This window comes from Gordionus sp. m RMFG-2023, chromosome 2 (genome assembly GCF_954871325.1).
Source record: "Gordionus sp. m RMFG-2023 chromosome 2, tfGorSpeb1-WG-v2, whole genome shotgun sequence".
Taxonomy (NCBI): Eukaryota; Metazoa; Nematomorpha; class Gordioida; order Chordodea; family Parachordodidae; genus Gordionus; species Gordionus sp. m RMFG-2023.
The window spans coordinates 43,587,970-43,660,058 of NC_088776.1; the positions used below are offsets into that span (position 1 = coordinate 43,587,970).

Below are 72,089 nucleotides of genomic sequence, written 5' to 3' on the forward strand. Positions count from 1 at the left end.
AAATAGAAAAATAAATAATTCAAATCAGAATTTGAAAAAAAAAATATTCAAAGATTTTTCGAACAAAATTTTACAAAATGATTTTTAAAAAAATTTTGTGATTTAATCATGAAAGATTTTTTGTGTGCATGAAAAGACAAAATATTTATTCTATGAAAATATTTTAGAAAAAAGATTTTTATTTTTAGATATAATTTGATCAAAAATCCTGTTTGAGCATTCTCAAATGAACCTTTTTATTTAAAAAAATCTTCATTTTCAAAAATATCAAAAATCTTTGGAAATTTTGGATCTTGAAAAGCATTTTAAACTCTATTATAAATAATTCAAAAATAAATAAATCTAAGGTTTGAAATTTGTTCCATTATAGATAATTATGAAATGTACACCTAAAAAATATTTGTCTATGGTAAACTCATTAAAATACTGGAAAAAATGTTTTTATCAAGAAAATGTAAAATTTATATACGATGAATTTATTAAGTGCTATAAATAAGTTAGCGAATGAAAGCTTAAACCCTCCACAATCCCTTGAGAGATTTTTATATCATAAAATCATCTATTTAATTTTAAATAATCCTTTATCATGTCTGAGGACTAGACACACGTTGGATGAAGACACATAGGACCATTTATATAATTAAAATGTAACTTTTTTATTGAATCATAAAATTTTAAGCTAGTTCTGTTATTAAAATATAATTTCTATGCGTAGACATAGGTAGGTTACCATATCAAATCTACCCGTTTTGAAATTAAAATATATAATTAAAATGATAATTTACTTATAGAAAAAAATTAAATGTATATTGGACAGTCAAGTTATTCAACCACTTTTTCAGATATTGGTTAAAATTTTTCATAATATTCACAGCTTCTATTATGGCTTTTACAAAATCCAGTTCGATGTGCCCATCTCCCTTGAATATTGATAAACACAAAAAATTATAGCAGCATATGCAGTATATAATTATATTTTTTGATATAATAAGCTCTTAGATATTAATACTTTAGAAATAAAATCCACGTTTAGCTAAAAGCCCACGCTTAATATATCCCCGATCTCCCCTTGTATATAAAATTTGTAATAAAATTAAATCATAGTTTATCTTTTATTTTTTGCTATGACAAATTAATTTGGAGACTGTAGTAATTTGATATTTTTTTTAATAAAATTTTTTAAACTCATTTATTAACATTCTATTAGTATAATGAGTTTTCGAAAAAAAATTAGGATCTTTAAATAAAATTTAAATTTACATTTAGAAAAATCATAACCCTCTAAATTGATTTGATAATTTATTATTAATTTGTCATCTGAATTGTTTATGCCATTTAATATTCATATCAGAAATTTGCATAAATATTATTTATCTTAAATTACTTATTGACATTTTTAGACATTTTGTTAGTGTTATAATATATTATTATTAATATAATGTAATTAAATACGTGATAAGACTTAAATATCTTATAAAAATGATCCTTTTCCGTCTAAGTTGAAAATTTGGAGCTTGTTATAAGCCTAAAAAAAGAAAGAAGGAGTATCTTAACTATAAAAATTTAATAGGATTTTTTTTTATTATAAAAACATATATGTCACATTGGGATATGAAATCCATGAGAATTTGGAATATCTCGATTTTAAATCATCGTTCCAGCATGTGTATTTTCAGATTTTTGGCAAAACATATGTGTATTTTTTTTTAATTATATAAAAAATTAATATAAAAATTAGTACAAATTAAAAGTAGTTCTAAAAATTCATGGCAAAATCATTTGATATTCACAATGTGGGTATTCTATATATACTGGAATAGATTTCGGTTAAAATCAGATTTTTAAATTTTAAAATTGCTCTCAGTAAATAATTTAAAATCGAAAGATTCCTACCCTATGTTCCACATCCCAATGAGATATATATAAAATATAAAAGTTAAATGATTATAAATATAATTAATTGTTTTTTTAATAATAAAACCTTTTCAAAGCTTTCATTAGTGGGCATCTTAGTTTATTCTTTAACACATTTTTAGCGTCAGTAAAAAGTCTATCAGTGCTGGTCTTGTGCTTTACCTCATTTGTATAATACTTTTATATTGGGATAATTTTCAAATATAATAAAATCTTGATTATTCTTTTTTTTAAAGAAAATCATTCAAAATTTGATTATGTCGAAATTCGTGTACTTATCCATATCATCTAAAGAGTAGATTTTTTAACTTCGAGGATTTTGAAACCTATTAGAAGATTACTTTGAGAATGGTATCAGATTTAATTATATAAAATTATCCTAATATAAAGATGTTATTCTTAATAACCACACACTACCTTCCATGTGTAATAATTTTCGTATAGCTAAAAACATGTTGTTTACTGAGTAGATTCCTCACTTATGAAGACTTTAAGAAGGCTATATTAATAAAAGCTAACAATAATAATTTATAGTATTTTAATTTTTATAAATAAAATATCAAACTGAAAAAAAAAATTAATATTGTTTATCAACTATTTGATTCAATTTTATACAGATTGTTTGGTTCACTTCAAAATTTAAGTTTCAACAATGGACTCCCCAATTTCCACATTATTATGTAAATCTCATATAATTTTTTTTCATCAGTGATTCTTGCATATCTATATCTGGATATATAAGAAAATATATAAATCCAGATACTTTTGAAAAATTATCTTTTTTACAACTCTGACCCAGGCCCATCGAAAAAATATTTGCAAGCAATGTTTGAATTTATTTTTTTGGAGCCGGTGGACCGCGGGTCATTTGGATTATAAAGGCCTCTGGCTCTCACTTTAATTTTTGTCTAATTATGCCAGTGCATAAAAAAAACCAATTTTCTCTACCCCCTCCTATTTATCCTAATATTTTTAAACATAGAAAAAGCATTATTCTCAAAAAATTTATATAAATTAAATTTTTCAAACGATAAAATGAAACAATAAAATCTTGAACCGAGACCTAAACCCCAATATTGTTGGATTTAAGAGATCAAACCATAAAGATATGACCATTGAACTTCACTAAACACCTCCGACTACATTTATAACTGAGTGAGCATTAAAAATAAAAAGAATTATTATTTTGCATTACAATATTGGAAATTCTTCATTTGATTCCTGGACTATAATTAAAAAAATAACCAACAAAATTATGACAGTTATGCACTTTCTTTACAATAGAAAAGCAAATATAAGATAAATCACCTGAAGGTAGACAACTGACACCCCCCTCCCCCCAATAAAGGAACCATAAATATTAATATCTTTACATTTTGATTGATTATATAAATTTCATAATAATTAAAATAAATATGGATTCATTATTATAATTTGAAATTTTTACCTTTTTGTTTCTCCAATTCAAATTTTTTTATTCTTTCTTTTTTGAATAATTACTGATTTTAATAATAAGATATTTCTAGTTTTTTGATATTTTTATGATATGAATGTCCATCCCACCTTATTTTTTTTTATCGATAATTATAAATATATAATATATTTTCTTTAATTTAAATTAAAAAAAAATAAGATGTAAATTTTTACACATAATTTGATTTTTTAAAAAAAATTAGTCAACGTTATATTTATTATTTATTCCTAATTAATATCTTTAAAAAAAATTAATTATACTTTATTTGAAAAATGAGAATAAATATATAATATTTAAGCAATATTAATTTTTGTATTATAATACAATAAATTAAAACTAAACTTATCATAATTACCCATTTTTTTTATAAAGATATTATATTAATTATATTTAAATATCTAACTTATTAGCATCTTAGAATTTTAAAAGGATAACAATATGCATCTACATCTATAAAACGAGTTGATTTTCTTTTTCTATATATTTTTAATAATTATAACTTTAAATATATCTAAAATCTGGACCAAATTTATTATATAGTTAGGCCAGAATTCGTTTAAATTATTGATTTCTTTTTATAAATAGTCAAAAAATCTTATTGCTTTTTTTTCGATTTAATTTGATATTTAATATACTGTCGATGTAGACCGATTTTTTAAAATATGTTATAAAAAATTTTTTAAATGATATAAATATTATAATATAACAAATTAAAAATATTAAAAATATTTAAAATTTGTGTAAAAATTTGGCTAAGAAAATTTCAACTTTCTATATTTTATCTCAATTCTAATCCAAGTATATATTAGATAACGTCTCTTATCATATTACGTACTATACACTTATTTAAGTCAATTTCAAATATTATTCACTTTATTTTGCAATTTTTCCAAAAATCTTTAAAAAAAACAAATTATATAAAATAATATTTAATATACTTATACTTATAAATAATAAAAAGAGGCATCAATGAAAAAAGTTAAGATAAATTATTTTTTTATTTGAAACAAGATCTTCAAGTAATTTAGACCCTTTAGGATTAAGAATATTAATATTATATATTCCTGATTACACAGAGTTTGATTTTTTTTACAATTCATATCTTATTTTTTTTATTGTACACTTCTCTTTCTTTAAACTTCTTATCAGTGACTTTTTTTCTGGAAAGAAAATATTTTTATTTTCATCAAATGATAAAACCTTTTATATTTCCTTTCTTTAAAAATCAATAATATCAATATTTTTTAAATTAATCGAATTAAAAAGATATAAATTTATATAATTATACTAGACCAATAATAAAAGGAGCTATTACGATTTAGAAATATAATGCGTAATGCGTGATAATATTAATATTAATCGTAAAATAAAAATAATATAATAATATTATTCCACAACTTTTTAATCAAAAATAATATTTTCTCAAAAAAAAGAAACCAGTCTACAACTAAATAATAAATTAAACACTCATAATAAGTGGAAGTAATTTCGCCTAATGATCAGAAATATTATCTTATAAAATCATTGAAAAAACAATATATTTTTTTTGGATTGGAATTGAAATATATTAAATGATAAAACAAATATGTGTATATATATTATTGATATTTTATTATCAATATTTTAGTTTATTTTCCCCTCCTTCCTTTCTTTAAAGCAACTGTTAAAATAAAATAAGTATCTCATTTGGTTCTTATAACTTTGTTTTTTTGTAAAAGGAGCGCCATCCCAATTTTTTTTTGTAGATTTAACATTTATATAAAATTGAGGCAATTTTTGATTCCAGATAAAAAAAACACTAATTTATATATGATCAAATTAGAATTAGGCGGTGGGATGGAGGGCATAGTTGGATAATAGCTAAATGTGGGCTAACTCAGCTCAATCTCTAGGCGCTGCAGGAGAAAATATGTTAACATGGCGTTTTAAATTATATTAGTTTCTTATAAATTTGAGATATCTTTTTAAGGAAACCTACGAGGCGCAGGTAATAGTTTTCGGCTAAAAATTTGGTTTAGCCAATTTTTCTCAAACGAAAAATATAGTAATTACCCAACTATAGTGGAGAATAAGCTTTTGCCCCTAAATATTGAGGCCACTGCAATACACTGCCGATTTAATGATTTAATGTTCTAATATAAATATATAATTTTTTTCATCGATTTGAAAATAAACCCACAAAGTGTTATACATTATTTATAAATTAACAAGATAGTAAGAAGGAATATTTTTAAGCAGTAATATATATTATCGAAATCTGTGAAAAAAAAAAATTTATACCAGGTAAAGGAGATAATAATTTGAAAAATATATATATTTTATAAATAATTTTACTCTAAATACGTGTCACAAAAATTCTGTTAACCTGAATTAGGTCTATCAAAAATTATTCTAAATTTAACGAATACTAACAACAAATTATTCGAATCAAAATTTTTTAATGGAATATGAATAAAAAATTAAATTATTCGCACAAATTATTTATATATATATTTATTCGTATCATTTCATTGATTTTAAAAATATATTCAAATAATGATAATTAATTAATTCTTTTAAATTAAAGCCACTGTAAATCAAATATTTTATTTTCCCTGGTATTTTAAATATTCATTTTTTTTAAGGCGTGATACTAACTTCTAGCTTAAAATTTCTTGAAACCAAATAAACAAATATTTACAAATAGGCCTCAGGAAAATCGTATCAGGATTAAATAAGAAATATTCTTTTTCGATTCTCATTTTATTATACGAATTATTTATATTTTTACTATAATAAATTGTATGCATAAAAATGAGCGATTCTTTGGGCTTTCTAAAAATAGCTAATACTAGCCAGGCCTTGGTAGAAACTAGCTAAAACATTGGAGATAGTGACAAAAATTGTCATGGACAAGGTTACAATAACAGATTAAATATGAGAGGATGTTATAAAGGGGTTCAAGTTCGAATATTACAAATAAATAGAAGAGCGTCTTTTATGCCTCGTGGTTGCCACAGTTGAAATCTGTTATTTAGTGATATGGCACGATCATCATTAGTCGTAAAATCATTTTTTGGACGTTGTCCAATCAATTTACATTTCATTTCTGTTTCGACTCAGCGATGTCAAATTTTGAAGTATCATATAAATAATTTTACCTTAAATCCGTTGTCTGAAACGCGATAGGAGTGTAGGGTAAGGAAATTTATAGCAATGTTTTCATACACCATCCAAAAAGATCCAGAAATAAAATTATGAAATTAATACTCAAAAATGCCTAATATACATCACCCCAGATTTAAAACGAAGTAATATCTATTATGCCAGATATGGTATACTTGATATATCTCAGATAAATATAACAAATGAGTGCCTTTTTTTGTCTTAAGGCTATGAGGCAAAAGATGCATCAGATTGTGAAAACCTGAGCATAATTGTTCGCTATATTTTCTGGAGAAATCCAAGAAAATTAAATAGGAATTATTAATTTACAGTGTTTTTCTTGAATACATTTTTAAACAACTTGATGAGTTAAATATATATTCAACGAATATAATAAGCCAGGCATATGATGGTGCAAACGTCATGTCTGATCGAAATGGAGGAGTGCAAATCCTACTTCAAAAAAAATTAATAAAAAAGTTCCTTCAATGCATTGCTACAACCACAAGTTTTGTGGTTCAGAAATATATTGTTAACAATCGTTCATTTTGATCCAGATAAAAAGATCCAACTCACTACGGATGCATCTATGAAAGGTGTAGGAGCCGTACTATCTCATACCGAAAAAGATGGATCCGAGAATCCCATAGGTTTTGCTTCACGGACACTATCAATGGCAGAAAAAAACTACTCAACTATCGAAAGGGAAGCATTAGGGCTCGTATTCGGAGTAAAGAAATTTTATGAATATTCAGTAGGTCAAACTTTTACAATATGGACCGACCATAAACCACTTGTATATATATTCGGTAACAAAAGTTCGGCAAATATAACGTCACCACGATTGCTCAAATGGTCTCTAATGCTAGGAGGGTACAATTGCGAGATAAAATACAAGGCTGGTAAGGAAAACAAAGTAGCAGACGAACTCCCAAGATGCCCAATGGAAGATAATACCAAAGATCATAATGAAGAAGTATATTTTATAAACGAGTATCCGATATCAGCAGATGAAATTCGGAAAAACTAGAAAACGACGATACGTTAAAAAAGGTAGGGAAAGTATAAAAACTCAATTCAAGGTAATAGATGACAATACACTAAAACAATATGAAATGTGCAAAAACAATCTATGGGAAAAAGATGGATGTTTATATAAAGGGGAAAGAATAATAATTCCAACAGAATTGTGAAAAAAATACTAAAAGAATTACATAGTGGTCATCAAGGAATCGTCAGAATGAAAAGCTTAGTCAGGCAATATGTATGGTGGCCCGGAATCGACCGTGAAATAGAAGAACTATGCCGTCAATGCTAATCGTGTAATACATGGGCAAACAATCCTCCAAAAGTACAAGATCACCATTGGGAGAAACCGACAAGACCGTGGCAAAGAGTTCATATAGATTTCGCAGGACCGTTCAAAAACACCATGTAGCTAATATTGGTAGACGCTTTTACCAAATGGGTTGAGGTAAAATGAATGACGACTACCACATCAGAGAGAACCATGGGGGTATTAGGTGAAATATTTTCTAGATGGGGATATCCGGAATCGTTAGTATCGGGTAACGGACAGCAATTTACTAGTTATTCATTCAAAGAATATTGCAAGAGACATAGAATAAACCACATACTGAACCCTCCTTACCACCCGAGCTTTAATGGAGAGGCGGAACGGATGGTGAGAACAGTTAAAACTGCCATGGAGAAAAATGTAACCAATAACAAGTACGATAATTTAAACGAATTCCTATTAGCTTATAGAAACACCCAGCACACGACTACAGGACAAACCCCAGCACAGATGATGTTTGAACGGAATGCTCGGAATCATCTTGAAATGATTGAAGAAACCCATGAGAGCAAACAAGACGATACGCACGCAGATCAAAGAGGTACATTTTTCAAGATAGGACAATCAGTATGGGCGAAAACTTATAGTGACAAAGTAAGGTGGATCAAGGGGACTATAGTGGGCCGATCGGGGAAGTTCATATATACTGTGGATACCGCTAAGGGCCAGTGGAAGAGACATAAGGATCAAATTAGAAAATCTTTTTAAAAAGGTAGATGTTATGAAATCTTAAGGAGATATTATTATTTTTATTTCTTTTATCGATTTTTTGGATTGTTATTATTTTTTTTTTCTTTTATCGATTTTTTTGAATTGTGACTAATTTTTTTTGACCAATTCTTGGAATTTGTATTTTTATTTCTTTTATCGATTTTTTGGATTGTTATTATTTTTTATTTTCTTTTATCGATTTTTTTGAATTGTGACTAATTTTTTTTGACCAATTCTTGGAATTTGTATTTTTTGAAAAAGATTTTTTTTTTGTATCTTTTCTTAGAAAATGAAATAGAAAATTATATTTTTTGGAAAAAGATTTTTGTTTTTTTTTCTTCGAAAAATAAAAATAAAAAGTAGTATGAAAAATAATAAAATTTAAAAAAAAGAAAATCCATTTTAGCATTAAGGAAATATATTATTTAAGATTACGTAAAATCTCGACTTAGAAATTCGGCGACTTAGCAATTCAACAAATAAGAAATTTAACAGGTACGTAAAACGCAAACAATTTTCAAGATTTTTTAGTCAAGACCAAATAACAATAAGATTGTGAAAAAGGCTTCAATTGGAGTTCTTTAAAAAATGATTATTATGAAATTATTGATCACTTTGTTAATCGTTTTTAAGATAGATTTATACAAGTGATTATAATCTTCTATCATGTTTTAATATGTCCCACCTTAACCCTGGTTATTTTATATCATTAAAATGGCCCCATTAGAATCATTATCAAACTTAAATATGGAAACGTTACATCTCAAATGAAATTAATGGAAGGATTATTAGCCGCAGAAGTTAAAGAAACACATAATTTTGAAAATATTCCAAATATTATGTATAAAAAAATATATCATCTTGCATTTAAAGAATTGTATAAATGCTATTCAGCAGCCATCATCATTGGGGTAGCAACGGTTTCTTGTGAGGCCTCATTCTTTACACTAAAGAGTTCTATCGAGCACTAGAGAATCGATGAAAGATCAACGTAAAAAATTTTTAGTATCAATAGCTTATGAAAAAAGAATGGCACGGATGGGAATGATAGTTGTAAACCGAATTTTAACTCGAATAAAAAGTTTCAGGGCTGGATATTTTAAATTTAATATAAAATTTGTTTCAATTTAGGTTAATTCATTTATGTTAAAATTAAAAATCGTCATTTTATAATATAGTATTATTTTGTATATTCATATTATAGTATTATTTTGTATTCATTTACAAATTTTTAATAAAAATAGCAAAAAATTTATATATTTTAATTTTCTAATATGATACTTAGAATATATGGACTGGGTTATAAACGATTACTTAAATAATACGGACCATTTCATATAAATATCTAAACAACCATCAGTCCTTGATCATATTCATACCATGCTGCAATAATGTCCTTGGATCTTTCTTTCCCAAACTAGCAATAACCAAGCTTTTAGCTCTTTATTCACAATCAGCTGTTTATAATTCTCCTGAATTCTTATCATCATTAATGATTTTATTCAAAATAATCAATAATAACCCCATCATTCAAAATTGTTGCTGGCCTATAGTTAATGTATGAGTCAAATTAATTTTTTCTACTACATGAATACTTAATATACCATCCCCTGTATGCCATCGTCACAAATCTGTCCCTCTTGTCAAAAAACAGTACATATTAGGAAAAATGGATGCCTACAAGTCCATGGTCCTCCTTCACTCAGATGCTCACACTCTGGCCACGTTCCTTTTTCCTTTACCAATACTTTGATTATCCCCCAGAAAATTCTGTTCCACTTCACCACAATCCAAATTCCAGCTTCTCAGATATTTTTCTTGATCATCCCAAACCAAATATTATTTCAAGGATCCCCAAAGGTGCTAGATTGTCTGTTGCTAAATCTTTTGCTGACTGCCTATCCTCTCTCTTGCAAAACTTTAGTAATGAGCAAGAATGGCTAAAATTCCTATATTTTGGATATAATACTTTCAGAGTGCCTGACAAAAATTCACCTAAATCCCTCACTCAGCAAATCAAGGATGCTGCTTCGATGAAGACCCCCCATCTTCATGAAAACAAAATCTCACAGTCAGTCTTAAACAAAAGAAGATTCTCACCAATAGAGTTGAAGGCCAATTTGATCTGCAAGAAAATCGACAACTTCAATATTAAAGGAGCACTCAGATTGGTGTCCACACATGACTCTTTAGCTGAGCCATCCATGTCCACCTATTTAAAGTTATGTCAAAAACACCCCTTAGCCAACCATCCCTATTTCTCCTCAACCTCACTCCACTTGCACTTCTCTTTTTACTTCCGAAGAAGTGAGGAAAGCCATTCTCTCGTTTCATCGCGATTCCGCTCATGGGCTCGATGGAATACGCCCCATTTTTCTCCAGGACATCACTTCCTCCTCTACATGCTCACAAACATCCGTTCTCCCCAAATTAACAAACTTCTGCAACAAAATTTTAAACGGTGAGGTTCCAAATTTCGTTTCACCTATCCTCTTTGGTGCCAGGCTAATTGCACTTCAAAAACCTAATAATGATATCAGACCCATTGCCATTGGTTCTACCTTTCGCCGATTAGTAGCCAAGATGATATCATCTCGAATTAAGCATGATGCTTCACGTCTCCTAAGTCTCTTCCAACTTGGTGTATCCCTGGTGGTTGTGAAGCTGTTGTACATTTGTCCAGATTATATCTTGAAAATTTACCTTCTAATGAATCCTTGATAAAAATTGACTCTAATGCTTACAACACACTCTCCCGGAACTCCTTTTTGAGTTCCTCAAGTAATCTTTTTACCAGTTACATTAAGTTTTTTTATTCGTGTTATCAACAGCCCTCCACTCTTCTGTTTGATACCTTTAAAATCCCTTCCGTCGAGGGCATTCAGCAGGGAGACCCCCTAGGTTCCCTATTCTTTTGTTTAGGTATTAATGACATCATTAAATCCATTAATTCGGTCTGCTCATTATCCTTGCATTCCTGGTACATTGATGATGGTATCCTTGGAGGTTCCAATGTTGAAGTCAATAAAGCTGTGAACATCATCAAGGAGGCCGGATCAGCTATAGGACTCTCCATTAATCCAGAGAAATCAGAATTTATCCCTATCAATACAATCGAACCTAATACTAACAAATTCAAATTAACGACTCTTGACGGTCTCTATCATCTGGGAGCCCCTGTTGGTGGTAACTCTGCTATTTCTTTCTTTCTTCAGTCCACTTTGGATACTTTATTAGAGCTGGCAGATTTATTTTCCCTTCTTCCTTCTCATAAAGCCTTTTTCCTGGTGAAAATTTTTTTCAATATTCTACGTATTCTTTACGCACTTCGCTCAACTGCCATATTTAAATTCCCCATTCCACTTGGAGTTTATGATAATGGGATCAAAATCCTTATCAAAAACATTCTAAATCTTAAATTCGATGAAATTGCTTGGACACAGGCTTCTTTACCCACAAAGATGGGAGGTCTGGGCCTCAGATCTCCATCCGATCTCGCCTTAACGGCCTTTATATCCAGTTGCCTACTAAAAACATATAAATCCCAATTCTTTAAAACCCGACTCTTCTTTTAATGATGCAATCATCGAATGGAGGACACGAATTTCTGCTGATCACCCTCTTCCTGAATCTAATAAGCAGAAGGACTGGGATAGGCCTATTATTGCGCTCTGCGTTGAATCACTTCTTTCCAGAATGCAATTATCAGACCGTCCCTTATTCTCTTCTTTGCTTAATGGTTCAGGCCATGAGTTTCTCGAGGCCATTCCGTCTATTAATCTGCAATTACAACTAAATAAAAACGAGCTCACACATGCAATCGGTATCCGTTTAAATTGCCTTATTACCCAACCCCACATATGTTCAGGTTGCGGCTCCGCAGTTTTGGGCAATGGAAGACATAGTCTTCATTGTCGCTCATGTAAAGGTCGAATTGTAAGACATAATCTATGCAATTCGATCATTCTTAGAGCTCTTAGATCTGCTCAAATCCCCTCCACTCTACCATCCGGTCTTTTCAGATCTGATGGGAAACGGCCTGACGGTATTTCGCAAATTCCTTGGAAGCGCGGTCAATTCCTGGTCTGGGACTATTCTTGTATTGATCCACTCGCTCCATCAAATCAAACAGTCAATATACTCGAGAAAAAGGAGACACTCAAAATAGCGAAATATTCCGAAATCTCTCAAGAATATATTTTCATCCCCATTATTTCCACTACCCTTTCTACTTTTGGGAAATATGCCTTATCCTTTTTCAAGGAACTCGGCTCGCACATTCGTCAACTAACCGGTGAACCCCGCGAGGGCTTCTTCTTAAGGCAAAGGCTCTCCATCGCAATACACAAGGCTAATTATATTAGCTTCATAAGCAGTCTCTCCCCACAAGATTATCCTTCCTAACCTCAATATATTTTTTTTTATTTTTTTTTAACACCGTCACAAACATATCCTCCAATACTATATTTATTTATTTTTTTAAAATGTTTTTTTTATATGTATATAAATATATATACAAATATTAATTATATTGTATTATATAAATAATTAGCTAAATAAAGTTATGAATGCTTAATTATTTGTTTTATTTTAAAAATATAGTGTCCTCCCCTCAAGTAAGCAGTTTCACCCCCCCCCCCACCCCCAGCTGAAATTTCCTGGCTAGGGCACTGTACAAGACCCTCAAATAAATATGAGATTAAATTTTTTAATATATTATTAGATCAAGCGGGAAATTCATTGAAAGAAGGTTTCCAGCAGTTAAAGCTATTTTAAGATCTTTTTGAATTCTTATTCTATAAACCAGAATTAATAAATGCGCCTGAAAGGGAGCTAAAGGAAAAATGTTACCAATTAGATATTTAACAAATCAGGATACATTAGAAGGAGATATTAATCCGGAAGATCGATCTACTAATTGAATTAAAAACTTCAGTGAAAATATTAAACAAGCATTCCATAAAAACTTCATTGGAAATTTTACGATATATTAAAATTAATATACAAATATATCTATTGTATTAAGGATTATTTTAAATTATTCCCCAATTCCCTGGCACCAGCAGAACGCAGCTTCCAAAGCTCAAATTAATTAAAACTTACCTTTGATTCTGTATGGCACAGGACTGACTTGTTACTCTCACTTTAATTTCAATAGAAAAAGATATCGTCCTTTCGTTAGATTATATTGACATAATATCCTCTTTTGTAAATAAAAGGGCGAAGAGTATAAATATTTTATTTTATGATTTTAATCATTTATTAATGTGCATTACTCATTATTGATTAAATTTAATAAAGTATATATGCTTTTAGTTCTCATAGCGAAAATTTATCAAATAAGCTCGAGTGTATTTTTTTAGGGGTCGCCAAATTATTTTTTGCCCTGGGCCGACAAAAGCCTCAGCACGGTGCTGTGACTAACTATTTGTTTTATTTCAAAAAACAATTACACCCCTCCCCCTCCTCCCCAAAACCAAACTAGAAATTCCTGGATATGGGCCTGTAGTAAAGTACTAATTTAAGTTATTCTTTTTAAAATACATGAAGGGACTACCATAATAATTTATAACGCTAAAATATTTTTAGAGGGATAGATATTGGTTTGGGGAGGGAGGGGGGGAGTTGGTCTCAGTAAATTCTTTGTTATATATACTCTGTTTTTACTATTAGTCTACTACTTTCTGTGACCGTGTTATATCAAATTTTATTTATTCATAAGGATATTATAAATGAAGGCCATCATATAATAGATGACATATATAATGCTGATTCTACTAAAAACGATAGTGATTTATAGGAATATGCATAATTATCTTAATATTATAAAAGATTAAATATTTATACATTATACGAATAATTTTCAGCTTTAATTTTAAAAATTCCTAACCAACATTACCCACAAAGTTGTGGAGTAGAGTGGAATAAAAATATAGTTTGAAAGAATTTAATAAAAAAAGGATTTTTAATGAAACTGATTTAAACCTAATACCTTACACTAACGGGCAACACTTACATGAGCGAGAGGGGTAGGAACACTTGCATCCACATTTTTTTGAAGGGATAGGGCGTAAGATATAACGATGGTGAACTAGGGGTAATTTATTAAATTTTTAGATAAAATAGGGCAAAATGTATTGCTGTAAAAATTAATACTTTTATTATAGAATACAACGATATTTCTAAACATCAATCAAATCTATATATGGCAGACAATCATAGACATCATTTTCCAAATAAAACTATTTCTGGATCACTTTTTGCATTTAAAAGGATTAAAAATTATATCAGTAAACTCATATTCGTGCCAAACAATATACTATAATAATTGATTAATTGTAAATGAGGGAGTTTTTAACGAATATAAAAAATAACTCTTCTACATGTAAAAATATCGCCGCCGAAGGCGCTGGGAATTTTTAGGAGGGTAGGTAAAGGGTTTTTAGGGGGGTTTGCATCCAGTGAATAACCCTGTCATGAAGAGGCTGCTAACGAGAGAGTTTCATAGTTATCGTTTGAATTTGAATATTTCTTAGAGTAAATTATTATAGTTAAGCTTACTCATAATAATATGTGCACTTTCGATCTCCCATAAAAAAATTATACTCCCAATTTTAGACTTACACAAAAAAATTAAAAAATAATTTAGTCTTGTCACATAGGAAATTAAAATAATCTGTTCTAGTTTGTTAGAATCGAGTATTCTATTATCTTTAAAGACGAGCTTTTATACCAGAATTCTTTTTTTGAATGGCAGGTGTAGTTTCGAGGTTAGATATCTTGACTGAAACCCAACAAAGCCTGGATTTCGGGGAAGCACTTTTTTAAATCAAACCCTTGGATGAGGATGAGGCAAGGTTGCATTAGATAAACGTAATAATGGTTAACAGTGGACCCTAATCTTTGAGCGATGTAATTAGAATACCCTCTGAAAAGTACCATTCTCCCCCCCCCCTCCTTCGAAAAAATGGTTGATTATTTTTTTGACACCCAAAAATTTCAAAAATGATTTATATCGCATCATCTTTAATATATAATATAAATAAAATGTAAAAAAATATATACTTCAAAAATATTATTTTTATTACATCAATCTTTAATATATAATATATATAAAATGTAAAAAATATATACTTTAAAAATATTAATTTTAAATTAATCATTTAGACAAATTAAGGGAAGAGAAAGAGAAAGAATTTATAATATCATCAATATTTAATTGTTTAAACAAAAAAATTTCCATTGATAAAATGGTTAAATTATTAAGAAATGGATCTTTCATGGTACTACGAAGTTTTGTTTTAATTAATTTAATTTTACTCTGGCCTTTGAGGTAGTAGGAATGTTTAATAAATATTTATATAAAATTGATAAACTAGAGAAGGCTGAAAAATTTACAATTATACGATAAGGTAAAATAAACGAATGGTTTTTCAAGTCTAAATCATAAGTCTCAGAATTATCATCAGAAGAAGCTAAATAATGTATTATTAAAAAATTTTAATTAAATAAATTTACTATTCTTAGAATCTGACATATAATTATAAATATTTCGAAACTTTAACATTTCTTCAAAAATCTGACTTGAATTTAAATGGTAAAATTCACCGATATCCTTGATATCAACTTTAACGATTGATTTTTCCGTCATTCCCTTTGGTGTAAAAAATGATGCTTGATTTAAAAATTTCATCGATTCATCACTAAATCTTTCATTAAACTGCATAATAATAAAATCAGGCGCAATATAAAACACACTGGGTTTAAAGCTAAAATAAAATAAATTCCCAATTTTTTGTAAATTGTTAAATACAAACAATTAAATATTCAATAAAAGAATTATTTTGCTCTTTGTCCATTTTTGAGAAATATTCTTAAAAGTTACTATTTCAAAGCTTTTATTTATATTGTTTCAATTAATTCCGCCATATCTTTTCTAATGTGTCTGTCCATTTATCATCTCTTATATTATGCCATGTGCAATTATTAAATATGTATTTTTTATTGTTAATATTTTTGATCATATTTTGAAGTTGGAAAAATAATTTTATGACAAGAAATCTCAGATAACAAATTTGCTAAACATCAACCAAAATTTGCCCTCCCCTTTATTATTTAATTTAATATGTATTAACGGAATTACGAGGTCGAGTCTGATATCATAAACCAGAAATCAATTGGTTATGAATGTGTGCAGTAAAACAATAAAAGAATTAAATTTTTAAAAAAATACCCCCACTCAAATTTTTAGCAGCAGTTGCTTCGGACCCCCCCCCCCCCCACCCCCCGTTGAGGGGCCACTGATGGTTAATAGTTTATTGCTTAGTAAATTGCTATATATTATACGTTGAGATGCAGGCTTTTAATTATAATAGCGTTTATTCAATAACGATCTCAAATCTGGAAAGGCATGAATTCATTTAAACGATATTCAGTTTTGAAAAAATTTGTTAATCCAATTAATTTAAACATACACCATATATTAATATTTATTTTTTAAGATTAATAAACTCTCTAGAATAACTGATCAAGAACTGAAAATATCAATTAAATGAGTGCTCTGCATATTCGCTTTAATATAAACCCTTGCGGGAAAGGTTTAATGAAGCAAATTATACAAACCGGGACGAAGGAGATTGTGCAAAAGACTAATTGTTTACACATCAAATACATTCCTTATTTAAATTTTAAAAGAGCTACAAAATTATTTAATTTATTTGAAGAAAATATAAAATATTTTGAAAGTGATAATTTAATCAAAGTATTTGTTTTTAATAAATGGCATAATATACCAAGAAAACATGTTGCTTTTGGAGATGAAAACATTACATATACTTTTTCAAAAGTAACAGTACCAGCCATGCCTTGGCCAGATTTTCTATTTAGATTAAAATCGGAAATTGAAGAGCTAATTAAATTTAAGTTTAATTTTGCATTGGTGAATAGGTAAAATAAATATATATCTGAAATATAATTGATATTTGAAAGGTATCAAAATGGTACTGATTACATGGGGGAACATCGTGATAATGAGCCTAATTTAGACCCAAACAGCCCAATAGTATCCATAAATTTAGGTGAAAACAGGTCATTTGTTTTCAGGCATAAATCTTTAGTAAGAAAGAATTCAAAAAACAAACCAATATCAGTAAGTAATATAACTGATTGTGTTGAACTCGAATTAAAACATGGAAGTTTATTAATTATGTATCCTCCTACAAACCATTATTGGTATCATTCCCTTCCAAGGAAAAAAAAATTAAAAGGTGTAAGAATTAATATAACCTTAAGAAACATATTAAAACAGTAAAATTTTATATAAATTACAGTTTATACCAGTCATATAATTAAAATAAAATCTTAAGCTATATTTGCTTTTATTATAAAAAAAATCTTTACACATATAATAATTTTGTAATCTAATTTTATATAAAAAAAATATCAGTTATAAGAATATACAATAAGAATAATGAGCAAATATAAGATATATATAAAATGTTATTTTAAAAATTGAAATGTGTTTATGATACTGTTAATTGTTCTAGTGAATGTTTAATGATGCTCAAGTGCAAATGATAAACAGATAAATGTTAAGTACTAATTAAATTTAATACTATTTTTAAATTTAATATCATTACTTTTTTGGTTTATTAAAAGGTTATAAAAATGTATAATTACAATAAATTAAATGTTTATATAAAGATTACTTAAAAAAGATCACGTTTTTACAAAGATAAATATAAGTAACAAATAAATCTAAGAAACTAATAATTTAATATATTTGATACAATAAAAATCATGCATGTGGTATACTTATTAATCACATGGTATATTTTTTGCTTTATTGATTTACTGGGGGAATGCCTATCGATCCATTGTTAGATATTATAATGTTGTTTTTACAGGGTTGCAAATATAATTTATCATACATGTCTCTTTCCTTCTTTTCCTTTTTAGCATTTCTGACCTCGAAGTTAACTCTAACAAACAAATTTGTGATTACTGATAAATATTAATCAATTTTAACCTAAAATTCCCCCTTATTAATATATTTTATATTATTTGGCAATTAACAATAAAATCAATTAACTAAATACACAATAATATATTAAATTTTTAGATTAATAGCCATTTTCCATTTTACATCTTTAAAAAATTATATTTTATTTTTTGAATTAATTTGTAAATATATAAAATCATTTTAAATATTAGTAGCCCAAGATTCATTTTTCAAAACACATAATTTTCATTAATTTATTTATATCTAATTACTTTTTGTTTTATAGGTTGACCTAACATTTCAAAAAATTAACCTTGCCCGAATCCCATTATTAAAATTATTTTGCCTTTAAAACTAAACCCTCTAGGAAGACATATTATTCATATATCCAAGTTTTGTAGCAGATTGGAACAGCCCAAATCTAAGAAACAAAATCCCTCCAAATATTCTGAACCCTGATTCCAAACTATCTTTATAATTTATATCAATATATAAATGCTAACTGATGCATATTTTCATCATTCAACAAAACTGTAGCCATATTTTTTTAAATGCCAATTAAAGATTATCCTTAACAATATATCAGAAATGGTATTCAAAATATTAGGAACCGATTAGTAATGATCCTTTGAACTATATCTGATGTGGTAAGTGTATTTCCACTATCCACCAACTTGAACTTGCCCCTACGTTTAGGTTCGGCATAGGGGTCAGAGCCATCAAAATCTAGAGAAACGGGGGTTACCCCATGGCAAACAATATCCACGGCAAAATGATCCATTAGCTCGGGAGTTACAGAATAAGGAGCACCTATGACCACTTCTGACACATACTAATTTATAAAAATAATGAAATAAAAGGTAAAATATTTTATAAAACTGGTCAAGTAATATTTAACAAAATATTCATACTTTTTCTTGACTTACATATTTTTAATATTATAAAAAGTAAAAAGGCATACTTGAAAAAGATTTAGAATTAATTTTCAGCATGAAATTGGGTTTATTACTGAATTATTAGAGTAAAATTAATCCCTATTAAGATAAAAAATTAGGGTAAGATTATAAAATAAATTAATTATATAATACTAAGTTAATTAAAACAGGGAATTATTTTAAATGGAATGTTAGAGAACTGCACGGGTTGTCCGTAGCCCGACCCGAGCCTCGGGTTCGGAGGCTTGGGTCGGGTTCGGACATCAAAAAAATTTTCTCGGGTTCGGGCTCGGGTTGTAAAAGCTGTCCGACCCGAAAACCCGACCCAAAAATAAATAATAATATTAATATCTTAAATAGTCAGTATAATTTATAATATTAATAATAAAATCATATTATTTAATATTTATCACATTTTAGGATTAAAATGTCAATCATATTAACATGTCATGTCATTAATTATTATTTTATAAACATAACAACCGGATACCAAACTATTTTATCACTAAATTGTGTGTTTCCCGTGAATTACAAGATAAGACATATTTTATGTACTAAAGATAAGTTTTATTTATTATTTATCTAGCCTATTATACATTGTCTTTTTTAACATTTGTTTTTAAAAATCTCCATATAAAATTTAAGATTGGGATTTGATTCAGGGGAACTTATTTCTAATTTAAATTTCACTACCATAAATGTTAATCATCCTAGAAATTAAAAAATATTATATAAAATTGGTAATGATATTCTAAGTTACATTTATATATAAAATATAATCTTTACTTATTTCGTTTTGGTATTATTATTTTTTTATCTATCTACCTTAATATGAGTTGTAAATTTTCCAGCTAATTTTGGTTGTCAATATTTTAAAATATGGCAGAAAAAATTAGGAAATTAATACAAGATTCTCAAAGAAAATAAGATGTATACTGTGATATGTAAAATTTAAAACATGAATATTAAAAAAAATCTGTATCTGTATCTTTTGTCAAGAAAATGAAAAAGATACAAAATTCTTTTCAGAATTAAGGATCTTAAATACAGATATCAGTATCTTATTAAAAATGTCAAAATATACTGAGTACAAGATATAAAGGGATCTTGTATCATGTATCTTTAGATACAAGTATTCGCAGTACTGCTCAACTCTGTTTATTTCAGTCTAATTGATTAAAGTCATTTTAAATATTTTTTTTAGATTTTAGACAAAGCCATATTAAAAAAAATATCTCAATGGATGCAAAATTAAAAAAAATTGGTGAAAAGATTAAGATAAAAGAGTATGAAGTAAGGAGAATCTTAATGGAAAATCCGATGTATGGAAGAAATTTTCATTTATATATGATGAAAATAAAGAAAAACTTAATTATGTCATTTGTATTATATGCAAATTTATTTATGTATATAATTCAATAACAACAGGTTAGATATTTATACATAAAATATGATCTTATTAAATTATTTTAGGCGGCTAGCAGTGAAAGGGCGTTTTCAGCTGCTGGTAGGGCCTTTGAGGAGAGAAGGACTCGTTTAAAGCCAGATAAACTGGACGCCTCTTTATTTATATATCATAATTATTCACTTTGTGATAATTTTGATAATGATATTGATGAAGTCAATATAATATAATATGTTCATTATATTTTTTATATATTTATTAACTTTTATATCATTTCTATATTCGCATAAATGATGCTTATTGTATTATATAATCGTTATAATTTTTAAATTCTCTTGTATATTAATCGTTTTATAATATTTTTTACAAATTTAATAAAATGCAACTTAATATATATCTTGAATAGATTATGGCCGTCATATAAACTTTTATTTAAGGTGGCTGAACTGAATAAATACACATAAATTTTTTTTTGGTTATTATAATATTAAAACTTAAATTGCAAAATTTTATTCGGGTCGGGTTGGACTAAAAAATGTGTGCTCGGGCTCGGGCTCGGACAAAAAATTTTTTTAATTCGGGCTCGGGTTGCGAAAAAATTACTTTGCAGTTCTCTATGGAATGTATTAATATTATAACATGGATGAAAAGGATTAAATATATCCCCAAAAGTTATAAAAAAAACTTTAATACCTTGTAGGCCAACACACTTAATACACGTTCGTGAAGATTCATTATAGGATAATTGCAGCCTTTATACCTGTTCACCACCTAATTTAAGGAAAAAATATAACAATAATTAGATATTGATGTAAATTAATATTCTTTTTAATGATATTTTGGTTTAGAGATGTAAAGGCATAGAATTTTTCTGATATTATAAGCTATTCTTATTGATCAAAACATCCTTGATTTGTTTAAACCATTTTAAAAAGTTACTTAATTTAATTTTCTTTGGAATAGATATGTTTAGAGGTAAATTAAACACCTACTCATTTCTTAAAATTGTAAGTTTACCTCGTATTATTTATTATATCTTTTTATTTATCATTATTCAAGTTACATTATATATATATCGAAGATTGTGGGGGATAATTATCATTATTATGTAATTTAATATAATAAATATATTTATCTTTGTATGCACCAAAAACTATTTAATATTAATTGGCATTTCTAAATCATCAAAATGGCAGTACATGTAAAAGTGTATAAATTTTCTAGTAACCTGCAAATAGTAGTATTAAGTTCTTAAAGACAAAGTTATTTATATATATATTAATATTTATAAATTAAATCATATACAGGGTATTTTTTTGCTAGGAATGAGTTAGCTTTCTCTAAAAAGCCAAATGATAAGGCCTAATTTAATGCTCTAGTTCTACTATGTCAAGTGAAGTAACTTCAATTATAACCATTGTTAAGGTTATAAAATTATGGTGTTATTATTTTATCTTTTTGACAAAATGTTTTTTTTGTGAGAATTTCTCATGATTCTCTTATATTTTTTAATTTCCCGGAATATTTCTGTCCATAGGATTTCGGATTATTCTTATTGAATTGTTAATTTTTTTTAATTTGGATTATATGTTATTAAATAACAGGATAGGCCAATCAATATTTGTATAATTTTGGTTATATATTAATTAGGAATAATGTTTTTTATATATATTACGCAATATTGGAAATGGTGATTATTATTGGAAATTCATAAATTTTGATGTTAAAATTAATAAATTAAAGAAATACATTTCCGAGATTTTTGTCGTTTTATTTTGTCTAAGAAATTAAAAGTAAGTATTTAAAAAATTCCAGATAAGAGTTGAACTAAGAAAATGGCGACGACTGACCAGGATTCTTAGCCCAGGTAATTGTGGTTTACCCAAAACCTAGTTTAAATATATATGTTAGTGACAATGTGTTATTTTTTCAACTTTAAGTCAATTTTTGAGCGCGTTTTTTTAAATTTAAAAATCTGATATTACCGGGGTAATGTATTCCAGGTTTAAAATACTTATCTTATGAATTGTAGATGATTTTACTGTTAACACTTGAGTCATTTATAATTTATATATCAATAAGAAGCACAATGCAAGGCAATTAAAAAAATTTTTTTTTAGTAATTTAAACAAAAAAAATGAGATGATTTTTAATTATCATTATAATTACTGTATTTTAGCAAGGTTTTACTCAATCAAGTTTTTTATTATAAAATTCTTAATAGTTTTATTTAATTCCCAATTTAGTTATAGCTTGTTTGTTTTTAACATTATATAATCCTTTATAATTTTCAATCGTTTGATAAAAAGTTTTTTTTAGTAAATCCGTTAACTCCAGATGTGTTGGACAAAACTTTGTGCTTTTAAGTAGATGTTTCATCAGGTAAATTGTAAAATATTAATTAAGATAAATTTAGTTTTGAATATAATGAAGGAATGGATTAAAAATTGGTATTTCATGGATTAAATAAAGGTTCCGTGGTGTCGGATAATGCCTCATGTACATTGAAAATTTTAGAAAGGAATTTAATATGAAATCAAATGGTGAACCTAATGTGATTAAAAAATTGAATGCGAATATTAATGATCATTTCGAATGTTTGGAATACTAAAAGAATTAAAAGATTTAAGTAAAGTTATATCCCGTAATGTATATAAAATGAATAATAGAAAGGATATTTACCTAGCTGTTAAATATGTGGTAAAAAAAAGGTCATAATCTAAAAAATTGTTTTCAAGGCATAAAAAAATCAGCACCAATTTTAATTTTAAAAGAAATAATATTATTTGAAACCGATGTGTTTATAAAGGACATAAAGCTGAAACTTGTATCGTGAAAAAACAAAATATGGGTTTGTTTCCTTTAAGAAAGTCTGTATTATGGGATTCCACTGTAAGAAAAATTTACGGAATTATTTACACAAATAAGTTTTATTGTTGGAATCAGATGAAGACGATTCACTTTTTGTTTTAAATGTAAAAGAGCCGGACATGTGGCCATGAATTGTAAAAATTTGAATGAGGTAAACTGACTATATGATTGTCGATGTAATTATATAAGGGTCTAGGAAACAGTAAATTGTAATAATAAATATGTTTTGAAAAATATAAGGGAAATGTTCAATAAAAAAAAATTCTGGTCAAGGAACCAATTTCTTAATCTTCAACTTTTATCTGGAATTTTTTTTTAAATACTACTTTTATTTTCAGACAAAATAAATGACAAATTTTGGAAATATCTTTCTTCATTTTATTAATTTTAACATCAAAATTTATGAATTTTCAACCATATATATACATAATCCTCAAAAAATGTCATTCAAATTTATCCAATTTATTTATGGTCAATTTTATACAATAATAATCATTATACCAAGTTAAGCAAATAGTAATTTCTATCACGTTAGTTAATATAAATGCGATGGATCATATATTTTATTTTTAATAGTAATGATTTTATATACTACCCAAGATGCCTCATCAGAAGATGTTAAAGATTTTGGTAATTTATGTTACAGTACTTTATGAATTATCACTTTATAGGTCTGTAATTTTGCAACTTGATAAATTAATGACATTTGGGCTGAATAAAAGCGTATGTCTAGGGATTTGGAATAATCAAGAAAGTTGGGATAAAAACAATTATGCTATTGAAATTTTAAAGTCTACTTTGATAATAGCCATGTTAGAAGGAGAATTTTGAATATAATACGAATGGCATGTGAAGCCATTTTACCTTTTCCCTTAACATCAAATCCTAATTGATACGTACACTTTGTAATTTAAAACTGGGTTTTAACCTGTGGCAATTATTTTTGCTGAAAATCTTCTAAATAGCCAATTGCAATGGGGTGAATACCACCATAGAGTTTCTGTTTAGGCAATCAGGTTGGCCCCATAATTGATTCGGATCTATGATGGGAGTTCTTTGTTTAAAAAGGTATTTAAGAAGGTTTTAAAAGCATTTAAATAATTCTTTGAAATTAGTGTAGATTTAATATAAAATTATAAGTGAGAAGGGTAAAAATCGCGTCCAGATGTGAGAAATTTGTTAAAAGAATTGAAAAATCCAATTATTTCTTTACTAGATAAAATCGTAAACCCAAAAATCATATTTTTTTATTTCATATTTGGTTTTTTCTTTAAAAATTTATAGAAATTTTGGCAGAATGAACAAGGACAACTTATTCCTCTCATTTGACTATTGATTAAAGAAAAGATTCTTTTAATGTTGGCATTATGAGCTGATATAGAAAAAAATGAAGCTTGCTTTAATAGCAGTTTACTACATTGTTCAAGGATTGGAATATAAGAAAAATGACCCATTTTTGAAGTAGAACAGGTTTTGCATATTCAACACATCTGAAAGTTGCAAAATTAGTTGAACAGAAACATTTTTATTTTTTAAAACTATAAACTTTTCTAAATCTGATTACATGGGAACATTTTTAATTTCCACCGATTGGAAACATTTCGATTCTTCTAGAGGTTCTTACTAAAACAAAATATAAAATGCTACATCTTTATACATTTAATAAATTATCTTTCATTGTGTCATTTAAATTTTTTAACATTTGTTTCAAATATTGCTTTTTTAAATGGATTTTTTTTTTAAAATTATGTTAACAAATATTTTATTTAAATGATTCAAAATGGTTCAACATTTCAATAAGATCTTCATAGGACGACTTGTGGTTCATAAGGTGTAAGATATAATATATTTTTCAACGTGTGTTAGCCAGGCCTGAGTTTTTATAGAAAATTTTAATGATCGTAGGTTTAAAATTTTTTCATTTAAAACTCTCAAACTTAAAAATATATTGCATTTTTTTTCGCTAATAATAATAAATTTCAGTATTGCAAACAAAATTACCTAATACTCTGAAATATTGTTTATTTTCATTAAAAACAATAATTTAAATTTCTGAATATGGGCTTGGGCAATTTTTACTCCTGACAAGGGCTGGGTTTGGAATAAATCATGCCTATAAAGGTCACATCTGATTTAATGAACCTAAAGGAATAGGCATACCACAAATATACCTTATTTAAATCATTTACAAAAAAATTTCTGATAATTGTTGGATTGTTAATTGAAAGAAAGTACGATTTTAATGCTTCAAGCATTTTAAGAAATTATTGGATACAAGGAAATAAAGAACGCTATCATGAATATTAAAAAAAAAGTTGTGACTATGCCTTAAATTTACATATATTTTAGGGATCTATTAAGAACCTGTTATCAAAAATATAAGATTCTAGATGATAACACGTCAAGAATGACGGGCAATAAGAATTTTCATATTTATTTGATGATGGATGAATCAGAAACTTTCCTATCTTATGAAGTGTGATTCAGACATTTATATTTATTTAGATGAGGGGTTATTCTTAAATTTTCCATTATTTTTATAAAAGTGGTAGAGATATAGCAGACCCAGATCCTGGACCATCATCCCAACGTGTGACTACCTATAGTGAATGATCAAGTTAAAAAAAAGATACTGGATCTAAGGATATGAATACCGATTTGCTGGAGAAATTATGTACTTAAATTTTGTATTTAATAAATTCTTATTACAATATATTATAATTAGCGATAAATTTTTGATTTATACTGTAGTTTTTTTTTGATTTTATTATTATAATATATGAACCCGTGAGTGCCTCTTATCCATAAATGGGTGGCTTGTCTTAGTATTTCAAATTATTAATATAGAATTATTCTTATATTATTGATTCTTAATTATATAATAGAATATGCCAATCAAAATTTGTATAATTTTGATGGAATATTAATTAGGAATGATGTTAATGGTGATTAATATTGATTCCTAAATTTTGATGTTAAGATTAATAAATTGAAGAAATAATATCTCAGAAATTTGTCGCTAGGAAATTAAAAGTAAGTATTTAAAAAAATTTCCCCCTCTATTAGGGTTCATTATTAAAAGTCACTACTATTATGAGAATTTTCAACAAATTATTCAACATTAAAATCTAAATAGAATAAATAAGTAAATTTAAAGTATGCTTTGTAAAAATTAATTCTCCTGTAAAATCGATTCAAAAGGAGATCTGAGGGTAAAACAAATTGAATAATAAAACCAAAGCATAAAAATACCTTGTCAGCGTGTAATCCAACTATCAAATAATCGCCCTCTTTTGAGGCTCGCTCAATAAAATCCAACAAACCGACGTGAAAAAGATCGAAAGCGCCTGCGACGTACACAATCCTATCCCCGGGCTTTGTGTATCAATAAATAATCATCGTTAGTTAGAATAATTAATCGATACGATAATATAATCAAAGAAAAATAGCTGGAAATTGGAGGCTAAGCCAAAACTTTCAGCCTGACGTAGAATAAGGAATAATTATGCAAGAGGGTAATTTCATGAAAAACTGACCAAAATAACGTTATTTTTGGTCAACCATTTTTAATGTGTATGAAACTTGTCATGAAGGTTAAATAGATTGTATATAAATCAAAATTTTAATGCCCTGGCTCAAATATATCCCGAGTTATGGGCCTTCAAAGTTTGATGGGAGCCTTTTTCTCTATTAAAGAATCTTAAAATACTCAAAATATATTTGGTCTAAAGTAACAAACTTTATATAATTTTGTAGCCCTTAAAATTCTCCTTGAGAAAATGCAAAAATTATTTTAAAAATATTCAATGTAGTTGTATTTCCGGTAAAACAAAAATAATTAATTTGAAAAGTGCCATATTTAAAATGATGAAACTCATATGTGTTTATTATCAATATATTTATATATTTAAACAAAAATATTAATGGAGAAAATAAGAATTTAAATTTTATTCAGTTTTTTATAATTTTAGGAAGAGAAAAATCAATTATAAAGGGCGTTTGAAACGATGAAACTCATCAAATATGCTTATTATATATTTAAATATTTAAGTAAAAAATATTAATGGAAAAGATAAGAATTAAAATTTTATTTAGTTTTTATAATTTTAGGAATAAATAAATCAGTTATAGAGGATAAATATAAGAATATAAATTTTCTATTATAAATAATCATTAATATTTCCATAATATATATACTGAAATTTTTTTAAAATACATATTTTTGTACTCCAATAAAGAAAATATATTATAATTATCATCATAGATAGCGTCCTCTATAATTGCTTTTTTATACCTAAAAAATATAAAAACTAAATAAAATTTTAATTCTTATTCTCTCCATTATTATTTTTTACTTAAATATTTAAATAAGGTAATAAACATATTTGATAAGTTGACGCTTCAAGCGCCATTTATAATTGATTTTTCTATTCCTAAATAAAATTTAGATTCTCTCCATTAATATTTTTACTTAAATATGTAAATATATTGGCAATAAACACATTTCATGAGTTTCATCATTTTAAATGGGGCACTTTCAAATTAATTTTTTTTATTTTACCGGATACAAAGACACTAAAGATATTTTAAAATAATTTTTACTTTTCTTAAGGAAAACTTTAAGGGCTACAAAATTATAAAATTTGTTACTTTAGACCAAAAATATTTTGAGTATTTTAAGATTCGTCAAAAGAGGAAAAGGCTCTCATTGAACTTAGAAGACCCATAACTCGGGATATATTTGAGCTAGTGCATTAAAATTTGGATTGTATAAAGTGCACAATCTATTTAACCTCTATGGCAATTCATTCATTTTTAAAAATGACCGTGCGAATCACTTGTCATGAAATCACCCAAGATTCATATTTTTTATATTTAAAGGTGCTTCTATCATATAAGAATTGAAAATAATTAAAATTTGTTTAAAAATCTCAAACTTTTGGAGCCTTTCCCGAAGAAAATTGTATGATTTTCCTGGTGGTGGGTAAAAACTGAGATGTTCCCGTCCAAGGACTCTGAGCTTGTTTATCCTGATAATTTTATAAAATAAAATATAATTGATTAATTTCAAAACAAAAGGCTCGGGCCAATATTTTTATAAATAAATTTCACTTTTTATGCTTCTTTCGAGAAAAAAATAGTCCTAGATCGAAATAAGAATTTGAAGATCAGTTATTCTGGTCACATGGTGTTATTCAAAATATTTAAAAATTAACCAGAAATGCATCAGACCCATTTTTGGCCAATACCAAGGTGAGGGAATCAGCATTATATATAATATTTTTTAGTTTTAAAAAATTTATAAATGATTTAAACATGGCCTGGCATAAATTTAAATAAAACATGGTTTTATCAAACCAAACTCTAAGTTATGAACCCAATAGAGGGACCTTTTTTGCAAACCTGCGTTTAAACTCAATGTAAACGAGGGTCTCCGTTCTAATTTTTTTTTAAATTTATTAAATTTATAATTACAAAAAAATGGAAAATGTATTTCCATGTGGTTTATATATGATACAATCCAATAATATCCTTAAAAAAATGTAATTCAGATTTTTAAAATCGTTTTAAAAAAATTTTATGAGTGGCATACTGGATACCCCAGAGATTTTAAAATTGTTACTAACGTGAAATTTTGACCTGATTTTTTCATAACTTTCATATTTCTCTAATTATGTACAAAGTTTTTTTATTTGATAGTTTCCAATTAACGTTTGATTTTCGCAGGGGTGTTACTAATTCCCACATTTGTACTCGGTAATTTTTTTAAAAAAACTAAATATATATAATGTTTAAAATGTTTGATATTTCAATAATTTTATAAAAATGCAGAATTTAACAAAGTTTGAAAAATATCTTCAAATTTTTGATCAAATTTTACCTATTCCAAATATTTTTGTTAAAAATCTTTAAAGTAAATATTTTGTAATTAATTTTTTAAAAAAAAAGAAAAATCTTGACTTTTTTCAAGCTCTGTAATTTATTAATGATTAGAGATTAAATAAATAATTTTTTTACTAAAAATATGCCATATAATAGTTAATCGCAATTTTTCACTTTTTTAGGCTAACTTTACAAAAAGTTATATATAAATTTTATTTTATCAATACATTTAAAATTTTTATATTTATATTAATTTAGGGTTACCTTAATGTGCGTTTAAAATATCTAAGCTTATTATGGAAATTTGAGTGAGATATAATATTAAAGGTGAGCTTTGCCCCACCCAACCATTCCTAATTTAACAATAAAAATTGACTTAAAAATTAGATTGATGTTTCTAAACAAGAGATAAACCTTAACCGGGTCCGTTTTATGAACCTGCTTGAATCGTACCAGGTTTAAAATTTTAGAAAACCAAACTTGGTTAAAGAAAAAATCAGGTTTATTGTTAAAATTAAAATCCAACCCAGCCTCAATTTTTGTAATCAATATCCGAACTAATGGGCTTAAGACTAGTTAAAAGTTAGTATCAGAAAAAAATTCTGTGAACTTTGGATACCGCCATTATTTATTTATTTTTGCTGAATGAAGATTATAAATTACAGAATTTTCCAGCCATTTTGAGAATAGAAAATGGTTTTTGGTTCAAAATTTTTTTTTAAGGACTTCAGGGCATAGTAGAAAGTAAGCCCTGCTATTATTTTTTGCTTCTTAAGAAAAATAAAAAATATATTTTTCAATTTTCTTTTTAAATGAGTTAATTATCGGTATTAGATGAAAAAAGTATTTTTAACTATTTTCTTGAACTCAGGTAATTTTCGGTGTAAGAAAGGAGTTCTTCACATCATCTTTTGCTCCACAAGGATAATATAAAAAAATGAAGAATGTTTTACTAATTGAAGGTTTTTGGCACCAGAAAAAGTTATCTAAGACCACTGGATATAGAAGAATTTGGCCTGAAACTATTTCTAACCCCACAAGGAATAACAAAATTTAGAAAGATAAAATAGTTTAAGCCTCCAGAGAATAGAATAATGAACATACAGTGAAGGGGGAAATATTTTTTACCAGATGTTAAAATAAAATATAATGATCTTATATTTTTATTTTAATCATACTTAAACAATTATGTAATGTATGTTAAACAAATATTAAACAATTTTTTTTTAAAGTGCCGCACTTGAAGTTTGTAATTAAAAAAAATAATTTTTAAAATATATTTATTATGTATATGAATAATTTTACATATAAAAACATATTTACAATATCACATATCATTTACTTTAATATTTTTGCAATTTAATACTAAATACCTTTTCGATGTTTTAAGGACATAGCTAAATTTGTTAATATGTCGAAGGCCTCTATTCATAAAATAAAACGGGATACATTCCCAGAATATTGGTGAGACTTTAAAAGAATTCATGCACAAAAAAATCAAGGACACATCAAACATTGAAAGACAAATTATGGACCTGCTAATAGCCATCAATACCTTCACACTTAAAGAAATAATTGAGAATTTGCCTTCTGGTTCATAAGTCAAAAATCTCCGATGGTCCAAAAAAAATGCAGGCAAAGAACCGGATCATAGGAATACACCGGGAGCTACCAATATTCGGCAATTGCCTAAGACTGATAAACATCTCCAGAGAAAGATTCTATTTTCTTACACTAGGTTAAACTCTCAAAAGGAAAAAATGTAAGTGTACTGTTGCATTTTTGCATTACAAAAAAATGCATTATTCAAATCATTCCCGTCTATGTAAATGAGAAAAAAACGCGTGATATTTGTAGATTTTTTCATACTTTAATAGTTCTAACAAGTGGGATGTAGAACTTTTTATTCGCTTGGGAGACTATGTAAATGTTAATTAAAGAAAAAGGATATATAATGGAGAAATTATGATGCGAAAAATGATTAATTTTTGTTAACTTAAATTTTAATTTTTTTCTTTTATTTTGATTATGTTTTTCACTTTGTATTTAATTATAGTTAATTATTGAATAAAGATTTATTAGCATATTTTAGTATTTAATTATATTTTTATTTTTTTAGGTTCCAACTTTTCTCAATATGACAAATCTTCCAATTGTGACATGTACTTTGCATCATAGGGTGTGGTGAAGTTTTACATGTAAAATCATGGAAAGATCATATAATGGTATATTATTCCGTGATAATGGAGATTATTAGCATTTTACTACCTGCTGCTATTATAGTTAAGGATAATGCATCAATACACAAAAGTCAACTAATCAATTTATTCCTAATGATTTTACAAATTTTTAAAATCATATGCAACACTATTTAGAGCTGGGCTATCGTGGACAACCAATTGACTAAATAAATTAAGATTTAATATTTTAATTAAATAGGTACTACTTACCAAGCAATTTCGCATGACCATGAACTACCATTTATTTTATATATTAATAAATTACATCAATATTCATGTATTAGTGGAATAGAATATATTTCTTATTATATAATGTTTATGTGTATTTATAAATTGAATAAAATATTAAATTAAATTTATATATCAAATACGATAAAATAAAGTGTAGGAAAAAAAATTTTTTTTTTAAAAAGAAACATTAGTTTCAAAAATAAAAGATTTTGACTAAGATTTAATAACTAAAATGAATATTTTAGTATTATAAATTATTCTACGTAAAATATCTTTAACTAAGCAAAAGAAAAGATATGATGACTTATATATTTTTATGTAAAAATTAATCAATTTTTTACTAAAAAAATTTTTTTTAAGTGTCATTTAAAATTTCTTTAACATAGATTAATGTTTAAGTATAATAAAAATAATAAGATAAGATCATTTTATTTTGTTTTATGTAACATCTAGTAAAAAAATATTCCCTCTTTCATTGTATCTCTAATAAAATTATCAAAAAAAAAGGATATTTAATTTTATCATTTTAACAACTTATCTTCACAGCAATTGCCACAAGGAAAATAAAAAAATTTGGAAAGATAAAAAAGTTGAGGCCTCCAAAGAATATAATTCTGAACATCATTGCAAGTAAGCAATGCCAAAAAAAATGTTGTAGGGTATTTTATTTTATTATTATAACAACTTATTCTTAAAGCAATTGAAACATAAAATTATAAAAAAAATATATATATAACTTTCAAGCAATATTTTACAGCATTTTTGGTACACCTGTATCAAATATTTGCAATTTTTTTGGTAAAAAATAATATAATTAGGTTAAATGGTGTGAAAGATGATCTAGCGAGTAAGATTATAAACATAAAATTTTTTAATTTTTATAAAATAATATAACAATTAATTTTATTAAGGCAAACCGACTCATCAAGTCGATCCAACGTTTTATTAAGTGTGCTGAGAAATTTAAAAACAGACCCTCCCAATAAACAAATATTGGTTACTAAAAAAAGAAAAAGATAAATAAATATAATTTATCTAATTATTATCTAAATTAATTTTAAAAAAAGTTAATATATTATTTTTTTTTAAAAACATAAATCCTTAAAAAATATTTCGTTTGTGGATAATATAAATAAAATATTCATATAATCCACACCACTATTTTTAAAAAATTATAAGTTGAACTTAAAAACATGGCGAAAGAATCATTTTGGTAAAAATTTGAGATATTAAAAAATAAAGTTTGCAATTATAAACTGTCAAAATATTTTTATGTTTAAAATATTATTCATAAAAAACATGTTAGTAACATTTTAATTAATTTCGCAAACCTTGATCAACATATAGGCTACTTAAAATACAAACAGGATTCTGCTAAAAGCCAGAAATGCATCGGTATTCATGGTATAGGCAGATACTTTCAATTTCAACCTAACCCAAAGAATGGTAATTAACTAAAGAAGGAATCAAGATGATTTAAACCTTTAAGAAAGAAAAGTTTTTGTAATTCTTTTTAATTTACTTTTATAAATTTTATTAATAAAAAAAAATGGTAATATGTACCTTAATTAGGGTTCAGGAATTTAAATTCCATTTAGCTGAAATTTAATCGAAACGAATTTTCTGAGAGGGGTTCGAATCCTCCCCTAATTTATTTTACCCTGGGTTTGATGCTTTGTCTATAAATTGGTCCTTGTTTTGTGGTTTCAATGGCCAACCAAACAATTTTCAAATTTCTGAACCCTAATTAGGGTTCACAGATTAATGATATATTTTTATATTTGTAACTTTGTAATATTTTTATAAAGTGTATATTTTTAAATTCTATAATCATTAACAATGCAGATATCAGTATTTCATAGAAAAGTCCATCATGATAATCAACAGATTTCTGTAAAAATGAACTGGGTGAACTTAATGCATATATTTATTTTTTTTAAATTGGATAGAAATATTATAATTTTAAAAAATCAGAAGGATTCGGATTTATTTTAAATCTGCTAAATCTTATTATTCTAATTATTTTATTACATTAAAAAATTATAAGCTTTCCTAAATATTATTAAACAGTCCTGTATGAACTCGAACCTAATTTTCAGGCGCGTACGCAGGAATTTGGTCTGGGGGGGGGGGGGGGGATAAAATTTTTTAAGAAATATTATTAATTAAAAATACTAAGCATAAATTTATTAGTACTAATAACTTTTCTAATACACAATTTTAAACTAATGTGAATTAAAAAAAATTACATATATAAACCGGCATTGAAAAACTATAAAATAAATGTGAATTATAAAATATAAAGTGAATATAACCCACGATATGAATCACTTAAATGACCCAAAATTGAAATTTGAATTTTTTGAGCTTTTAAATTAAAATATATGAAGTATAAAAAATTTAAATGTTGGAAATATAAATTAATACACAAAAAGTTTCTTAAGAATAATTGTATTTTGTATGTTTTGAGCTAATTTTTCAATTATCTATCCTTGCTTAGCGTTAAATGCCTATGAATATTCATAAGATCCAAATCGTTCAATCTACTTTCAGATGTTGTATTTCATAGGTATGTTTTTCACAGACTTGCAGGTCCGCCTCCCGAGCCGGACCGTATTTTAATTTTTTAAATATACCCGGGCGGGGCCCGTAATTTTTTAAAAAAAACACCCGGGCCGGGCCTCAAAATTTTTTTAGAAAAAATATCCGGGCCGAGATGTATATTTTAAAACCAAATAAATCGCCATTATTAGCTATAAAAATCAAAAGTAAATATAATTTATTTTAAAAAAATTCGGGCCGGGCCTGATAAATATTTTTAAAAAAAACCTGGGCCGGAAAATTTTTTTTAAAAAATCTGGGCCGTGTCCTGCAAATAGTACCTCTGCAAGGCTCTGTTATTCTTCCTAAAAAAGAGAATGTTCTCTCATTAGTTTACTAAAGAGCTGCTAATATATATAACCATTTTAATACATTGAGAGTATAATCTAAAATGTGTTTAAAATAATGCAAAGCATCCATAGCATTTTTTGGGACTGTATCAACCATAGTTAATCTTTAAATCATAGTTATTCAGCTAAGGCATCATAAGATATTTTAACATCTTCATGATAAGAATCTAACAAATATTTATATTTTTTTCTATCACCATATGAAAAAGGTTGGGAGAGGGGACATTTGTTTTATAATATTCTTCTACTGATCCTATATTAATGTTTTGACGATGAGCTTGCTTGCTGCAAGTCGAGGGGGACAAATATTAAACACGTATACCTTTGCTTTTGACTCAACAATAACATATAAAATTCTTCATCAACATTAGCTCTAATTTCCTTGAGTTCTAATAAAATGCTCTCCGCTATTCTCATCTTCTTAATCAAGTCAATGTTATGTTCTTGAAAAGTATTACATAAAGTAGTTGTATAATTAAATAATACATTCTAATGAGAAAAAAATTTGGAATAAGTATTGAATCCAATAATTTTGCTTCTGAGGAAATATTTCTTTCAAGCCATTGTGATATTTCAGTAATAGCATTAATAATCGGCTCTTCTAACTCCATAAAAGCTGTTACTGCTTGATGGCGGAGATTCGATCTCGTTGAACAAGCTTGCAATTTCTTTCTCCCTGAGGGACAAGGAGTTACAGAGATAATTATTATTTGACTAGAAATTTAGATAAATATTACGCCACTAAAATTTTTAAATAATAGGTAAATTACGCCAAGGAAAACTTAAGATCGAAATTAATTGATAAAATAACTTAGTAGATGAATGTGATAAATAAATGTAATTAAATATATATATATATGAGATAGGAATAAATATTAACAAATATAAATTAATATTAACAAATAATATTTTTGAAAAATATAATCCGGCATCTGCATTTTTTGGCTTTAAGGGGGGGGGGGGGATTTGTTCCCCTGTCCCTCTCCCCCGCTGCGTACGCCAATGCTAATTTTTAATTATTTGGAAGACAATATTTTTTGGAGAAGCAGACTAAGTGTGTAATGCTAATCTTACAACTCATTCATGAAAAATTTTTTATATAATGTTGTAACTAACTTTTCCTATGTTATTGGTATTTTCTTTGTGCAAACTAATTTCGTCATCCCTTTCGTGATGGGTTTTAGTCAACAATAACATTCTAAATATGAGAGAATTATTAAATTATTATATAGTGTACTCACTTATTTAATAGTAAAATCAATTTATTCTATTAAAAATAATTTGTACCTTCCAACTAAATCAGTAGTGGAAATTCCTTGTGTTCTACTGCATTCTCTAATAAATTAGTTAATAAAATGTTATCATATAAACAAATATGATTAAATTTAAGACATATAAAATTCCTTAATAATTTGAAATGATTAATTTAAAATATTACAATAGCATCAATTAATAAAAGGATTAATAATTCATTCTTACTTATATCTGTTTGCAGCCTTTACTATATGATAAGTGTCCACCCCATCTGAAGTCAAGGTTATATCATCTATTGATAAAAATCATTAAATTTATATTATAATGTTTATAATAAAAATATAAATTTGTGGTAACATGTTAGGCCTAAGTGAAAATAATCAGAGATGCATTGATATCAGTATCGATATTGAATTGATACTCATGGTATCAGTATTGCCCAATACTTTAACTAATACTCAAAAATGACAAAAATTTGGAAAAATCTTACAAGATATTGCGAAGATTATTTTTGCATAAAATTTTGAGAAAAAAAATCAGAAAATTAAATTTTTTAAAGTTCAAAATCGTTATCTAAATTTTGATTGTTATATGCATAAAAATTACAAATATCACTTATAAAAAAGATTTCGAATTTTAGGCAAAATTTGATTAAAAAACTTGTTTGAGCATTCTTAATAAATTTTTCTTTTAAAATATATTCAAAAATTAAAATTTTTATAAGATTTCTTTATTTTGAAACATTTCAAACTCTGTAGCCTTTATAAATAAAAAAAAGAATTTAGAAACTTTATGCAATGAATTTATAAAAACATTTCTCAGTTGATAAAAAAGAAAATAATATTAATCTATATTATCTATTATGATAATATTGATGAAATATATCTGTTTTTTTCTCATTAAGACCTCACCCCGAGTCTGGTGGCCAAAATTGTTGCTCAAAAAAGGCAATTGGGAAGAAATTTCAACTTAAGATATTGATTTTATTCTCCATTTTAATGCTATGCATTAAATTTAAATATTTAGCAATAACTTTAATGATTTAATGATGTTTTATCTATTTTAATATTTATTAGAAAATATATAATAAATATCTCCTAATTTCTGATTATTTTTGAAATTTTTCTTATTCAATAATCAATCCAGAAAAAATAAGAATAGAAAGGAAATATTACATTAATATTTTTCAAGCTTTGAACTAGGCATGCTGCTAACATTGGCCTGACCTATGTGTTGGACTAAAGGGCCCAATGTTCTAGGTTATTTAATTATATTTGGGTTGATACCATTAATATTGTTTAAAAAGGTCTTATCTTTGATAAAAATTATCGCATAATAAAATATTAATAACTAAACCTCCATGGACACAAAATTGGCATCCATATTTATTAAGAGTTTCGAGTGTTGTGATATATGGTGCATTCTCTACAATCTTTATTATAATACATATATGTAAATCATATATTTACATTACCTCGTCAACCCATTTAATTGCCTTTACCATTTTATATCTTTCTTCTTCATTAAAAACAGGTGGGCCTTTGTGTTTTGTGATTTCCTCTATATTTTAAATGAATTTTGAAATATTACTTATTTTTACCATCACTATGAACACCAACTATTAAATAATCACCCATATGCTTAGCTTGGCGTAATTGATTAGCATGCCCAAAATGAACCATATCATAGCTTATAGAAAATATAATTTAAAAGTTTATTAAATTTTACCATCCATCACACCAAACATTTAGAGGCTTCTTATTAGAATTCATGAATTTACTGGATCTTTAAATTTAAAATTACTCCACAAAATGTGTAGTTAGATAAAATGCATTGTATTAAATAATATACATCAAGCAATATAATAGAAGTGAGTGCCAATTAGTCAGATGGTTTAATCTTAATTACAGGAAAAGGGTATCCATCTAGCTTAGGTTTAATTTATATAGACATAATCACAAAATCTAACACCTACAAAACTCTCCGGTGGCGGAAATAAAAAATATTCAGAGTTAAGCAATGTTAAACAGTGACGTCGCTAGGGGGGAGCGCAGAGGCTTGAGCCCTGAAAAATTTGAATAGCCCCCTGAAGCAAAAAAATTTTTTTTTAATGGCTCCTTAATATCTCCTTGAGCTAAAAATAAATTTTTAATTGCCCTTCGAATAATTTCTTTTATAATTCTATTGAGTAATATATAGATTTAATTTTATTAAAAAATTAATAAGACTATCTTAATTTTTATTAAATGAATACTATTTTAATTATTAGATTAGATTATTACATATAATTTATAATGTCAGTTTGCAATCAAAATCTGTGTTAAAGAATATTAATATCACTCACTAAATATTAATTTAGCATTATCAGTTGAAGCTTTATTGACTTTTATTATTTAAATTATTATATAACCCTAATTAAATAAATATTAATTGAAAATTAACAAATTTAATATTGTTATTAGCCGAGTTCAAAATCACTAATCATCTATATTATTAATATTTAAATTTAGTTAATATGCCTCTTCTTAAAATTATTTTCAAGGTCCAAATCCAAATAAGTATATGAGATTTATTTACAAAAAGTAAGTAAACATATAGTTTATAATGCTCTATTTATATAATTTTTTATAAAATATTAGGTAAATGCCACTTTTACAAACTTATCTAACAGTTATATAATATATTTCAGTTAATATTTTTTAAATTTTACTAATAAATGCTTTTGATAATAAATATATGTAACAATTTGCTTACATACATTTAACGCCATCTATTTATTTAAAATATATTTAAAAATAAACGTATTATTATTCATCCCACAATAGATGTAATAAATTAGATATCTTTTCTTCTCTTTTTTACGTGTTTTTAGGAAAGCTATATTTTTCTTTTTCGAAAAATAGATTTGAGTTAAATCTTTGATACAAATATATTTTTGATATTATTACAAACTACTATTATTTTAAGATATAATATACCTACTAGAGATGGTGCGACAATAATATATAAAATCTTAATTGCTTTCACGATATTACTCTGGTTCTTTTTTTGTAGTTACAAAATGTTTCATTTCTAATATGGTACCCTTGCCGTGTAAATAACTCAAGGCTTCAATATATTTGCATAATTTCTTCTAAAGGTTTTAATGTTTTTGTTGTATCAATTTATCTAACAGAATAAATTGTGATGGGTTACCATCGTGAGTGTCATGCATAGGACTGCAAATTAACCAACATCTATTATTTGTGTGGCTATGTAATTTAAGATCATTACTACAGCTGCTGAGAGTGAGAGCATATGATCGCATATTTTAAATAAGCAATAGGTCAACTGTGTAGTCGTTTATATAACAAAAATAGAAGATAATCTTTTAGAAATTTAATATCATCTCGTCATCTAAGAGGAAGCTCTAACCACCATATAGTTTTATGATTTGGATTGGTCGTTTATATTCTCTTCTTCAAGAATTGTAGATTTGGTAAGGTCTATAAATTTTTTCTTATTAGTCCATTCTATAAAACACTGTCTAAAATGTTAATAGGGAGTTATATTAGTTTCATGACCTTTTGTCAATGTAAGTTGCTAAGAATTATAATATATTATGTAGTTTTCACAAACTATTATCAATTGAGGCATATATGAATTAATTATCCTTTTTTATCATTTATTATTTTTTAGCCGCAAAATCATTTCATATCAACAATCGAAAAAATTTTATACTGTATTAAATAGATTTTCTATTAAAAAATATTAATTTTATATGCTAGTTTATTTTGTATGCAAAATATAATAAATGACATTCAGAATAATTATTTAGGGTTAGTAAATTTTAAAAAAGTTGATGATAGATACTGGTTCTCGGGTGTCATCCTTGCCCATGAAAGAGTTTGAAAAGCTTGCGAAGGATGAAGATGTGGAGTTGAAAAATTGTTCAAAGAAATTATTCTCGTTCATTGGTAAAGTTATTAATTGTAAGGTCAAATTTCTAAATACGATTAAATATTTAGATTTTTATGTTTTGGAAGGGGAGGGACCACCTTTATGTGGTCTAGATTGGATCAAGAATTTGATTTGATTAGATTCAATTTTGATTTTAATACTAAAGAGTTAGGAGATAGGGTAAGTAACTTTTAACAATCCTTGTAAAAATAATGACAGATTTGATAGAGGGAATTTGGTTATTCAGTCAATGTTTATTAAAAAAAATTGTTATGATTTTAATTATGATATTGATAATTTAGTTAAAAGGTTTGATTGTGTTTTTAATAATAAAATAGGCAAAGTAAAACATTTAAAAATAAATATTTTGTTAAAAGATGATTTTAAACCAAGATTTTTGAAGGCCAGGAGAGTACCGTTTGAATTAGAAGAAGAGTTAGGTAACATTCTAGAACAATGGTGTCAACAGGGCATAATAACCCCTGTTATATTTTCCCAATGGGCGACACCATTAGTTTTGGTTAAAAAGAAGAATAATGCTTTGAGAGTTTATGCTGACTTTAGGGTCACTGTTAATCCACAGTTAGAAAGGTTTGAATATCCGCTGCCAAGGATAAGTGACATTATTGCTAAAGTCGGAAAAGGCAGATTATTTTCAAAAATTGACTTTTCCTCGGCTTATTTGCAAATACCTATTTCTAAAGAAACTTCCAAATTTTTAACCGTTTCAACCCATAAAGGTCTTTTTCAATTTAATAGATTACCTTTTGGACTTACAGTGTCGACTTCTTATTTCCAAAAGACCATGGATGAAATTTTTGCTGACATTAACGGGGTTATGTATTATTTAGATGATTTATTAATTTTTGGTAAGGATAAGGAAGATCATTTTAATAAATTGAAAAAGGTATTTCAAAGAATGATGGATTTTGGTTTGATTGGAAATATAAAAAAAAGTGAATTTTGCAAAGAGAGTATTAAGTATTTAGGTTATTTGATAAGTTACAAAGGTATACAGCCAATTAAAGAAAATATTGATCCGATAAGTACCATGACTGAACCTAAGAGTAAGGAAGAATTGCATTCGTGGTTGGGTCTGATGAATTATTATTCAAGGTTCATAGAAGGTTTTTCTAAATTGCAATCTAATTTATATGAATTGCTTAAAAAGGGTAAAAATTTTCATTGGGGAATTAATGGAAAAACTAGTTTTGATGAGATTAGAGAAAGATTGTGCAATGCACCAATTCTCGCACATTATGACAGAAGTAAAAAATTTATATATCTACTGATGCTTCTAATAAAGGTATGGGTGCTGTTTTATTTCATGTTGAAGAGGATGGTCTTGAAAGGCCGATTGAGTTTATGTCAAAAGCATGGACGGGTGCTGAGAAAAGATATTCGATTATTGAGAAAGAAGGATTGTCGGTTGTTGTGGCTGTTAAGAAATGGAGGGAATATGTAGTAGGGAGGAATTTTAAAATTTTTACGGATCATAAACCTCTAGTTAATTTGTTTGGAACAGATCCGGTTAAACTTTACAATATGTCGCCAAGGCTACAGAAATGGGCTTTTTGTTTAGCCGGGTTTGATTTCGACATTAATTACAGGAGGGGTAAAGATCAATTTATTGCTGATGGTTTATCTAGGTTAATTAAGGAAGATGTTATTTATTTTTTTAATATTGATAATGATTTAAGTGACCAGAGAATTTTGAATAATTTAGATATGATAAGAAGAGAGACTGTGGAAGATTTAGAACTTATCAAAGTTAAATAATTTATTTTAAATGAAGTGGGAGATTTCACACAGATTAAAGTATATATGGAGCTAGGTAAGTTGTTGTTTATTAAAAATGATTGTATTTTTAAGGGAGAGCAGATTGTTATTCCCCAATCGCTAAGAAAAGAGATTCTAAATGTTTTTCATGAGGGACATATAGGTTTGTCTAGGATGATTGATATTATGGAAAGATATTTTTGGTGGCCCGGGGTTAAAAGAGACATCAAGGAAATTGTTTTTAGGTGTAATATGTGTATGGTAAATGCTCCAAAATTACCAAAGGTTAGAAATAATCATTGGGTAGATCCGAACAGACCCTGGTATCGTGTTTTTATTGATTTTTTTGGACCCATTAAGAATTATTATGGATTAGTAATAATTGATGGGTACTCTCGATGGCTTGAGATTATCAAGGTTAAAATAATTACTACTAATACCACTATCATGGTATTAAATAATATTTTTTCTAGATTTGGTTACCACGTAGAGTTGGTTTCTGATAATGGACCAGCTTTTAGGTCGTATGATTTTAAAAATTTTCTATTAAAAAAGGGTATAACACATATATTTACTCCTGCATACCATCCGTCTTCAAATGTTATGGCTGAAAGAGCGGTACGCTCAGCTAAGGATATGATTTATAAATTAGGTGGTAGGGATGATAGGTTATTGGAAGAGGTGTTATTAAATTATCGCAATACCACATATTCGGCAACCAAAACTTCACCTGCTTTTAGATTATTCGGCAGGAACTAAGATGGAAATGGAGTTTTTTGTAGGACAGTGACTGTGATATACGACCTAAAATAAAAAGAATAAAGTTCAGAGAATTAACATTTGGCAACTCTGTTTTTGTCAAAGTAGGCGTCAGTCAAGAATGGCGTGTAGGGATTGTTATTGGGAGAATCAGTAATGTTAATTGGGAAATAAAAATAGATAAGGTGGTGCTAGCGCACATTGATCAAATCAGAAATTTGTGACTGTCACTTATAGTTTTAATATAAAAACATTACAATAAATTGTAAATACATATATGATATGTTAACCCCTTCCCAGTCTTTCCCCTATTATCCGCTGTTTATATACAATAACAGTACCATTTCTCCATTATACATACATGTGTTAACCCCTTCCCAGTCTTTCCCTATTATCAGCTGTTAATTACACAATAACAGTATCATTTCCCCATTATACATATATTTTCAAATCAATATAATACTTAACCCGTCCCCTCATTATTACCCTATGTTGTCCCATTTAATTAACCAATTCTTTATATTAATTTTTATTCCAAATATATTTAGTGATGATTGGCCACCGATAGTGTTAATTGTACCTATGGATAGTGTAATCTATACCTTTGTTAGGATAATTACATAAAAAACTATCATGTACAACTATGGTGCCATTTCCCCATTAGTAATTTTCTTCATTATATGAATTTTATTCCACGTATATTGATTGATTATTGGACACCTATAGTGTTAATTGTACCTATAGATAGTGTAATCTATACCTTTTGTTAAGGGTAATTACATAAAAAACTATCATGGACAATTATGGTGCCATTTCCCCATTATACATATATTTTCAAATCAATATAATACATAATCCGTCCCCTCATTATTACCCTATGTTTTTCCACTTGATTAACCAATTTGTATTTTAAGGTCAAAGTTTGTTATAGCCCCTATTGCATTATTGTTATTATTTTCTTCTTATAAGTAAATCTAAATTACCTCCCGCATGCCAAGCGAGCTCCTATTCCCTATATTATAAATTTTAGTTTATATATTTTTTTTGTTTTTTTTTGAGGAGGTGCATGTTGCATAATATAATTTAATATCATAATATACAAAGTTAATTGAAGCTTTAAACTATGACTATTTACATATACAAAAACATTCACTAAATAATATATTATTTTATTTCTACATACGAAGCCTCAAACCATCAATTGATTTACCTTAAATTGATTTACTAGATATATATATATATTTGAAGTTTTTGACTTTCTAAACACGCGATAATTTTACTTGTTAATAAAAATTACTTTTTTAACGACTTGATATATATATATTTGCGTTTTATTTAAACACTAATAAAAGAATAAATTTAATCCGAATTTTATTATTATTTGGAGATATCGTTATTATTTATTCTAAAGCAAACGAAACCAGACTTACATATTCTTATCCTATTACTTATTCGTTTTAGCGCAACCAGACTTACATATTCTTATTCTACTACCGATTCTTTTTAGCGCAATTATTCTTTATTTGCGTCACAATTATACAAATATCTTAATATATGATTTTAAACAATACACTGAACCCGGTTCAACCCGGGGTCAAATAAAATTCCCGGGTTCGGTTTGAAGGTTGGAAAATTTTATAAACGGGGTTCAGGTTCGGGGGGTTCAGATTTTTCCCCAAAACCGGAGTTTTCTTCTCCGGGTTCGGGTTCGGTTTGCATCCCTACCTTTATCTATTAGGATTCCGACTATATTTCTCCACTTTCCCTAAAAAATTTAGTTCTTTCACATAAATTGGCCATAACTCTATAATGTCCACCCAGAAATAGCTCCATTACAAGGAAGTGGGGGGGGGGGGGGGGGTTCTATTGGAGGTGCATGCGAGAGATCATTTTGAAAACATATAAGAAAATATATGTAAATTTAAATTATTCAGGAACTATTGGATAGTCTATTAAAAACATAGAACTTGCTTTATCAAATTTTATTTGTATGGATTCTATTATTGATAAATATGTTTAGCCTTGTAGATGTTATGAGTTTATTTTACCTACAAAATAAAATAAAAAATTTTGATTTATACATTATTTCCATATATTTTTATCTGGATAGAAAAAAATTATGTGAATATCATAAATTTATTTTCAGTGTGTGGTATTTTATATTTAGAAAACTTTATCGGAAAACAATAGATAGCCTTTTTTGAAACAGGAAATAAAAAATGTGATTAAAACGTTTTTAAAAAGTTTTCAAAAACTCAAGTTTCTGATACAGTCTTAGCAAATAATTTCTTAAAATGATAAGAAGCAAAAAAATTAGCGCCCCTTGAACCCCGAAAATTGGAAAGTCTATTAACGCACTTGCTAAAAATATCTAAATACAACCACATCCAGTTCCTAATCAATCATCTACTTCATGAAGTTATTCATATTTAATGGATACTTACAGACCATATATGCATTTTATTCAACTTACACTTATCCCAAATTTCAAAATAACTTGCGCAATTTTTTTTAGTTGCCACCCAATTCTTTTTTATCATTGCCACATAATAAAATATTGTCGGAAAATGCCACGCACCATGAAGATACCACGGTCTACCGTAATTACATCAAATACTTATAGAAATTAAAATGGGTAGGTTTTGCGGGGAGATGGTTTGTCTCTAAATCTTCTATCATTTAGAGGTGTATAATATACCATTTTCTAGGGTTAATTTAAACGTCTTTTTGTGATAGGTTACAGTTCTTAATCCAAATATGAATCAAATCCTATCTAAAACCTACCCATGAAGTTTCTGAACTTATTTAGAATCTTATCTTTATGTCTCATCTACTTTAATCGTTTTTATCAATGCCATATTGTTATTAACCAAATTTTTGAACGTGATCGGCTACTTTATTTGTTTTTATAACATTTAAAGGTACCCTTGATAGAGAATATGTGTACACTTTATCTTATATCTTATTTCAAAATCATAATTGCCTATTTTCCAAGCCCACCTCGATGTTATTCCAGAGGGTTTAGGATATAGCTCTAAACAAATTTTATCCCAATTTAAATTTTTGCTCTCGACTCGTTTATTATCGAAGAATCCTCTTCTAATCTAATAAAGTGTTTGATTGTGTTTTGTCATTCCATTTCTCAGTTCATAGAGCAATACCATCCCAAATTCTATAGATCTCGTGGGTGAACTAATTGTGGCTTGCTGATTATCTCTTGATTTTAGCGTAAATTAACGAAGCCTGGTTAAGTGTTAATACAAAACACTGTTCATTATCGGATAAAGGAAAAATAGTACCCCGAGGATACTTTTAAACCTTATTACAGATGGAAGAAAAAAGTAAAATTAATGGGACTTATGCAGATGAAGGGTTATTAATAGGTAGAAATATATACAATAAGTTTAATTCCAGCGGACGGATTAACAAAAACACACACGCATGTTAGATATTAGGATGGTAAGAAATTAGATTAACCATACCTCTATTACAGCAATATCTATCCCAACTACAATTGTCATGATGTTTTTCAGCACTACAATTTATTCATACTCTACGTATAAAAAATTATTTACGGCTATATTGGATACACTGATTTTTTCAAGATAACTATTGAACCATAAATTAAATATTTTTGAACCCTGAATCTTTATAAAATTATCACTATTAACCTAAACCAAACCCTTTATAATTGTTTTACTGGAACCTTACGAACCGGTATATCAAAAGTTTTGATACTCTAGTTATTATATTCATATTGAATCCCTCGTCTGATGACAGATTTTGAGGAATAATTTATATTTCTTTCCATGTTAAAAATTATATTTCATAAACCTCCTTCTTTAACCCTGATAATTGTCATTTCAAGCTTGTCTAATATAACTTTTCTGATTTACTTTATAAATAATTAAGCCCAAATCAAAGTTTGTATAAAATTTGCACTCTAGGTATCTATATTTCACCTTTTAAAAGATTTCGTATTGTATTATTCGTTTGTTTGGTGACTTTTACCATTAAAAGAATATGGTAGTTGCCTAGAAAATATTAGGAGTTTAAATTTAATAAAAGGAACTTATTATAATTATTTAAATTTACAAAATTGGTTACCAAGATGGTATCAAAAAATAAGCTAAGTTTGGAACAAATATGAAATATATTTTTATTAATTTGTATAAAATCATTCTTTCTTTCAAACTATTGTTTATGATATATGCATATAATTTAGGGGACAGTGGGTGGAGAGGGGCTAAGGAGTATATTTTTATTAGCCTTCTGAAGGTAAAGACCCCCCCCCCCCGGTTAGTCTTATCTTGGATTTAATACGATAAAGTATGTATATTCTAAATATTTAAAAGAAATGACTTAATTCAATATAATGCTTTTGTTTGGTATAATATCTCTAGTCTATCTTTAAATGATATATTTATGATATATTTGGATTCCAAAATCTGTTAGTATTGTTAATGAATTAAAATATACTGGTTTTTTGTTAAGTAATTTATTAATGCTATGGATTTTAACATTAAATCTTTATTTGTAATAATATAAATAAATATTAAATTAGTTTAATAAAATTATTATTTTTTCAAAAGCTTATAATCATTAAATATTATAGATAAAGAATCAAGATAAATATCATATAAAAGGTATATAATATTCATAACGAGCATATATCATAAAATTCGCGATCATGAATTTTTTCCCGATTATAACAAGTTTTTTTCCCCAACATGATTGCACTTTTAATAGTTTTTACAATTATACTATAAATGTCACGGCGAAAATATCAAATTATATTAATATGTCTATAATTTCTCTACTTTTATAATATGCTAAAAAAATCTATATAATTCTCGTTTTAAAGTATTAAAAGTATCATTTATTTAATCATCTATGAGGTTGTGGCATAAATTTTTTAACATACATCATTTGATAATCACGGTAATATTTAAACACATCACTTTCTAAATCGGAATGAACATTGTTAAATGGAGGATTTGGGGATAATTTAGGCTTGAGAATATCTTTTGTACAAACATTTTGATAGTTAGGAATGTTTTTTATTGGTTTAGGAACTGTGTATTTTCGTTTGTTGGGCATTAACCCATTGTGGTTATATTTAGATAAAACGTCATTTTGAGAAACACTAGAGTAACGAGGAGACATTTTTGATGTTATAGCAACCTTAGCTGCCCCTATTAATGAAGGGTTTGGGGGAGCATTGCCATTAGTCGAAAGGCTTATTGGAAAGTAAGTTGTTATGTCTAAAAAATATTTATATAAGGAAAGAAATGTCGTTAGAAACTAAATTGAAATAAAAATGTGATTCCATTTATTATATGCTTGATTTATTATATTTATATAAGAAAAGATTTCACTAACCTTTTAACTATTGAAAATAAATATACTGGAGTTACAACCATGATTATATAATATTTTAAAACTAAACGTTTAGCCTTTAAGACTTATCATTTAAATTAAAAAATTCATTTTTTAAAAATGCATTAAAGATGTTTATATAACCTTCTTAATAAGTAAAGGATGAGTATAAAAAGTATAAAAAAAACAATCACTTTGTTGAAAAGTGAAATTTATAGGTTTTAATTATATATAAGGAGAAATGAATGAAAATTAGTTTTTTCGTTATTTTAATGAAAAGACTATTTAAGAAGTGTGAATTGAAAATACGCCATAAAATACATTTTTAATATTCAATATAATATTAATTTTATTGGAAATAAGGAGTGCTTTAGGCGGGATATGTTAAGTATTTATATATTTTTGTTACTAATATATTTTTAAAATTATAAAATTAATTAGTATAAAATGATGGAAATTGATATAAAAGTTGCCTAAATGTTTACATAATATACCATTTTAAATATAAGTATGAAAGATTCAATCAATCCTATGAATTGTTTTTATTTTTATAAAATATCACAATAATTATGAGTTTAAGGAATATTATTTTTCGGGGTGATTACTTTTAATTCTCTAGATATACACCTGATGGGCAGCTGCCTGCATTCTGATCTATCAAACCAACGAAAATACATAGATTTATAATATGCATATGAATATTAAGGCAAAAAAGATTTATACCAGATAGAATTTTTAGTTAGTTCTTATACATGCTTTTTGGAATAGAGAATAGTATATTTCATAAAGTTTACACTTAATAAAGAATGTAGTATTCATAATATATCCATCATATTGTCTTAAAAATATTTAAATTTATGAGCATATTTTTTTTTAATTAACTATAATTTAAAAAAATGTTATAAACAGTAATATAAATTAATAATATAAATATAAATGCTGCTCACTGCTCATATCTTAAATGAATAAAATCAAATCAATCATTTACTTTAAAACTAAATGGCGTTAGATATTTTAATAGGGGACACCAGAAATAAGTGGTCATTCCTTATAATTTCTTATCTATAGAATAATTTTATTCGAAAATTTTACCCTAGCTATGTTCAATTATTTGATTGATTCATCTAATAAAAAAAATATGCAAAACATACGTTTTTAGTATACTCTGTTGAACCAAAATTTCCTTGTACATTCATTTTTTTGTCTGTTGAAGTATTTACGCCTTCAAATTTTAAATATGGGATAATCCTTACATTTAAAGCTATATTTCCAGAAATTAGAATTTAAATGCTTTATTCGACCTATATAAGGAACCATTTAATAATGATAAATGGAAAATACTTTAAGTTAAGATGTTTTTTTTAAATGTTAAAACATATACCTCTTTAATAATAATATTTAAAATATTTGTATAATGATAGGTTTTTAAAATGTATAAATAATAATCATCATTAATTTAAGCCAGAACCTGAACCAAAAGAAATATCATTTTGGGTTTAGGCTCGGATTCGGGATCAGATAAAAATAACAGCCGGGTTTGGTTTACATAAGTTTATTAATACATTCTATATCTTTAATTCATGAAGATTGTTTAAACGAAATATATATTCTAATCAAAAAACTAATATAGATATAGCATTGATTTTATGGATTAATGTTTAGGCTACACATTTATATTATTAAATTTATTCGATCAAATACAGTTTTTAAATCTTGTATCTGCCACTTATCCCCGGTCTCCCCTTACATTTATATTCCTATTGTTAATTTTAAATTATGTTTGTAACATTTTAAATATAAATTATAGGTAAATTCAAAAATCCTGCTAATAAAATTAAATATTTTCATTATTATAGGAAAGAGGATATAATGGGTTAAATACTATATTTCCTATTACAATAAGCATCTATGCATTGGAATATATAAGGTTATCTTAGGGGGGAGGTGTGTTTAGGTAGTTTTTTACCATGGAAAACTTTGGTCGAATTACATTTAAAAAATATCGTTTTTAAGAACAAAATTATCTATGTCATTATTTTAGAAAATTATTAACTTCTGCCTATTTTTTAAAAAATGTGAAATATAATTACAAATTGCATCCATTTTGGGGGGAGATGAAAAGGGAGGGGGGGGGGTGTTAGGGGAATTTTTTTTTACTAGCTTAAAATGATGTTCACAAACACTATAAATTTTAAAAAAATAAAAATCCAAAATTATATTTTTTAAAATCTAATCCAGCCAAAGTTCTTCAAATAGGGGACCAAAAAAATATTATAAAATTTATTGTGAAAAAACAACCCCTCCTCCCTTATGAAAATCCATGCTAAAACAGCGTGATTTATTACTTATATCTTTTTTTATTATTATTTAATACTCTATAATAATCAATATTTTTTAATATTCATTCATAAATTTTACTATTTATATCAGAGACTTGCAGGCATGGCCCTAAGCCCGGCCTATAGTATAATTTATTTAAATATACCCGGGCAGGGTCGTATATTTTAAAACCAAATATTTTAAATCGCCATTATTAGCTGTAAAAATTCGGGCCACGCTTGAGAATATAAAAACCAGGCCGAAAAATTTTTTGAAAAATAAAATCCGGCCCAGGCCGTGAAATGGCGCCTCTTTATGTCTCTGATTTAAATATTAAAACAATCTAATTTTTAAAAGAGCGGAGATGTGGAAAAGGAGGGAATTTTCATAGAGTAAAGTAGATTACATGAAATATGATATAAACTATTGATAAATCGATCTAAAATAATTTTGATAGTCATAAAAATCTTTTTTAAATAGAATAAAAATTACTAATTGAAGTTGGATGTTTAAGAATGGTGCTATTGAAGGAATAATTTTATTTAGCTATGTATAAAAATGTAATAAGAAAAATTTAGGGGACGAAAGGAATAATTTAATTTAATTTAGGAAAACCTTTTTGTTTGATTTTAGAATCAGTCTCAAAATACAACAATGCATTTTAAAATTTAAATTGTATATTGCAATTTATCTGATAAAATATCAACTACTTATATACAATATTAACCAAATTAAATTACATTGAAAAATTTTTAACCTTGGTGATTCTCATCAATTGTCAAAGGCGTATTTTTCACTCGATTTTCAATAAGAGGAATGGTCTTTTTACTGTAACTATTGCCGTTCATATAATTGAATTTAGATTGAACTCTTTCCGAAGGTAATTTTAGGGTAGTGATAGATTTTTTATGGTTGGAAGGGAAATTAATTAGTTGTTTAGTTTTTAACCCGGAAACGTTATGCAATATATTTTCTATATTGTAAGATTTTTTTGTCAATTTGTCTGTGCCATCTATCACTTTATCAGTCGCGCAATTTAAGACGCTTGACATGGCAATACTTCTAACTTTAAAATTGTTACTATTTGATATAATTTTATCGCTATTATTTATACACTTTTGGATTGTAGAAAATGTTTGGGTCTTGTTTTTATGATACCCTTTACTCATTTTCCCATATAATTCCCTTTCTAAAGCCCGCCTTACCATAATCTTGATCAATTTTTGAGAAAGCAGTAGAATATGAGCTTTTGGGCGATTATTGTACCCACCACTGTTTATATGTTTATGAGGCTTACATTTTGGATCCAACATTTTATTTATTTTTTTTGAGAAGTTTTTCAATTTCATGGTTTTTAACATGATATTTTTTCGTATTCTTAACATTAAACGGTATTTACGTTTTAAATTGTTTAATCGGGAGGAGATATTTAATAATTTTGTTTGACTCAAGTGTTTCCTAGTTTCTAGATATGTACCATGGTAGGGATAATCATAATTTTGAGATTTTGAATATGGCGACGCGTTGTTCAACATTTTAGTATGAGCAGCCAAATTATACTTTGGGACTCTTCCATCTATCTTTTGTTGGTTTTTATTAACCTTGTCCCAAATAGTTTCATGAGAATCAATTTTTTTTCTATCACTTCTCACATAAGGGTCTTTCACCTTGAGACTAAGGTTAGAATTGGAAATGTTGTGATCATTGCAATTATAATATCTCATAAAATCATTATACCCGTAATAATGATTTGCCATCGAATGAAAATATTCGTAATACTTTTGATAATATTCATACACGCCAGGATCCGCGGATATACCGAGCGGTCCGGTGTTTAAACAATGCGATAAATTCCCGTTTGCAACGTTATTTATGGGGAGGGCAGAACTTTTCATCAAATTATAAAAATTCTGTGTTTCTAACCCCTTCAATCTGGATTCCGAAATTTGGGTCATCTCTACATCATTTCTTTGAAATTTTAACATTTCATTGTTATTTGAGGAACATTTTACGAAATACGGCATATTATACATAGAGTTATTATAGTAAGGCAAAGGTATCTCACCTTTAGGCATATGACCATAATTTAACATGTTTTTTTGAGTTGTACCTATATAATTCATATAGTTATTTAATGAAGCCGTATAATCGTTCATGTAAAAACTTGGAGGTTCTACGTAATCATTATTAAAACTTATTAAATTTTTATTATTATCATTGGAATCTTTGACAGTATCGTTTTTGTTGCAAAGAATATCGTAATCTTTTTCTTGCTTCTTCTTAAATCTTCTTAATTTTGGAGTATATTTATTTTTTAGCTCATCGCAGATTGGAACTGCTTGGCAGTCTTCATACATAGTCCTTAATCTATCTTTCAAAGTTGTCCCATTCATGCAAGGCAAACTCTCATCTAAGCAGTCTTCAATTAATTGATGCCTAATATTTATATGATTGGTAACTGATATTTTTTGTTTTAACATATTATTATCTCGGTGGTTCTTATTTTGGAAAGGTTCACTCTCCCTATCACCATTATTACTCAGTGAGCACGTTATGGATTGCAAATTATCGTTGCCTTTAATTTCCTCCTTTCTTGTAAGCATCAAACTTTCATCATTTTTTCCGTTTTGATTTTCGTAGTTTAAATTTTTCCCTTCTTCCAGATCACTTCCATCTATAGATTCAGGGGGAATATTTTCATTCGATTTTGGTTCTTGGTTCGAATCGTATGAATGTCTGTACGTGCCATTAAGATCCACCTTTTGTAATAACTTTTGTTTTTTCCTGTACTTAGCTCTGCGATTTTTGAACCAAACCTAAATGTATAAACCGAAATAGAAGTTTTTATGTTAATTTTAATATGGAATTAATAGTAGGAATATTTTTTTAAATATAACAATTTATGTTTATTATATTTAGAAAACATACTAAATTAATATATAGTATATAGATATGTATAATCAGACCAAAAATGTGTAAATGGATGCTATGATAAAAAATAGCTTCCATAATTCAACTCAGACAAGGCTTTTACGCATTTTAACCACGCTAACGTATCCAAGATTTTCGTAAAGAAAAAGGTGCAACACTTTTTCTAAAATAAATTTTATTATAAATTTTATTGGAGGAGGTTAGGACTGCTTTCGGCCTAATTATATCATTTATAAAAAAAACAATGATATTAATTATAGTCATTATTTAAAAAATTTATTAACTTTTCTTCGCCAAATACCCATTTTTTATGAGGAGAAAGTGGGTAGGAGAGTATGGCTATTTAACTTTTATTGGTTTAAAATGGTATTTGCGAAAACCACCCTTCCCTCCCTTAGTTACTCCAATGCATCGAATTCCATATTTAAAAAGAAGGAGCTAATATATGTTAAGTCGGTGATATTTATATGACCAATTGTGATTTATTTCTGTAATGCTAGTTTTTAGGATGTTTATTTTGAATCCTTCAAGTTCAAACATCTTAAAGAGAGTGCTCTAACATTTTTCTGGTTATGCTTCGAAATAGGGTTGCACAAAAATTGTTAGGTCAAACCACTGTCCCGTAACAACGCCACTTGCGTTTCCCTCTCAAAAGACTAGCCAGGCCTTATATTTTTAGATTTGGTATTTTATTCCAAAAGGTAGTTTTTCTTAGTAATCTTTCATTCTAAAGAAAGCAATACTAGTGTTTGCTTCACAAAACCTATGGTGAATAGATTTTACGAAATAACTATTTTGATTATCAAAATTTAAATGATTTATAGCAATCAAAGATGCATTAGTTGATGTTTATTTTGTTAAGGTAGCTCTTATATTTACGGAAATAAGCCTATTATATATTCATCAAAATTTTTAAATAGTTATCAATAATTTTTTACAATGAATTTTGAAATTAATTTACAAATCATATTTTGAATGGCGCAGCGTCTAGACAAAAAAATATGAAAATAAAGTAATTTTTTGTTTTTTTTGAATTCCTAGAAAGGGCCAATCTATTTTATACCTACCAGCCCAATACTTTAAATCATAAGTTCAAGTTCTAATTAGAGTATATATTATATGGGAATAAAATTATAGATTTTTTGCTAAGTAAGATAAATGTTTATACAGTATATAAGGTTCATTTTGGACAATAATTTAACGATTACTATGCCAATTGGAATATTATATATACTTTTTTTGGTATAATATATAACTCAAATAAAAACTAAATCTTCTGTTTTTACAAAACCTGATTAAACAAATCACAAGTTTAAAAAAAAAGCATTTGATACAAGGCTTATTTTTCACAGTATCAAATATAATAATAATTATATTATATATAATAACCTATATTATAACAATTTAAATTATATAATTAAAATAATCGAAATTTATAACATAAAGTAGAAAATAGATTAATAAAGCTGAATCAATATAATTTTCGAAAAACGGTATCTCTGGGAGGGAGGGGGTCAGAAATTATTAACTATTTGAAATATGCCGATTAAAAAAATACATTTTAATTTTATAGCACACCTGAAATGTAAAATTTTATTAATGGAGGATTTTGGGTGTTTTTTCTACCTATAAATTTGATCCTTTAACTGGATTTCATTTTTCAAAAATAAGGTATCTTACACTTTTCTTTTTGAAAAATTTCTATCATAATATCATTATTTTTTAAAAGAATCAACTTTTATTTTTTAAGATAAATATTATATTTGTAGGGTTTAAAATGTTCTTTAAAATAAAAAATCTTCAAAGATTCTTGATCTCCCAATATTATTTTAATTGGAAATTTTTCTGAGAATGTATAAACAAAATCAAATTTTACATAAAGTTTAATTTAAAAAAATATATATTTCATAAGGAAACCATTTGTTATTTTTGTGCATAAAAAATCTTTCTTGTGAAATCACAAATTTTTCTTAATCTTCTTTTAAAAAATCTTCAATTTTTTGATCGTCATAGAATTTTTGCTAAAATATTTGGGCAAAAAAATTAGTTTGGATATTTGACCTGTCAAATATGGATGATCAAATCCAATTATATGCTTTCGATTTTTTTAAAAATATTCGTATGATGATAATATATATATTTTCATATACTAATATAAAACTCTAATTACCAACTCGATATATTTCCTGAGATATGGTCATCTTTAAAAAAGGCAAATCCAAAAATATCTCCATTTAATTAAAAATCTCTTAAAAAATAATATTGCGAATGTCTTAGCCACCAAATAAACATACTCAAGGTCTTTTTTTTAAATTTTTTTAGAAGAATTGAATTCTTCAAGCTAATTCATTACCCTGGGGGAATTTGGCAAGGGTTAAAATAGCAAATTATACAAATCAGAAATTTTAAAGGGCAATGACCCCATGAAATATTTTAAGTAGATTTTGTGCTAAACCACCAATCTATTTTAATGTCATACATTAAATTTAAATATTCAGCAATGACTTTGATTAGTTAAAAGGATCAAATTAATATGGCTAACAGTAAAACTATAATTTATAGTATTATATATATTCAAAAGAATTTTGTTTATTCCAATCATTTGCTAACTTCTCTGATTTGTTTATTTTTTTTATAGTATATATTCATAATTGCGGTAATTTTCGAATCATTTTAATAAGCTAGAAAATATTATTGTAGGATTATGAGGAAGTATAGCATATCCCTTATTTACTAAATCCCTTCTTCGTTATATAATATATATAATGAATAATAATATTTGAAAATTATAATGATATGTTTATTTTTACCTGTATACGAGCTTCCGGTAGATTCGTACATAATGCCAATCTTTCTCTTATCAATATATCTGGATAATGTGTTTTTTGAAAGGTCTTTTCTAGTGCGGATAACTGTTGACTGCTAAATGCTGTTCGACTCCGTCTTTGTTTCTTGTATGGTGATGAATAGTTTACTCCATTCGTCAAATCTTTAAAAATAGATATAAAGAATAGGATAATGATTTAAATTTTTTAAATATAAAGAAAAACATAATGGGCACAAGGAACTGATGGTAAGCGGAATAAGAAGGGAAACGTTTAAAACTACTTTGTCATATGTCTTTTTATGTCTGTTATCTATGGTTAATTTTTGTAAAAAAGCGCAGATTATAGACGTTATTGGCAAAAAAAATTTTTATTTTTTCACCTTATTCCTTCCTAAAAAATAATTCACTATTTTGCTTTGAACAAAATAATCATCAAAATTTTTCACAATTTCTAAAATACCAGGTAACTCAGAAATAACGTCACGGTTGTTAAATTTATAACTTCTAAACGTATCACTTGTGTTTTTTTTTAAATGAAATTTAGAATAAGAATATATGGAACAATAATTAAAAAGAATTTAGTATTTGATCGAATCTGGTTTTAGAAAAATTGAGATCACAAAAATACTAATTTACGAAAATAACAAAACCAATTTTTTTTTTTTCGAAAACGGACTAAATGGATTCTTATTATAATGAAATATACCTGCACGCTAGCCTTTTTTTAAAAAAATTTTCCCTAATCATAAATTATAATTCAAAACACAAACATATACTTTGATATCTTTATTTAAATATGATCAATTATAGAATTATCATACATAAATATAATTTTTAAAAATATAGTGTGTTGGATCAGTCCTCCTATTATTTTTTATAAAACCTAACCCTCATATTTCACTGATCGAACATCAATTAAAATTTTTCTTGCAAAATTAAAAGCCATAACAGAAAATGCCATAGAGGTTGGCTCGTTATACTCCTTTAGCCTAATATAAATTTATTTGTCTCAAAATATGAATTACAAATTTTGGAATACAATTGAAGACACTCCGACATCTCTACATATTACAACAGCAAATGATTAATAATGAATCTCAAATAGTTACAAAATTAAATTGAATCAAATCTCTACTAATCTAAAAAAGTATTTGATCCAGCATCCATAGGACCTCACCCAATTTTATATAACAATATAATATCTTCTGAGTAAAACAGACAGTAGTAGAATATCAGAAATATTAGCAACATCATTATAAAAAAGCTAATTAGTAAAGAGATTTAGTAAAAAAAAAATATCCAAAGTAAAAAAGCCATAAAGAAAGAAAATAACTATTATTGGATGTATACAGGAGCGTTTGCAGCGGGGAGGGGCAGGGGGGCAAATCCCTCCAAAGCAAAAAAATCCACATGCCGATAAAAATATTTTTCGAAATATTATAAATTCCTACATCTTATCGAATTTATGTTTATTTACCACATTCACAGCGGAAATAAATACTCTGCTAATTTATTCTAATTAATAATAATTTTTCCCTGACGTTATATTTATCTACGATTTTAATTCTCAAATCATATGAAACCTTTCACTGCAAAACTAAATAAAATATTTCAAAAAATGACATTAATTTTTTACTACTATTCGAATAGCTGATAGCATTAATGGAACTTTAGAAAATTAGACGAATTTTATTATTTACATGTCATTGTTGATTTAAAAACAGAGCTCAATAAATTTATTTGTGTACTTCGACTCGAAGCAGGGCAAGCCCATCGTTCAAATATTATGGTCAGTCGAAGAATATGATAGAATAAATCTCTTTATCACCCTCTTGGATACTTTTATAACTAAAATGAATGAAAGGTTCTTGATTAATCATGCAGCATTTACACATCTACAAATAATATTACTGCAATTCCGAATCTATTTCAAATTTTGTTTGAAAAAAATCAAATATTTGGCAGTTTTTATTGTAAAGATGTTAAAGTATCCCATGATGCATTATTAGCAGAATAAAATTATGGTTACTAATGTTCCAAATAGTTCTATAAATGCTTCGCATAATTTCAAACACATTTTAGACTATTTTAGTAATGTATAAAAATTATTATATATTTTTCTACTAATGAACATTTTATTCTTTAATAAGAATAAAAACATATACCTGGGAACGAGTGTTGTTAAATGACTCGTAGATTTACCAAAAAAATATTGCCTAAGCCTCAAGATTTAGCCAATAGATGTACAAACCTTTGTGCCATCTATGAGTAAAATATAAAGTCTTGTTTAATATCATTCTAGATAATATATTGATTTAGTCGTTTTTAAGAATAGGCTCAATTTGGGCCCTTTAACAACATAAGGAGAAGTAATACCTCTGAAAATGGATTGAATGGGGGTTAGCCCTTCTTAATATACATAGGGAGTTGACACCAAGGACTGATAAATTCATCAAAAATTAGCTATATTGAATTTTAAATTATAAATTTATAATATGCTTTTTAATTAATATTTTTACTCATTTTTTGATACACCATATTTTTTTTCATGAATATTTTGTATTTATATATATGCAATACTTCTTAAGAATATTTTTGTGCATTAATCTATTCCAATATTTTTGTAAAAATATAATTTAAATATGCATAAAATATTTATACTATTTTTGTAAACATTTATTTTATAACGATTTGAACACTATTATATACATTTAATATTTTATAATTTTCGTATTTAAATTTGTGTACTAGAAATTGTCAATATTTATAATCTCCAATCTTAATAAAATTATTAAACTTAAGTTATTAATAAATGACTCTTAGAATAATTTTTAAAAAAATTATCAATTATCACCCCCACCCCCCAGATCAAATTCCTTCCGTACGCGCTTGTATATATCGATATAATATGCAAGAAAGGAACTAAAAGTAGGGGGCAAGAATAGCTTAAATGTACCATAACTCAGGTTAAGATCAACACCAGGCCTTGGTTGACTGGCCCAAATATCTTTTTTACATAAAATAATATATATAAAATACTCCATTAGATAGAGATTTTATTTTTATTATTACTTAGATTTAAGTTACACACTGATGAATAGTTTTAATCATTTTATTTGACATGAAAAAAATCATGGCCATTTATCCACACTCTCCCCTAAATACCCAGATACCTACAACTATATAATTATTATTAGTGCGTGAGCACTACTACAATATATTTTTGTTTTTTAACTTTTAAATATGTAAAGGAATTGATTTCACCCAGCCTCAGAGTAAGTCAAATTATTTTATAAGGTAAACCATTAATTTCCTGCCTAAATGGAAAAATGTCATGACTTCTTAATTGATATTTAGAATGAATTTAAAATTGTTTTGTTTAAATTGTAACTATTCAATAAAATTATATTATATATACTTATTATAAAATTAAAACAGACTTTTGATAATTTTATAAAATTTGTAATAAAGAACCATATTATTTCTAAATTATTAATTGTAATTGCCTATGTGCATAGATTCTTAATAACGGTTTATAAAATAAAATTTTATAAGAATTAAAAGGTTTTAAAAATATATAATTATGTGAAATCTCTCTTAAATTTCCTTTTACATCTAAAAAGTTATATATATTTAGCTTTTATTTACTAATTCGCGCTTATGGATATTTAATAAAGAAGAAATAAAGGTTATAACCCAATTTTTTATTATTTTAAATTAGGTATATATATTATATTTAATATAAAAAAAATTTAAATGCAAAATTGAAATAAAATTTAGTGTCATTTTTTTTAAATAAAATTTTCTTTAAAAACTAGTTTCAGTTTAAATTCTCATACAATATAAGTAGAATAAAAAAAATTTATTGAAAATACTAATTTTAGTGTGTCTAAAATATTGACTAGAAAATAATTTAAAAACAAGTTTTTATAACTTCTTATCAAATACAATATTATATAAAAAATTTATTGATTACTATAATTATAATGTGATTTTTAATTTTCTTGGGAAATTTGTCAATTCATCAAGAACCTTGTGGTGTATTACATATTTTACCATATCTACGTTGTTATTTATATACAGGACCAAAATATTTGTTTAATATCCATAAAAAGTATGTGTTAATTTTTCACTGTGACTTAAGATTTCTTTTAACTGCTTCATATAGCATTAGAGCATTTCTATTTCTTATATTTTAGTATGCAAAATATCAAAATAACCAATTTTTGATTTAATTGTATTTAATTAATCTAAAAAATCATCAGCTTTTATATATTGGGAATCAAAAAATATGAATATTCATAATTATATAAACTTGCTCTTATAGTACTTGCGATTCCCGTAACACAAGTTTCTGTTAAAAGGGCATTTTCGAAGTTAAAATTGTGTTATCGCCACAACGAACAAATATGAATCCACTTATATTAGAAAATATATTACTTATACGTTCAGTAATTTTTGTTGCACATAACGGAATTTTAAAAGAAAATATAATTTAACAATTATAATTAATACAAAAGGTTATATGAGAAAGAAAAAAAAATTCTAAATAATTAAGGGAAGAGGAAGAAGATCTAGATTAATCGGGCTCCTCGCGGAATAAACCCATGAAACATGTGAAATTAGACTTCATAATCTGAATTCCTTTGCGTTGAAGTAAGTAGACGCCTTTTTTCGGGTCCCCTGATTTAGTTCTTAAAGCTCAGATAAACTTTTTAATTAGGTTAAGAGCCTGGCTGCCAACGGATGTTAAAGTTGTAGAGACAACTGGTACAAATTTTTACTCATCGATCTACATATTTGTTCGTTTTAAAATTTTCTGTTACTTTAAAATGTCCTTATTGATGTTGGAGTGTGAGAGGGGGTCAACGCAGGAAAAAACCCCACGCTAGAAATCGGCCATTCTTCGAAGGAATTTATGTATTTCCATCGGGTCGTCTCCCCTCCGTAAAGAGACCTGGGGGTTCTAAAGTGGCAGGAAGCCTGCGTACTGTAAAGCCCTTTTTATGAGAGTATTTATTACATCTGTTATGTCGGAGTAAACGTCTACTGCTAAAGATGCAATGGAGGCAATGACGACCAGTTTGACTTACTGGTTTCTTGCACTTAGCGCACTTATATGATACTGAGGCCATCACATTTAAGCAATAGCTACTGCAAATCTTAATTCTTGGTTTGACAGCTCGAGGTCAAGATTTTTAGAGGGAATGGTGTCTAAGTATTCATATCCAGAACCTTGGATGAGAAACTAATAAGGCATGATCTTCAGATAGCATGATGGAAAAGAGGTAATCAACGGACCTTGCAATCATTGGATTATCCCAATTCTTTTATTTATGGAAGGCTGGAGGTGACATTCATCCCCGACTGAGGCTTTCCATATGGTATAGGGTTCATCAAGCGGCGCATCTAGTAAGGACAGGTGATCTGTTATTAATTTGGAGCTTGCCAATTTAGACAAGATGACTAATTGATAAGGCTATGGGTGATCGTAACCCTATGCCTCCTTTATTGCAGAGAGTGGCTTGATGCCACGAATTGAAGTTAAATTTGAGATTAGTTATTTTTTCATAATGATTTTTATAATGGATTCATATGCTTTTAAGGGTTCAGGATGTTTAAAAATAGCAGTTGACCGTAAAGCATAAAGGATCCTTGGTATATTGAAGAAATTTTTAATTAAAAAGAAAGATTTATGTGTGGAAAGTTAGTTCCTCTATATTGTTTAAATTATAAGAAGTCGCTTGAAAATAGGCTTCAACGGATAAGTAACCTCCAACTGGGGAGCCAAGATGTGTTAGTTCTTCGGCCATAACCTTTTTAAAGACGTGGCAGTTGGGAGATTGAGAGATTCTGACAGAATTCTGTTTTGTCAACGTTTAAGAGAAGGCCTATGATTGGTTCAACCTTTTGCAAAATTTATAGGGCTTTGTCTATCTCTTCAGGACTATCGCTTATAATTCCGTGATTTATGTTACAGAGATGAAGATCTAACAGGCAGCTGCTTTTAATTTTTTTAAGTAAATCTATTCCTAGGCAGAATAATATCGACCCTGGAGGATCACCCTGTTGAATTCCTTCTGAAAAAGAAAGCCTATATTCACCATATTATAGGATGGAGGGATTCGCATAACAATTTAAAATGTAGTTGGAGCAGCATGGAAAGCTATTGATGGAGGATTTTAGAAAGACAGACCGTTTTATTGTGTTGCATTGTTAAAATCAATTTTAATTAGATGTTTATTTAGAGGATTATTTTGAAGATATATGCGGGTTATATGAGGCAGACTCACAGTCACCTTTGACACTAACCCCTAGCTGAGATGGTGTGAGACTTGTAGAGATTTTCTCATTGATTCAATCCAAAATTAATTTTGATGCTAATCTCCTGAAGAGGATATCTATGGCAATTGGGCGTAGGTCTTTGTTGGGTTTTGTAAGAGCGATTAATTTTACAACTTAATTGGCTGTGCGAAGATAGGAACGACTTACAAATGAGAGTTGTACAGTTGAGTAGGGTAGTTTAAAAATTTAGTAGAGGGATGGTTAGGTCTTGAAGGTATATCATGCCTTCAAAACCATGTGCAGAATCTTTTTGAAAGGTTGAGATTGCTTTTCTCGCTTCCTCTGGACTGAATTATATTGGGTAAGATGTGGGCACAAGATAATTCAGTTGTAGATGTCTGATGGGGGGGGGTGCTTTATAGCAAATTTGGTTTAGGTTTGAAAATTAATGGGGCCAGTGTGTCTGAGGAGGAGGTCAGACGAAGGTTTCCCCACTAAATTTACCTTTATCTTAAAAGGATTTATGGATAACTTCGGAGTGGAGGTTATGTCCATTGAAATGTTGTATAATACATTTAACCTGTTTTTAATTTGTTGAGTGAGGGACAGTTTGCTTTTGTCAGTTAGAACTTGAAAGGCATGGAAAATAAAAGGAACGTCTTCCAGTGCCGTGGGGAGTTAAAATTGGTTAGAAGGTTATTAATAGTTGTACTATACGATTTAGCTTCAAGAGGCCTGGCTCCCCGGGGAATTCTTGAGATAATATGAGGTTTAGGTAAGTTTGTAAATTCATCGGAGAAGGAGGATATTGGTAACTCATTGGAAGTACAGGGTGAGTCCTCAATGATAGATAAATTATTAATTGTGGTGAGAGCTGGGATATGCAAAGGGGATGCTAATGTTAAGTGTAATTGAGAAAATGGAGGGGGGGGGGATAGAATCTGTGAAAGGTGACTGATGTGATAAATGACATCCGTTACCACTTTTCCCGTGCTTCCTTAGGGTCCCTTTATTGTTGATTAGGCTATGTAGCCCATATTTTTGGTAGAAGGGGGCATTTATATTTAAAGGGGAGGGGCAAGTTGGGAAAGGGAATTAAAATTTTATGTGTTATTGTTTTTCTTAGAAGAGAGGGAATAAGATAAATAAATAAAAAATTTAGAAACAAAAAAGGGATTCGAAATTTATTTTAATTAAATGGACGTTAAGAGGATGTTATTATATAATTAACTTAAGTGATGGCACAAATTTTAATGAATAATATTTATAATTAAAATCGTTATACGATGTCAATAAAAATAATTTATAAAATATTTCTAATCGTAATAAATCCTTATGAACCTTTACAATTAACTGAACCGAACCGAAACTTTATAAATTTTTCCTCAAAAACCGTAACTGAACCGTAACTATTATAATTTTTTGTATACTGAACCGTAACCAAACTAGTGTTGTTAAACGGCTCGATTTGAGCCGATTTTTAAAAACGGCTAACTCAATATTTTAGCCAGAAAAATTTTACGTAAGACTGAAGATTTTTCTCAGATAACACAATAGTTTATATACATCTATTAGCGAAGCCTCGAGGCTTAGGCAATATTTTTTCTGACTGAAATATAGAGTTAGCCGTTTTTAAAAATCGCCTAAAATCGAACCGTTTAACAACACTCCGAACTGAACTGTTATAAATAATGGTTCGGGTCCCTGATTTCTTCTGTTATTCAAAATGGAAATGAACAATATTTAAAAAATTCATGATATTTATTAATAATCAAAATATTATAAAAAATACTTATTAACTCCTAACTCACTAATAATTTTGAATTTGATAAAATAATCATAATAAATATAACTAGAAATATCATAATGATAAAATAAATTACCTCTTTATTATCTCTTTAATTAAAATTTTTTCCATTTTATTAATATTTTTGAATAATGTTAATATACTCACAAGGAAAGGAAATTTTAATAAAATTTATTTATGAAAAATAAGTTTTATGTTGGAAAATTGATATTCAAATATTTCCAAATTTTGATTGGAGGGGGGGGAGGTAAATTTTTTAATAGCTTAAAATGATATATATGAAAACAGTCAAATCCCCCCCCCCCCATCCCCATTGATTACGCGCCTGTTAGGCAATATTTATTGGCCAAAATGTTGAGATAGCCGTTTTGAAAAATCGGCTCAAATCGACCCGAAATTATTTCAAATTTTATTAGCCTTTGGCTTTTGAAATTGGCGAAGCTTGGATCTCCTACTACAATATATATTACTACAGAATTTTATATTTATATATTATATAAGTCAATATGTATGTTGCCCAATCTCAGGGAAATTACATGTAAAATCCTTATAAAATTGTTTGTAATTTATAGGATGGGTGTTTTACACATGCTGGAATAAATATTTCTCGGAAAATCCGATTTCAAATTTAAAAAACGAGCTAAATAAACTATTTAAAGTTGAAAATATTGCAAAATAATTTTATGAGTTCTATTTTAAGTTTAAAATCGGATTTTGTCGAAAATGTATTCCATTATATACAATTTAATGAGTTACCTTAATATATCCAAAATTGCACAAATTTCCTGAAATATTTATCAGGCAATACACGTATTTCCTGATTAAGCACAATTTTATTCAAATATTGTTTGTTTTGATAATTAAATATTTTATAACCTATCTAATTATAAATCATAATAAATATAGCATATCTGAGAAAGACCCATTGAAAATAAATTTATATATCTAAATATCTAGGCCCCCTATAAAATCCCTAATTTATTAACAATTTTATATTTTAATTCACATCCATATAATAGGGTATCATTATAACCAGCTTATGATTTTAAGCTATGAAAGCGGAAAAAGTTAAAACCAAAAAACACTTTATAAAATAAGGAAAAAATTTTAAACAACTCGATTTGAGTCGATTTCTAAAAACGGATAACTCAACATTTTAGCCAGAATAATATTGCGTTCGCCTCTAGATTAATAGATGTTTATAAACCTTTGTACCCGTCTATGGCCATGCTTACGTAATATTTTTCTGGATTAAATATTAAGTTAACCGTTTTAAAAAATAGGCTCAAAAAGAGCCTTTAACAATACTATTTTTACGATTGGGTCTTAAAATATTTTAAAATTTATTTTAAAAAAATTCATTTCAACGTAGCACCGATTTTAATAAATATTTTAAGACCCGGTACATAGGTCGGAGTAATAGGTTGGGTATACAGGTCTATAAGTATAAATTATATAGTGTAAAAATATATTTACCATCAACATCTTCTTCAAAACTTTTTATGTGTTTTAACGAAGGAAAATATTGTATAACGCCTTCCGGATTTATCATTTGAGCTTCGGAACGGATATTTTCGGATATCAGATCATTATAAAGTTTTTGAAGACTCTCGGAATGATTCATTTTTTTTTCCTTTGTAAAATATTTATATTCCTTCTTCCTCGTGTGGTTAATATTTGTCTAAAATAATATGATACATTGAAATAGTATACAAAAGTTTAATAATTTTTTTTTAAATAAATTATCAATTTTTTTTAAAGGGTCTGAGCTATGAATTTAAAAAATATTATTTTTTAAAAAATATATCTGGTTCAATCATCTTGTTTGTATAATTATAGTTAACTTATATTAGATTATTTTATATCTTATTATCAAATATTTATTTTCTAAAATAATAAAATAAAAGGAGGATAAATTATTTGTTATATATATATAGATAATATAATATTATGCAATTTTTTTTCCTTGTTTATTTTTCAGATTTAAGTTGAAAATTATTATTTTGTAAATTTAACCTATCAATCAATGTCAAGTCTTAATATTATTTATATTAATAAAAATTTCCATACCAATCATATTATATATACTTTACCTTTTATATCAATTTAGGTGGATGGATAATTAATTTTTCTCTAAATCTTTGCTGATTTTCTTTAACAAAAATATCTTATACTACAACAAAGAATTTTTCATTTTTGAACGAAAATGTAAAATATGAATTATCATCCTTTTCTTTAAAGTTCAATTAATTATAACTTGTCTTAAAATTAAATTTAAAAAAAGCAAGTTTCTTGTTCTCCCTTCAACTCTTCTTTCATTTCAAAACTAATTTGAAATTTAATTGCTATATCATATCCAGTATATGTCATTTAAACCCTTTTATTCTCACGCTATGCCAAAATATAACCTACTTTTTGGGGTACCCTTTTTATATGTTAATATAAAACCTAACCCACCATGAAATCACTTTTATTTTCGATATAAAATAAACAATATATTATTATATTACATTTTTTTTTTAAATCTTGCAAAAATACGTAATAAAAAGTAAATATGACCCTCCTTTTCTGTGCATAAAAGAGTTAAAATGTTGTTAATTAGACTGGCAAATTTTTGTAAATTAGCCCTACCTATGAATTAAAAAAATCTCTAATCTGAATAGGTTTTGTAACTGCACACTGATTAACACTTCCACATCAGTTAGGTACCATATTTAAGAAATACGATGAACGCGTCAACTTTATATACAACAATAATTAAGGCGTGTACAAAGCGGGGAGGGGGGCGAGCAAATCCCCCCCCCCTCCAGTCAAAAAATTAAGATGTCGGCTAAAATATTTGAAAATATTATTGATTCATATTTTTTTACCGAATATTTATTTCAATTTATACTTATTTATCGCATTCACGACAGAAATATTACTAATTTATTCTATGAATTAACATAAATTTCAAATTTCTGTTATATTTATCAACCATCTTAAAATTTCCCACCAAATTATTTAAACTTTTTCACTGCAAAATTAAAGTAAAACATTTAAAAAATTGGTCGATTTGATTGAGATTATGAGAATAGTTGACATTATATAATGGAACTTAAGAAAATTAGGACAGTAGGTGATGAATGTCAAAAGTAGAACTTTATGAAATTATTTGTCTCCATCGCTCGACTGGCAGCAAAGAAAGCATATTGTTTCAATATTATTATAGGTCAGTAGAAAAATACTATAAAATAAATAACTTCATTCCCCTCTTGGATACTCTCAAATGAATGTGAAAGGTTCTTGATTAATCAGGAAGCATTACAAATATGCAAATATGATTACAGCAGAATCCTTCCGAATCTTTTTAATCTTGATAGAAAAAAAAAATAATATTTAGCTTTGTAGTGTGTAAAATGGCTTGATTTGAGCCGATTTTAAAAAACGGCCATTCAATATTTTATCCAGAAAAATAATATGCAAAAGATTTTACTCAAAATGGCACAAAGGTTTGGGCATCTATTCACGAAATCTAGAGCAATTTTCTAGCTAAAATCGATTTAGTGTTTTAATAAATCGTTTCATTGAGCTATAGCAACACTACTTATCAGGCATGTTTTTATTCTTGTCAAGGAAGAAAATGTTCTTTCAAGGGTAAAAGGACGAATAAGAAGAGTTCCCTAAATATATAATAATTTATATAATCAAGAAAATAGTCAATAATTTTTAAATTATACGAAGCATCTATAGCATTTTTTGAAATATTATCAACTATATTACCATAGTTTGCATTCAGAAATCATGGGATCCTTTAACATAGACGAATCAAATCCAAAACATTAAAATTTTATTTTATTTTTTCTACGAATTAATATTTAAGAAAAAAATATCTTTTAGTTCTTTATAAATATAAAATTTAAAAACTATGAAAAACACTCAGGTTACCTTTTACCCTTTCGTGATGCGTGTTATAGAGCTTCTTTATTTTTAGATTTTTAAAAATTTTTTATATAAAATTGTTAAACCTAAGTAAATAAATGAAAATGTATTGTCAAATATGTTAAATTTACCAGGGATTCATCTATATTATATAAAATCACCCGGAAGAGCTTGTTGTCCCTTAAAACTGTCATATAATTTACAAAAAAATAAGTCAATCATCTTCAATTTATAATTGGTGACCATTGACAAACCCGTGGCTTCTAATCTTTTTATAAATATTGGATTTTATTTTATTCCAAATCCCTTTAAAAATGGCTAATATACATCTAGCCAAAACCTACCCCCTCTTCATATTTATTTAAAATTTAATTTCCAGATATTAAATTACCGTAAATATTGTCAATATTTTTATACATGATAAAATTGAGATTACTTAATCATTTAAAATTGATATTTAGTCCTAGTAATTTTCATAAAAAAAAATTGATTAGTAAAAATGTAAAAAAATTAAAAAGTTACTTTTGACATCTACATTAAAACTTTACATTGCGAAACATTTTATTTAAGTATCTTATTAAAATACTTAGTTTCAGAATTATTAGAAGAAATTACTTTCCCCGAGATAATACTATCTTAATTCTATGTATCCCCATTTTTCTAAAAATCATATTTTTTGCTAAGAATATTTTCATGTATTAATCTATATTTCCAGCATAAATTTTAAATGCTTAAGAAATTTATATTTTTTTACAAATTTTATTTCCATAACATTTATTTTATTGATTTATATGCCGATTATATGCATTTAATATTTTATCATAATTTATATTTGGATTTGTATATAAGAAATCGTCAATATTTTATAGTCACTTAGTCCTAATAAATTTCTCCAATTTCAACGACGATGCATCAACCCCCTTCCCCCTACTAGTAGAACTCCTTGAGATAGGTATTCTCAGAGACCTGCAGGTCTGGTCTTGCTTTAAACCTTTTTTTTAAATGTACCCAAGAGGGGCCTAAAATTTTTTTTTTATAAATACCCGGGCTGGACGTGGCCAAAAATTCTTTATTTGAAAAATACCCAGGACGGGCTGTTTTTTTAAAACGGTATATTTTTAATCTTTATTATTAGCTATAAAAATTAATAAATTAATATATTCTAAAAAATCAGGACCAGACCAATTCAAATGGTATATCTGCAGGTCTCTGAGTATTCTACACCTACTGGAAATATATTTTTGGCAAAATCAAATTATTAAAATGTAAAAAATACGTTTTAAGCATATCAATATGTTATTTTTCTATTTATAATAATATTTAGCGCGTTTTTAAATTTAAATAATCCTATTTTTCCGAAAATGCATTCCAGCACGTGTTATAATACCTAAATTTCACACAATATTTTAAAATATTATATTACCCCATTTGACTGAGACAATATGAAAATTCGTTGACTATGGATTTGACTGTAACATATATAATGTAAAATAAGTATAATGAGTGGAACAAAGTTAGTTATTATTAATCTAAAAATTCTACATTATTTTTATTTTTTCGAGGTTTGCATTTTGGGGCTAGTAGGATAATCTCCGGTTTCTTCTAATATATAAATCAGAGACCTGCAGGCCTGGTCCTAACCTCGGTCCGTTAATTTTTTTAAATTACCCGGGCTGGGCCGGGTTTGAAATTTTATTTTTTGAAATTTTTTTTAAAAATTGAAATCGCCATTATTTGCTATAAAAATCAAAAATAAATATATGTTTTTTAAAAATCCGGGCCGGGCCTGAAAATATAAAACCCGGGCTGGGCCGAAAAAAAATTTTGAAAAAAATATCCGGGCCAGGCCGTGTAAATGTTATTTCTGCAGGTCCTGGTATAAATTCTTGACTATAATTCAAATGGAATTTAGATATCGTATTATAAGATATCATCAATCACCAAAATATTAAAAAATGTATTGAAAAAACGGCATTTTTCCTTTGTGGATAATAAATCAAATTATTAAAACCCATCTTTTATATTAAACTTTTATATATTATATACCTTATAAATACCATGATTGATAAAAAATTACAAAAAAAATATATTATATAAATTAAAAGAGAAGATCCCTTTTTCCCCAAAGCCGAATATTTATTTATTTTATTATAACAAAGTGAATTTTAGGTAGAAATATAAGCCAAAAATATATATATATATATATAATGAAAAATGAACATCAAAAGGCCTTTCTAAAAAAGAATCTTTTAAAATATAATTGATTTTTTTTTAAAATTTAATTTATATAATTAAAAGTTTGAAGAATCGGTTTAAATATAAAATAAAAATATATAATATATTTTTACCTTCATCTTTATTTTTTTTAACCAATATATATATTTATTATTTTTTTGAAATAATTGCATAAGTTTTTTTGAAAAAGTAAATATAATCTTGTTTATATATATCTGTAAATTAAACATGGATTTTCATATAATATTGACCCCTTTTTTAATCTTAATTCTTAAAATATAAGTTCTAATTTATTATTTTGTGGATGGTTTAAGAAAATGTAATAATTTGGTGATCAAAGTATAAAGTAAGGGAAAACCTGGGCTAGGAACCGTGCAGGCGCGTAACCAATGGGGGGGAAGGGGGAAATTTCCCCCCCCATCGCAAATTTGACTATTTTCATAAATATCATTTTAAGCTAATAAAAATTTTACCCCCCAGACCCCCCCCCTACCCACACAAATCAAAATTTTACAAATATTTGAATATTAATTTTCCAACATATTATTCAAAAATATTAATAAAATGTAAAAATATTTAGTCAAAGAGATTGAAATCAAACGATAATTTATAAATAAGGCTGAGCATGAAAAAAAGTAATGTGTCGTTAGCAGCGATATCATTATTGAATTCAATTGATCAATCAGAGTTTATCATTGCTGCTAGTTGCATCAATAAATTATTTTTAGCTCACTACTTTGTAGAAATTTACAAAAACCAAATTTAGATTTGGTTCAAGTTATTGATTTGGCGGAAAATATACATGAACAGGTAGATACAATAAGAATGAATGTAGATAAATATTTTCATAATATTTATCTAGACGTTGAATCAAAGGCTAAATTTTATGATATAATACTAATTAAACCTCGTCTAGCACCTAGGCCATTTTTGAGATGAAAATAAATATTGGCTCAACTGTAAAATATCCATTTTCATCCCATTCTTAGATACTTTTTTATAGCAAATAAAAGTACGGGTTTTAGATAAAAAACAAGTCTTTAGCAATCTTCAAGTTTTATTACCCAAAGATCCTTCTTCATTTTCTAATGCCACTATTGGTAAAATTAAATATTTAGAAAAATTTTATTCCTATGAGATTGATACTGAAATAAATTTAATCAGTGAATTCGAATTGTGGTATAAATATTTATACGTTTAGCTATTTTACCTGAGCATGCTATTGATGCGCTCAATCGGTGTAAAGAAACCTTGGCTCAATTTCCTAATATTTCGAAGTTGTTTTATATTCTTGCATGTTTGCCTATTACAACATGTACGAATGAAAGGACTTTTTCCAACTTGAGAAGGTTGAAAACATATTTACGAAGTACTGAATCTCGGCTAAATGGGTTAGCTCTGTTAAATATACACAGAGATTTGGTTCCAAAGACAAACGAAATAATTAAAAATCTTGTATTTGATAAGAAGTTAAAAAAAACTTGTTAATTTAATTATTTTCTAGTCAATATTTTAAACTACTATTAGTATTTTCAATA

General features: G+C 26.9%; 3 protein-coding genes across 3 annotated transcripts; 1 reads left to right on the plus strand and 2 right to left on the minus strand.

The window, feature by feature from the left end:
- Window positions 1-17,197: 17,197 nt before the first annotated feature.
- LOC135924584 (DNA oxidative demethylase ALKBH2-like) lies at window positions 17,198-17,910 on the plus strand. Its single transcript, XM_065459657.1, has 2 exons — window positions 17,198-17,546; window positions 17,589-17,910. Exons 1-2 carry the CDS (start codon window positions 17,203-17,205, stop codon window positions 17,908-17,910), a joined length of 666 nt encoding a protein of 221 aa, XP_065315729.1. The 5' UTR covers window positions 17,198-17,202.
- Window positions 17,911-18,120: 210 nt separating this feature from the next.
- LOC135924581 (ethanolamine-phosphate cytidylyltransferase-like) lies at window positions 18,121-38,200 on the minus strand. Its single transcript, XM_065459655.1, has 12 exons — window positions 38,099-38,200; window positions 37,971-38,059; window positions 37,845-37,930; window positions 37,727-37,802; window positions 36,596-36,662; window positions 36,404-36,451; window positions 36,233-36,314; window positions 28,749-28,841; window positions 27,064-27,186; window positions 21,634-21,711; window positions 19,212-19,432; window positions 18,121-18,580 (listed from the first exon to the last, which is right to left on the minus strand). The coding sequence occupies exons 1-12, from the start codon at window positions 38,140-38,142 to the stop codon at window positions 18,442-18,444; spliced, it is 1,146 nt and encodes a 381-aa protein (XP_065315727.1). The 5' UTR covers window positions 38,143-38,200; the 3' UTR covers window positions 18,121-18,441.
- A 9,534-nt stretch (window positions 38,201-47,734) lies between these two features.
- LOC135924361 (uncharacterized) lies at window positions 47,735-66,019 on the minus strand. Its single transcript, XM_065459418.1, has 4 exons — window positions 65,872-66,019; window positions 56,287-56,465; window positions 51,303-53,361; window positions 47,735-48,111 (listed from the first exon to the last, which is right to left on the minus strand). The coding sequence occupies exons 1-4, from the start codon at window positions 66,017-66,019 to the stop codon at window positions 47,735-47,737; spliced, it is 2,763 nt and encodes a 920-aa protein (XP_065315490.1).
- Between the last annotated feature and the right edge of the window lie 6,070 nt (window positions 66,020-72,089).

What these genes read in the sequence shown, in the direction of transcription:
- LOC135924581 (XM_065459655.1), bottom strand. Translation starts at nt 38,142, where the DNA reads ATGAATTCTAATAAGAAGCCTCTAAATGTTTGGTGTGATGGATG. An exon ending in CAATTAAATGGGTTGACGAG is followed by an intron (nt 37,803 to 37,844) that starts GTAATGTAAATA and finishes ATTATAATAAAG; the next exon opens with ATTGTAGAGAATGCACCATA. An exon ending in ACTACTGATTTAGTTGGAAG is followed by an intron (nt 36,315 to 36,403) that starts GTACAAATTATT and finishes TCTCATATTTAG; the next exon opens with AATGTTATTGTTGACTAAAA.
- LOC135924584 (XM_065459657.1), top strand. Translation starts at nt 17,203, where the DNA reads ATGAAGCAAATTATACAAACCGGGACGAAGGAGATTGTGCAAAAGACT. An exon ending in AATTTTGCATTGGTGAATAG is followed by an intron (nt 17,547 to 17,588) that starts GTAAAATAAATA and finishes GATATTTGAAAG; the next exon opens with GTATCAAAATGGTACTGATT.
- LOC135924361 (XM_065459418.1), bottom strand. Translation starts at nt 66,019, where the DNA reads ATGAATCATTCCGAGAGTCTTCAAAAACTTTATAATGATCTGATATCC. An exon ending in TACCGGAAGCTCGTATACAG is followed by an intron (nt 53,362 to 56,286) that starts GTAAAAATAAAC and finishes TTATACATTTAG; the next exon opens with GTTTGGTTCAAAAATCGCAG. An exon ending in AATTGATGAGAATCACCAAG is followed by an intron (nt 48,112 to 51,302) that starts GTTAAAAATTTT and finishes AATATTTTTTAG; the next exon opens with ACATAACAACTTACTTTCCA.